Source organism: Pituophis catenifer, unplaced genomic scaffold (assembly GCF_029215685.1).
Source record: "Pituophis catenifer annectens isolate HBS135680 unplaced genomic scaffold, rPitCat1.0.hap2 SCAF_1, whole genome shotgun sequence".
Lineage (NCBI taxonomy): Eukaryota > Metazoa > Chordata > Lepidosauria > Squamata > Colubridae > Pituophis > Pituophis catenifer.
Genome location: NW_027256881.1, coordinates 207,682,148 through 207,754,236, shown reverse-complemented (window position 1 = coordinate 207,754,236; position 72,089 = coordinate 207,682,148). Strand labels below are relative to the sequence as shown.

The 72,089-nt window shown below is 40.9% G+C and overlaps 1 protein-coding gene across 3 annotated transcripts; it reads right to left on the bottom strand.

Moving 5' to 3' along the window:
* Window positions 1-32,621: 32,621 nt before the first annotated feature.
* On the bottom strand, window positions 32,622-62,387 carry STAM2 (signal transducing adaptor molecule 2). Of its 3 annotated transcripts, none has more exons than XM_070942369.1 (14): window positions 62,233-62,387; window positions 51,344-51,428; window positions 49,724-49,799; window positions 49,336-49,431; window positions 47,543-47,689; window positions 46,545-46,614; window positions 44,270-44,462; window positions 42,088-42,182; window positions 40,909-40,985; window positions 40,662-40,749; window positions 40,391-40,445; window positions 39,736-39,889; window positions 37,143-37,294; window positions 32,622-37,046 (listed from the first exon to the last, which is right to left on the bottom strand). In XM_070942369.1, exons 1-14 carry the CDS (start codon window positions 62,270-62,272, stop codon window positions 36,824-36,826), a joined length of 1,551 nt encoding a protein of 516 aa, XP_070798470.1. In that variant the 5' UTR covers window positions 62,273-62,387; the 3' UTR covers window positions 32,622-36,823. The 3 variants fall into 3 exon arrangements, with proteins under 3 accessions (XP_070798470.1, XP_070798552.1, XP_070798634.1); XM_070942451.1 differs by having other exon boundaries at window positions 44,270-44,390; XM_070942533.1 differs by lacking the exon at window positions 62,233-62,387 and adding an exon at window positions 56,670-56,705.
* Window positions 62,388-72,089: the final 9,702 nt, after the last annotated feature.

The following is a 72,089-nucleotide window of genomic DNA, read 5'->3' as shown; positions in this document are numbered from 1 at the left end:
AAATCCCCATTTCCTCCCAATCAGCTGGGACTCGGGAGGCAGAGAATAGATGTGGGCGGGGCCAGTCAGAGGTGGTATTTACCGGTTCTCCGAACTACTCAAAATTTCTGCTACCGGTTGTCCAGAACTGCTCAGAAACTGCCGAATACCACTTCTGAATAGGTGCCCGTGTCAGCTGCTTGTGAGGTTTGCAGAATAAAAGTAAGGAATTCAGTAAAGGCCTGAAATAAGGGGTAAGAAGATACCATGTAGAAAGAAAAATTTGAAATGAACAGTTTGTGAAATGTAAGAGAATGCAAATGAAATCAGCGCACGGAGGTAGCTTAATTGAGCAAATTACTAACTTACAGAACCCTAGAGTGACAAGATGATTTGGAGCTAACCAACTGGCAGGATTCCTTAGACCCAGATTAGGAGGAACCAAGAGAGGGTTACTAGCTCCATGGGTCAACTGCATCTGATGTCATTACCTGAAGTCCCAGGGTTAGGTACAACCAAGTTAAAATCCTCCTCTGCAAAATCCTGGCTAAAACAGGATTTTAGAAACCCGGTCTCTGCCATGATTCTGTTCGTCTTTCCAACTGTTCTGGCTTCAAAGATAGAAGAAAGTAAGGGCAAGCTCTTCATCAATTATTTTGACAGGGAGGATTTAGCTAAGGACGAATGCCATTTAAAGAATGCTAGAGGAGACAGAGGCCTTGATCACAAATAAAAGTATTTTGTGCATTTATATTTGTAGCCTGAACGTGGGGCATGTGATTGTAATTTTGCGTGTGTGTGTGTGTGTGTGTGTGTGTGTGTTTATGCAGCATGGTAGATTATAGATCCTAATCCTCAATGAAAAGACCTTCATTCCCAATCCCTGGTCCAGGGCCCATTAGGAACTGGGCAAAGCTTCATCTGTTCATGGATCTAGGTAGTGCATGAAACCACTACCCACTGATTTGTGGAAAAATTGTTTTCCACGGAACTGGTCCCTGGTGCCCAAAAGGTTGGGAACTACTGCTGTACTGGCTGATCATTACTATCATCCATCATCACCACCATCACCATCATCAATAATCAAGGAGAAACCTTCATAATAGTGCATTTCAATAACTAAAGATTTGGAGATTTCTGAGTCAGTTCCGTTAGTCTGCAAGAGCAGGAAACCATTGCTTCTGTGCACCATATCAGAGGCTTTTCTTGAAGTTGGAACTCTCCTCACCTCCTACATGCCAAACCTAAGAGTTATTTTTAATACAATTGTCTCAAAATAAAACAGCCAAAAATTTCACAGGAAGGAAGGGTTTCTCAATCCATTTCCTCTGCTTCCAGCATGATCAAATTAGATATTGGTTTAATTGGAACCAGCAACTGATTAAGCAAGCTGGCAAAACAGCCCTTCCCATTCAAGAAAAGAGATAACTTGCTGTATTCTACCCAGGTTAACTTGCATTATTTAGTTATCCAATAATCTTTGCAGTTTTAAAGTCCTTTTAATCCTGTGCAGTGCAAACTCTCCTTTGCACTTCATCATATGGGACAGCATTTGTTACAAAGCACAGTTAAATAGGGTAATAGAAAAGAATTGTATACATTCCCCACATACACACATACACACAAACAAAGACCTTATTATTATTCTTTTCTTTTAATCTCAGGAGAAATTCAATGACAGCCCGAGGCTGCAATTCAATATGCACACTTCCCAAATGGATACCTACTGGATAGGTTGGACAGCAACTCCAATCTTTCTTAGCCATCATGGGCACTGAAAATGCTGGCTGGGAATTATGAGAGTTGAAGTCCCACACAGCAGAAGCATATGAGTTCGGAGGGAAAAAAAAATCCATTTTCCCTCTGGATTCTACATTACAGAAACAGGTCAGAGTTTACAGCAAAGAATTAATAGGTGCAAATTTGACATGACGACACAAAGAGAAGCCCGAACAATGTCAGATCCTTTGAGTCTCTCAGGATATCAGTTAAATAGTTCAAAGTTGCCTTTTTAGAATAAAGAAATAGCACCAGCATCACACAGTAGCAGATTGCTGAACTCACCTATATAAAAGGATTTCAACGTACTTCAGAAAAGCTCAGCAACACAATGTAATTTTAATATATTGCAATTGCTAATCGATGAAGAGAAAGCCAACATGTTGTAGTGGTGAACCCCAGACTAGAAACCAGGAGACCATGAGTTCTAGTCCTGCATTAGGCACAAGGCCAGCTGGGTGACCTTGGGTCAGTCACTCTCTCCCAAATCTATCAAGGAGACAAGAACAAATCTGTTGTGGCCTACTGGCGGCCACCGGAGCTGGCAGCAGAGTCAGACAGTGAGGAGGTTGGGAAGGAACATGGGCCAGTCCTGGGGGCTGGGGAAAGCTCGGAAGAGGGCTCTTCATCGGAGGCAGAGAGGGAGATAGACAGCAGTGAGGCAGAGGAACAGATGGAGCCCGTTCCCATTGTGCGCATGCGCAGAGCTGCCAGAAGACAAGAATAACTCAGAAAGCAGGGTCAACTTGGGAGTAAAGCCACACCTTGGAGATGATTGGCCCTCCCATAGGAAACAAAAGAGGAGCAAACAGGGAAGGGGCTTTTGCAGGAAACAATTAGTTCGTTCAGTAGTTTCAAGAGTGTAAAGTTCTGTTCGTGACTCTAAGAGACTCTGTGCCAAGTTTTGCCTTACTGTGCGTTTGGAAACAAGTTACATGGCAGCTTGCCAAGCGAGATAAGGTGTGTTGATAAACATTCCTTTGAAAAAATGTTTGGACAAACCTTGCTGACTGTGAATGAAAATAATTCACAGTCGTGTAAATAAAAGAGGTTTTGCTGGACCAATTCCTGCTTCCTGCTTTTTAAGGGAGCCTAGGTCAGAATAAAATCACTTCTCAAAACTTCAGACACTAAGTCGGATATTTGACATGTAGGCACATATACAGGTAGTCCTCAACTTATAACCGCAACGGAGTCCAAAATTTATGTTGCTAAGTGAGAAATTTGTTAAGTGAGTTTTGCCCCGTTTTACAACTTTTCTTGCCACAGTTTTAAGTGAATCACTGCAGTTGTTAAATTTATAACATGGTTGTTAAGTGAATCTGGCTTCCCCAATGACTTTGCTTGTCAGAAGCTTGCAAAAGGGGATCACGTGACCCCAGGACACTACATCCGTCATAAATGTGAGTCAGTTGTCAAGCATCCAAATGTAAATCACATGACCATGGGAATGCTGCAATGGTCATAAGTGTGAAAAATGCTCATAAGTCATTTTTTTTCAGTGCTGTTGTAACTTCAAACTGTCACTGAGTGAACTGTTGTAAGTCGAGGACTACCTGTACCTCCCTCCCAAATCTAGGAATTCATTAGCCAGCATCTGATGAATTGAGTTACAGCGTGTGAACACTTACATCTTTTTAATAAAGATTAGCTTGAAAAGAAAATGTAACACTCCTTTTTTTTTTTGGCTACCACAGCCTAACATGACTCTCCTTCTGAAATAATTCTATAAATTTCACATGGTTGTTGCTTTTACTCCTTCTTTCCTTTGACGATATTTGCATTTACGCATTCACCTCAAAGAGCATCTAAAAAAAACCTTGAGTATTGCTCTCCTTGGCATTCCAGTCATTATGTTTTGTAAAACAGTAGAAAAAGTGCCACCATAAAAGGTTAAGCTGAACAGCTTATGTGTCCCTTTCAATCTAATCTATGCATGCATGTTCAGCTCAGCAAGGGAAGTCTTTTCACTAATACAAAGTTTAAATATTCCTCAATGGTTCAATTTTTTTGCACACCTCTAATAAATATCAGACAAAGAATATGAATTTTTGTCTGAAATAAAAGAGGACAATGAAATAAAAGTAAAATTAAGATTATAAAAAAAGTCAAAACCCTCATATTTTCCTCTTTCAACAATTAAATTGCATTTTACCATTCGGAAGTTAAGTATCAAGTACAATAAACATACTGAACAATATATGATAATATAAATACTCAGCGAATACGAAAAGCACCCAAGACAATGTTTTCCCTCTGATCGACTTTTATAAAAATTAAAAGCAGCTTGATTGGTGAATAAAAATTATAGACCTTATAGTTTCATAAACTAAACATAATCTTTCTCATGAACTAGCATATCCAAATTCGGGATTCAATCATAGATATCAACAGCTACATTAAATTCTGCAGACCACACGCCTAGCATGCTATTGCTGCTTTTTTTCTCTAGCTGAACTTGAATTTTAAAAACATTACACGCATAATCTTGGTTGGCGTTTATATAAAACAGCCAATAATCCTCCGAAATCCAATTTTGCAGAGCAATACTATCACCCAATTAATGATAGCACATCGGCAGAGAAAAATGCTGAACAGCCAACTCAGCAGAATAGTTGTGAGACCATATATATGCTTAGACAAAACTTACCGCTGGAAAAAAGGAGTCCCAAACAGTATGCAAATCATTAACTTTTCCTCAGCTTTTCTTGAAACATGTCATAAATCAGAAAGTCTTCCCTATCAATGATACCATCTGTACTCAAGAGCCATTTCATATCATGATTATGACAATGTGTCTACAGCTCAGCCTCTTAGAAAATTACTCCACCGTGTCACAGTCTCAGAGATATGAGAAATGATGATGATCCTACTGGGCAGCATTCCATACAAAAAGTCTTCCAACCTTTGGGGGTGTTGGATATTTATCCTACGGTTGGGTAGGTAATATATAGAAAAACTATGTTTGTGACTTTAAATCAAGAGCCTTGATAGTACAGTGGTTTAGTGCACCCTGTTATTAACACAGCTGCCTGCAATTTCTGCTGGTTCGAATCTCTCCAAGGCTCAAGGTTGACTCAGCCTTCCATCCTTTCTAAGGTAGGTGAAATGAGGACCCAGTTTGTGGGGGCAATAAGCTGACTTTGTATAAAATATACAAAAGTATGAAGGCTATTGCTTAATGCATTGTAAGCCGCCCTGAGTCTCCGGAGAAGGGCGGCATATAAATCAAATAAAAAAAAAATGATATAAGAAGAATGATTGGCTGTGCTATTATCAGGCAGCCATAAAAGTAGACAGGAAGCCCGGGAGCTCCTCTCCTGCTATTTGATGATTGATCTCCTGAAGAGGGACTGTGTGTGACTGAAGAGAACTGTAAGCAAACTATGTTTTGTGTGGAGAGTGATTATTCGAAGACGTGTTATCATTGTTTTGAGAAACCAAGTTTGCTTTTTCACTTTACTAAGAGTAAAGAATGTTTTTTTTTTCACCGTTCAGAGTCTGTGAGTATCTGTGTGTTTAACCAGCAACATATCTCTTTGCTGTCCGGTCCGTTGCCTACTATGCAGAGGGAAGTTTTACCCTCAACAGGGGGCTAGAAGTAATATCAGTAATTTTGAGAGTACAGGTAGTCCTCGACTTACGACCACAATTGAGCCAAAAACTTATGTTGTTAAGTGACAAATTTGTTAAGTGAGTTTTGCCCCCATTTTACGACCTTTCTTGCCACAGTTGTTAAGTGAATCACTGGAGTTGTTGAGTTAGTAACAGGGTTGTTAAGTGATTCTGGTTTCCCCATTGACTTTGCTTGTCAGAAGCTTGCAAAAGGGGATCATGTGACTCCAGGACACTGCAACCGTCATAAATGTGAACCAGCTGTCAAACACTAAATATAAATCATGGGGATGCTGTAATTGTCATAGGTGTGAAAAATACTCATAAGTCATTTTTTTTCAATGGCGTTGTAACTTCGAACGGTCGCTAAACGAACTGTTGTAAGTCGAGGACTACCTATACTTTCACAAAATGGCTGCAAGATGGGCATGGCTGCAGGAGTGGGTTCTACTTACCTTTACTACCAGTTCGCAACGGGATCGCATGCGCAGATCGCCAATGACAACATCCAGGGCGGTGGGCAGGGCCTCCCACCGGTTTTACTACCAGTTCTTGTGAACCGGTCCAAACCGGGGGCAACCCAACTGCATGGCTGTCAGGCACACCTTAACTGGTAAGGCAAAATGTTACAAGAATATATTTCTCAGAACATGAAAACTCAGATATGTAGATTTATTGTAACAAAACTATGAAGTTATATAAAATGAGCAACTGATATTTATGAAATATCTATTTCTATTTATATGACCAGTTTTTTCACTCTCTCTCTCTCTCTCTCTCTCTCACACACACACACACATATATATATATGAAAGGAAATATATTTTCCTTGTTTGAGTAAGAGCCTCATCAAATATCTGGTTGCTTGCTTGTGACCCTGTGAGAACTAACTTTCATGATAGTGGTCGATTACAAAATATCCATTTCACCATAAGACCAGTGGTGAAATCCTCCGCAGATTGCCATCAGTTTGCTGCCCGCGCATGCGTGATGCATGCCAAATGTGTGTGGTGCACACGCATGTGCAGTGCACACCAAAGCATATTGTGCGCGCATGCATAGTACACCCCAAAAGCACGCTGTGCCACGTGATTTAGATTCGCTAGAAAGCAGGATTTCCTTCTTTCTAGCGGATCTAAATCGCGCGGCCCAGCTGATTGTCAGAAATACCGGTTCAGACAAATCAGTAGCTTTTATCACTACCGGTTCGCCCGAATCAATGCGAACCGATAGCATTTCACCCCTGCATAATACATTACTACGGGCTCAGGCTCCATTTTCCTAAATGCAGTCTATCACCTCAGCTTTTCTTTACCATCCCCCCAACACCCCCATAGACAGACTTTAAATGAAAAACTTGACTGTTGCAACATACCCTTTTTTTATAAATTCAGTTAAGATGTACTAAAAGGAAATCAGTGAAAGTTTTAGCATATTGATTAAAGTAGCAACATGCTTAGAATTTTATTCTAACATTTCAAGATGGTAAAAATATACTGCATCTATAACTCTTCAGGAGACATTTTTCAGATGTTAAGAACTGTACTCAAAGATTTGAAAAAAATATATACATATTACATGGAAAATTAGACCTTTATTCCACCACTGAATTTTGCTAGGAATAGGGTTACATTCTAAGCCCATCTAAGCAGAATAAATTAGATCTATTCCTGGCAGCATAACAAATGGTAAAACACAAAAGCCAGGTAATTTGGAATGATGTTCTGTCTGTCACAAATACTTTATCCTTTAAAATACTAACGTCAGAACGTGTTTCACTTTAGTACTTTATTAAGTTCTTGCAATTAAGTTTATATCACCATAATTCCTAAACTAGCTAAAATCATATATATTGGTCAAATTATAGTTCTGTTTTATTGATAAAATGATCTTAAATATTATTTTTTGTAGTTGAGAATGGGTTGACAGTTGAGTTTTAGATTGTAGTACATTTTGCAATTTTGAACATCAAATTTAAATGATTCCTGCTGTTATTATTTTATTGGATGCAGAGAAGTTGTTTGATAAAATATATTATAATTATTGATGCTTTCAAAATGTTCTTTCCCTTGAGAATTTTTAAACTGGATTATAATTGTTTTTTCTTTTGCTAAACTAGAAAGCTGATCTAATGTCTTTTTAAGGAGAGAGAGGGAGGGAGGGAGGGAGGGAGGGAGGGAGAGAGAGAGAGAGAGAGAGAGGTATAAAGCAGTATTATCCTCATACTCCTTTATTTGTTTCAAAACTTTATCTTGCACAGAGTGACAAGATGCATGATTTAAGAGATGTATCATGAAAGATGAGGAGTAGGAAGTATATACTTGCTAATAGCAAGGCAACTGTCAATTAAAACCGCCTTCTGGCATCTGGCTTTAAGATCTTAGAATCCATCAGAAGATGTAGCTGTTTGTTATTATTTTTTAACAAAACAGCATGCATAAATTATTTATAAATTTTTGGATTACAATAAATTAGATGCTCAATAGCATAGGGAGAGATGGAAGGCGAAACTGAAATATCTGGTGAACATGAACATTAATAAATAATTTTTTTGGACATAAAATGGACGTTGTCTTACCTGAACGTCCCTTTTCTGGGCGCTGCGTACACTATCCATTAATGGGTTAACTTCTTCAGCCTTTGGCAATAACTGAGTGAGAGCTCAATTTCCCTTTCCTGTTGCCCTGCCACGCCCCTTAATCCCATGATCCCCAGTCTGAACGAAGTTATGGTAGACCACACCGTGATAGGTAATCAACATAACTTTAATGAAAAAAACCAACTGTAAACAACAACAACACTACTGGCCAAGGCCAATGAGAAAAAAAGGGGGAGGGTATGGATAGTGTACGCAGCGCCCAGAAAAGGGACGTTCAGGTAAGACAACGTCCATTTTCCTGTGCGCTGCTCCCACTATCCATTAATGGGATATACCCAAGTTTAAACCCCATGGGCGGGAAGTCGCGTGTCTCCAGAGTCCTCCTCTGACACCACCGTCTGCAATACTCTACGGCCGAAGGACGCCTCAGCGGAGCTGTAGGCGTCTATCTTGTAGTGACGGATGAAAGGCGTCACCGATGACCAGGTCGCTGCTCTGCAGATATCTGCCACCGACGCCTGCGTTGCCCAGGCCGCCGATGTGGCCGCGCTGCGTGTGGAGTGTGGGAGAATCTTTCCGGGAGGAGTTTTAGAGTTAAGTTCGTACGCCAACGCAATACAGGCCTTAATCCATCTGCTCACCGTGGATGCTGAGATCTTCAGTCCCATGGAGGCCGGGTTGAAAGACACTAAGAGCGCCTCCGTGTGACGGAAGGCCGCTGTCCTGTTAATGTAGATGCGCAGGGCGCGGCGAACATCGAGGGAATGCCATTGCTTCTCTCTGCTGTTGCGCGGGCAGGGGCAGAAGTCCGGTAGGATGAGCTCCTGGGCGCGGTGGAACCAGGAGTTCACCTTGGGGATGAAGGCCGGATCCATCCGCAGGACCACCGTCGTGTCTCTGAAGATACAAAGATCCTTTCTGATTGAAAGTGCTGCTAACTCCGAGACCCTTCTGGCTGAGGTGATGGCCAGCAGGAATGTCACCTTGAATGATAAGTGTTTGATGGCAGCTGAGCCCAAGGGCTCGAATGGGGGGCCCGTTAGGGCCCGAAGCACCAGCGAGAGGTCCCAGGTCGGGTACCTGTGCACTGTAGGGGGGCGCAAGCTCTTGGCGCCGTGAAGGAACCCTTTGATGCGCGGGTGATGGGACAGCGCTTGGTATGGAGGGCAAACAATGACTGTGGACAGAGCCGCTGTTTGGCGTCTTAGTGTCGCTGGCGCCAGCCCTTTTTCCAGGCCTGACTGCAGGAATTCGAGGATGTTCTGGACCGTTGCTGATGTTGGGTCCTCATGGTGCTGAGAGCACCAGTGGCAGAACGCCCGCCACGAGGCCTCATAAATGCGAGTCGTGGAGGGCCGCCTGGCAGCTTGGATAGTATTTACTACCCCATCTGATAGTTTGTCTCTTTTCAGGATGACCCTCTCAAATGCCAGACGGTCAATTGTAGCCACTGAGGCTCTGGATGACTGACCGCCCCTTGGCAGAGTTCCACCTGGTGGGGGGGGATGTGCCAGGGATGCCCCACGGATAGTGCCACGAGGTCGGCGTACCACGGTCGTCGAGGCCAATTGGGGGCCACTAAGAGAAGGTCTGCCCTCTCGGCCAGCAGTTTCCGGATGAGGCGAGGAAGAAGAGGAATAGGTGGAAAGGCGTAGAGTAGGCCCCCGGGCCACCTGCATCGTAGGGCATCGTGGTCCTCCGCCTGTGCTGATGGGTAGCGGGATATGAAGCGGGTCAGGTGAGCGTTTTCCGGGGTCGCGAAGAGGTCCACCTCCGGCATCCCGAAGCGGGCGCTGAGCTCCCGAAATAGGCGCGGGTGTAGTTGCCACTCCGCTGGGTCTATCAGTTCGCGGCTGAGCCAGTCCGCCCTGACGTTGGTTGCTCCCGAAATGTGCTCCGCCCTGATCGACAGTAGGTGAGACTCCGCCCAGGCGAATAGGGCCTCGGACTCGAACATCAGCGCACGGGACCTCGTGCCCCCCTCTCTGTTGACATGTGCTTTTGCCGCAATGTTGTCTGTGCGGATCAGAACGTGCTGGCCCTGGAGTGCTGTCTGGAACTGACGTAGCGCCAGCCTGATTGCTCGGAGTTCCAGGAGGTTGATGCTGCTGAGTCTTTCGCTCCTGGACCATTGGCCTTGGGCTACCAAGTGGTGCAGGTGGGCACCCCAGCCCCGCAGACTTGCATCTGTGGTTAGTGTGAGTCTGTCCGGGTCCAGGAAGTCGCTGCCCTTGAGGAGTGCGGGGGACTTCCACCATCCGAGGGAGAGACGGACCTGAGATGGTATGGTTACCCTGCGCTTCAGGTTGGTCTTGCCTGCTCTCTGAAATGGCAACAGGAACCATTGGAGGGCCCGCGAGTGTCTGCGTGCCCACGGAACAATGCCGAAGCAGGATACCATCTTCCCGAGGAGTGATGCTAGTTGAACCAGGGGGACTCTCCCCCCTTCTGAGACCTGCTGGATTAGGTCTCGAATGCTCCGGATCCTCTCCTGAGAGAGGAACACCTGGCCCCTGACCGTGTCTATCTCCGCCCCTAGGTGCTGGAGCCGAGCTGACGGTTGTAGCTGGCTTTTCTCGAAGTTGATGGAGAAGCCATGGTCTTGGAAAGCCCGCAGGACTCTTGCCATATCCGAGGTCGCCTGGCCGAGCGACGACGAGAGGATCAGAATGTCGTCGAGGTAGCAAAGGAGGCGCACTGGAATGGAGTGGAGTGTGGCCGCCACCACCGCTACTAACTTGGTGAATGTGCGGGGCGCCGACGAGAGTCCGAATGGCATAGCGCGGTACTGGAAGTGCTGGCCTGCAAACTCGAATCTCAGGAAGCGCCGGTGACTGGGCTGGATCGGCACATGAAGGTAGGCCTCCCGCAGGTCGACAGACTGGAGCAGATCTCCTCTCCTTACGCCCGCTAGTATCGACTTGAGGGAGTGCATTTTGAATCTGCGATACTTTACCGACCGGTTTAGTCGTTTGAGATTCAGAATGGCTCTCCAGCCTCCCGAGCTTTTGGGTACCAGGAAGAGGGTCGAGTAGAAACCGGAGCCCTGCTGATTTTGGGGCACCGGTTCTATAGCTCTTATCTCCAGCAGGTGGGCGATCTCCTGCGCCAGAAGGTCTCTGAGTTCCCTGGACTGTGGGACCGGGCAACGTACAAAGCGGCTGGGTGTAGGGCCGGAGAATTCGATGGAGAGCCCTGAGGAGATCGTGCGCTGAATCCACGAGTCCTCCGTTGATCGGGCCCATTGCTGGTGGAAGAGCTGAAGTCTCCCGCCGATGGGCCCCACAGCCCGGGCGTCACTTCCCCCTCCTGGCAGTCTTGAAGCCGGCCCCGCGAAAAGGTCGTTTAGCTTGCTGGGGACGGCCCCGGTCTCGGTACTGAGATCTGTCTTGGTGTCTGCCAGCGCTCTGGAAGTGGGAGCGCTGTGGTGGGGGGCCTCTTGGCCCTGCGCTGGGCCGAAAGGGCTGCTGGTAAGAGTACGGTGTGTATCTGCGGTCCTGCCGTCGATACGCAGATGGGAGCACCTTCCTCTTATCTTTGTCTTCGACCAAAACTGGTTCCAAGGCCGCCCCAAATAAGTCTGGGGCCTTGTACGGGGCTGCGGCCAGCCTCCATTTGGCCTTAAGGTCTGCCTTCCAGGGGCGAAGCCAGAACAGCCTTCTTGCTGTAACGTTCGCTGCCAGAGATCTAGAGGCAAATTTGGCGGAGTTCAGGGATGCATCCGCGGCATATTCGGTGGCGGCTAGGATCTTGTTTAAGTCCTGGTGCAGCCTAGCATCCTCCGGGGGCAGCTTTTCCTGTAATTGGCGTAGCCAGATGAGGGTGGCTCTGTTGAAAAAGGAAGTTGCCGTCGCCGTCCTGATTGCCCACGCCGCGGCCTGATGAGATTTACGGAGGGCCCACTCCGTCCTTTTGTCTTCAGCTTTCAGCCCGTCAACGGCATCCGTGGACCCCATCGATGAGGATGACAGGGAGGCGACCGGCTGGTCCACTGATGGAAGAGTTAAAAGGTCCTCCAGCTCCTGGGCCGAACAGTAGAGCTTCTTGTCCAGGCTGCTCGGGGTTGTTAGCGAGCCTGGCTGCCCCCAGGGGTTCTGGATCACGTCCGAGAAGAGCTGGGGGCAGGGAATACAGTCCTTTTCCTGCTTGGCGGACTTGAAGAGTGCGTCGTGGGGTCCCTCAGCTGCGGTACTGGGTGCGGCTGTGTCCCCAGGCACGCCCAAATTGGTTGTGAGGCGCGCCTTGTGCAGTAGAGATTTGAATAAAGCTGGGCGAAACAGGCCTGTGAAAGCCGGAGCATCTGGCGTCAGGCCCTCATCCTCTGACAACTCAAAGGTCTCTGGGCCCTCCTCCGCTTGGTCTGAATCCTCAGACGAGGATGACTGGGTATGCGCCTGTTGGTGCTGGGCCAGTCGGTGCTGGGGCGCCCCCTGTGCTTGTGGTTGGCGAGGGGGGCCCCCTGCAGCCTGCTGCCAGCCTGCAGCCAAGAAAGAGGACATAGCTGAGAACATGGTTTGAAAGTCTAGCTGGCTGGGTGGTAAGGGCCCTTCTGGAGCACGCAGGCCAGCTGCCGTTGGCGTGAATGTTGCCTCAGCCCCACGGTGGCGCCAGTGAGGTGGGTCCGATAGTGGTATGTCTGGCAAAGAGCGGGATGCTCCTCTGGGTCGAGGAAATCCCTGGTTGAGGTCGGTTGCGTTCGGGGTTGCCGGTGTTAGGGCCAATTCCGCCAGACTCGTGATGCCAGGGCCCGCCTCCGCGCGTGCCTGGGGTGAGGAGCTAGGAAACCCTGGCCCTTGGGTAGGTGTTGCTGCTCTCTCCTTCTGTGCTTTGGCACAGAGGCGCTCTAAGGTTTTATGGCGTCTTGCAGCATCCCTATCTTTGATCTGGGGCGTCTCCTCCCCCCGGTCTTTATGATGAGAGGACCTCTTTTTGGAATGCTTCTTGGATTTGGTCTCCTTGGGAGGAGGGCTTGTCTCCAGCTCTGGGTCAGATGAGAAGGGCGAGTCTGACAAGGCCATGGTTGCCATCTGTCCCTCTTAGCCTGCTTCCTGTTTGGTGCTTTAAGAGGGGCCCCTGTGCCACCCGCAGAAATGGGGCTTGCAGCAGCTAACCCCTGGGGAAGGGCCTGCAGATGATGAGGGCCTCTGAGAACCAATGAGGGCGGGGCTAGCCCTATTTGAATGAGGCCAAGATGGCGGCCCGGGGATCCTCCTTTAGGCTGGAGCACGTGGCTATGGAGTATGAGGGCTGGGGAAGCTGCGGTCTCACAGCGGCGGCCCGAGGGTCCTACCGCCTGCCGCGCTCAGCCGATGCAGCCCTGAGGGCTCTGGCAGCAAGTAGGAGGAGGGGGGGGGGCTTCTTGCCTCACCGCGCTGCTCTCCTCTGCTCCACGTGCGTTGCGCCGGGATTGGGAGGCTGCGGACTCACAGCGGCGGCCCGAAGGTCCTACCGCCTGCCGCGCTATCCCCGCTGGGCTCCTGATAGCGAGGGGAAGGAGGGGGGGTGGCTAGCCTCACCGCTCTCCGCTCTCTCTCTCCCTCGCCTCCGACGGGCGGCTGCTCCTATCGCTGCTGCGTTGCCGCCGAGGCTCGCTCTCCCCCTCCTCTGTTAAGGGGGAGGCCGGCTCTCTCTCTCTCTCTCCTCTGCAAGTTGAAGCCGGCGTGGTCGGGAGCCTCCGGCGATGCGAAGCGTGGGCGGCCGAAGCAATCACCGCCGCCCAGCTGATGAGCTGATTCTTCGCTTCGGCTTGAAGCAGGGAGCCGAAGTACAAAAAATAAGCTACTCAAAAATAAAGAAATAAAATCCTAGGAAAGGGAAGGAAAATGGCTTGGAAGCCTGAGCTCAAAAACACACTTCAGTCTTTGCCAATAACTGAGTGAAGACTGGGGATCATGGGATTAAGGGGCGTGGCAGGGCAACAGGAAAGGGAAATTGAGCTCTCACTCAGTTATTGCCAAAGGCTGAAGAAGTTAACCCATTAATGGATAGTGGGAGCAGCGCACAGGAAAATGTGTCATTCTGCTATCGATTTAAAATTAATTCAACCAAAGTATTATCTTATCTTTATTGGATACGTCTTTGTCTTAAAACACTTGTGAGACATCTTCTTATGCATGAATGGATTCAGTTAATTGTTGGAAATTGGTACTTGAAAAATCACACTGGTTTGTGTGATATGGTCAAATGTTATTTAATGGCTCCCTTTTGGATAGACATTTATTTCACGTATTAGTTTTGTCATGGAAAGCTCATCAGATTTCGGGTGCGGGAGAAATGAACATGTACTTTTGAACAACTGTCAGGCTCAAAAACCAAGAATGACAGGTGGTGATTCTTCCAAGCTGAGTTCTTCATTGTTTCACACCTACAGATTTTCCCACATCTTGCCAGACGTATAGTAAGTACTAGCTGAACTTACAATATACTCTGGGGATATTAAGGAGGGGCTGTCTTCACCCTCTTTCTCTCACACATAATATCTGTTGCTGCACTCCTCTGGACTGCACCCTGTCTCCTTGTAATCCGCCTCCTAACTACATTCCATCACAACAATACACCAACAGCTTGGAAAATAAACTGAAAAATGTAAATTGCTATTATATACTTTTATTACATGGATAGAAAAACAGGCCTTAAAAGGGCAGAGGAATATTGATTTTTTAATCAGAGGATAGAAGAATTTACCTCTCCTTCTACATTTGAACAAGCATTCTATTCCCTGGAATCTCATTGGGAGAATTGTTCAGAAGCTTTGACGGCATACACCGCATATATGCTTAATTTCCTATTTTTATTGTACAAAAACCGCCAGGCATTAATTATTAAATTCTACAACATGATGTCAAAGTAGATTTATGACGGGTTCTATCTGGTGCATTTTTAAAAGGAAGGAAAATGCTCTCACTCCCTCTTTATGCATTTGGGAAGAAAAAGAACAGAGAAAATTCAAATCCGTATTGCAAATAATGCTAAAGGAACTTCTTTGTCCATCTGCAGTTGCTTCTGCAGAGGTCTTGCAGAAGGCACCCTTGACAGTTGAAAAAGCTCATATTTACTGGGGATGTGTGAATTGTGAAGCCTCCTTTGATCTGATAACACGTCAGCTGAAGTGCCTATTGAAGCAAAACACCAAACCGAAGGCCTGCTTCTCTTTAGGGTTCTGGGTCTCTCCCTCCCTTCAAAACTAGTCTGAATTCATTCCACTGAATCAAACCAGATAGCCAGATCAAGTCAATGCTTCAAGTGGATGTGAAGTAGTGTTATTTTCCAAATGAAAGCTCTTGAATTGCTGTGACAGTCTGAATTATTATTCTATTTAGAGCAAGACAGCGTCTCAAGTAGAGCCAACCTAATATTCACACATGAATATTCCAGACTGGAATTCAACTGGATAAAGTGGGGAGAGACAGTCAAGACACGGACCAAAAGGTAGTCCTTTAGGCCCATCATTCTCTAGCTACTTTTCCTTCTCCTTCTCATCCCTCCCATTAGTTCACACACCCCAGGAAGGACTGGCTCACTTTTACTCCTTAGATTGTTTTAAAAAGTCACTAGAGGAGAAACAAGCCCACTGCCCAATTGCTTCCATCAAATTCCCCTCCCTTGCCCTCACAGGTCATGATTGAAACAGAGCACAGAGAAAGATCTTATTCTCCCACCATCCTGAGTAGGAATTAAATGGCCTGTTCCCATTCTTGATTCCTATTCTGCCTTTGCTCTCATTTGCTAAAAAGTTGGCAGTACATGTTTTGGGTGTGCTGTACATGTTATGCAAAGCCATTGGTTAAACCTTCCAGCCATCAACCAGCAAGGAACACCAAATTAAAGCAGGAATTCACAGTAAGCACTCCTCTGAATAGCACTTCAGAGAAGAACACTCTGGAGACTGTTGTCTCAAAACAAGAAAGTGTCAGCTGATGGATAGGGAGGATGGAAGGCATGCTCAGTAAAGCAGTTTTTACTGGGAACTCTCCTCCTATCCATCAGGTTATTTCAGATGGAGTTTAGCAGGCAAAAGCATCTGGGAAACCCCTCATCCCAATCTTCAACTGCCCAGGACAATGAGGAACCGTACTGTAGGTACCAAGCAACCAGTTATTGTGCTCTGTTCTTTCTATGGAGACATCCATAATTATCTAGAAGTAAGTTCCTTTGAAAATAACAGGATTTCTAGCATATAGTATACATGGCAGCATTGTGTTACACCAGTGAAACCATTTTAGAACCATACTCTCCTATATAAAACAACTGAAATCCCTAAAAGTTTCTTTAAACTTAGACTAGGTACACTATGGAACATTAATTCATGTATCGAAGGCACACACAGAGATACACTGTGGTATTTGTTCCAAAGAATATCCATTTTATGCAAGAGATTAAGCATGCCCAGGAGAGAATTTACTTTTTTCATCTGACCTACATTAATATTCTCAACCTTTTCTGAAACATCTTTCAGTCTCAAAAGGGGATTGCCAAGCGAGATTGGGGAACTGCTGTTTAATAGAAAAGCTCTACAGAGCTCAGAGTATTAATCACTGAGGAAGGCAAGAATGCATATATTCGACACAGAAATGCACCCACTCAGGTTTGCTACCCATGAAGGTGTTCTGAGACATTTGTGGAACACAAAGCAGTAACAAAGAAATCTCCTGGGTGCAGGTCTAAATATAATATTCAGTGTATCACTGAAAGGAGCTAACAGGATGTGACCTAGTTCAATTCAGGACATCTAACATGTTCTATCACTGCCTGAAGAATCCAAGAAGGGAGCTGCTAAAAGTAACTGGAAGCTCTTGGGTGGCAGCATGCAAAATAGACATTGAAAGAGTTAAGAAACCAAAATCTACAATGTCTGTAGTATAAGGGGAAAATGCTACAACTATCCTATATAAGGGCCCAGACTAATTTCTAGTTCTTTCTCTCACTTGGGTAAAGACATGTATCTTATTTCTGTCTTCGGATAATCTCCATAGAACCAAACTTTTATTTCTAGCTACAACTCCTGTCAATAATTCTTGTACATCCTTAGAACTAAATGTATCTTTCTTCTTATCTCTAAAACTAGATTTTAATCAGTGTTTCCAATCTAAGACTTAGTAGATGAAGACAGTGCCTTATGCCTTGAAAACAACTATCCACAGAAGACCAAGGGATCTTTCCCTCATCTTGGAAAAAATATATATATCCATCAACCAAAACCATAGTAAAATTTATTAAACCATAGTAAAATTTATACTCTGTATACAGATTTATACCTACAAATCATTAGACAGAATTGTTACTTTTATTTTCCAAATTAAGCCATTCATCAGCTGCATTTAGAACTAAGTCTAAAGGACATCGTATCCTTTGACTTGTCTATTCACTGTCTGAGTTAGAAGTTATTCACTAGTCAAGGAACATGGTCCCTCAATTTGTTCAGAGATGCTCTTTCCCTTTAGCTTATCAGAGGTGCTAGAGTTAATTATGAAATCAAGAATTTCCAAACTGAATGCCGATCACAATTAAATGCCAAAATGACCAGGATTGTATTTTGATCTCTTTCTTCAATCTGATCAAATTTTCTCTCAACAGACCAAATGTGCCAGTGAAAAGATTACAAGTTGAGTAGAAACATTTATCTGGCCCACGTGAAAAAATATATTAGAGTTTTGAGTTTATAGAACTCAAGCAGGTAAGTGACTATCAGTTTAGTTCTCAAATTTTCTGCTACAAACACATTTAATCACTGCAAGGGAAAAGCAAATGTAGAAGTGAGAGAAAGTCAGCAGCCACAGTGATTACTAGAAGTCATCGTGGGAATGTGGTTTCCCTAACCATTAAAATTCTCTGCCACTCAGGGCCATAAAGAATTTAGAGTACAACCATAGACAATTGCCAGCCTTCCCATAAATACATTGAAACATGAAAATTGATATGGAAGTCAGATTGCCTAGCTGAAAAAGGTCACACTCGCCTACAGGTGAGGAGGCATTTGCACTTGAGCTGTCCACTGCCACATACAACCCCAATCGTGATTCCTTTCAGATCATGCCCATTCAAATGCCAGTCAAAGGAGGGAATTTGTTCTTCAAAAATGATGCCGGAAGGAGCAGCAAGCAAACCCCCTGTTGAGGAAGCACAGCGGATCCAGCTTTTGTGCACCCATTTATTAAGGAAAAGCCGGGAGATCACTTTCCCCATGAAACTCCCATCACTTCTTCTTTTAGCAAAAATCACCATTTGGAAAAGAAGGTTGGGGAAGGCAGGCTTCCTTCTCACATCAATCCTCTCCAGCCAGGGAAGGGGGGGGGGAAGGCACTTCCATGAAAGAAGGGGTGTGTGTGGAATAAAAGCACCAGCCGCGGGAGAAGGAGGAGGAGGCCGGCCTCCGCCATCCACTTTCCTGGGTCGCCGCCACAGTTTGGTGGCTGCGCACCAGACGCCCGCGCCCAGCCCCCTCCCCGTACGGGGTGGCTTCCCGCCGGTGGCCGTTCCTTTCCCCGGCGCGGCTTACCTGCCGGAGGATGAAACTGGTGGAAGTTGTGCTGCCATCGGATCGCTTCAATCGGCTCCTCCGGGTGGCCGTGCCTCGGCTTCCCTGGAGGCGGGCGGGAGCAACAGCAGCGACGGGGCGGAGCGGAGCGGGCGGCAGAGACAATAAAGCGACGATGAGCGTAAATAAAGGCGAGGGAAGGCAACCCACATTTCAGCAAGCAAGTTATGGGCAAAGTCGCGCCCCAAGATCGGGACACCCCACCCCGGATTAACGCTTAGCCCGCCCAGCCATCCCTCTTTTTTTTTTTTTACCGATTCCCCCCCCCCCCCCGCTTCTTTCCCTCTTTGAACACGAAGCCGAGGAAATCGATCCGATCTCAGGCCGGGGGGAAAGGATCGACCGGCGCCTAGAAAGCGACGGGGCCGGATTCCAACCCGGGGGACGGCGAGGGATGCTCGGCTCGCGGCTCCCATCGGATCCGCCCGCTTGCCTGCGCGCCTGGCGATCCAGAGCTCACCCACCCGACCACCATCGCGGAAAAAGCGGAGCGGGAGCTTACCTGGAAGATGGGGTCGGCCAGCCCGTTCTTGCCGTACGAGGGATGCTTGGACATGCTGGGGGCTGCCCCGAGCGCCTCGGGAACCGGCCGCGTTCGCTGCTTCTGCCCGAGCAGCTTCCTGCGCGTGGGGCTGGAGGCGGCTCGGGGCGCTGCTGGCTGCCGAAGCGGCGGAATCCTTAAAGCGGCCGCGTCACGCTGTCCCCGCCAAGCGCTCGAGGGGCGGTGAAGCCGAGCAGCGTTCAGCGGGGAGGGAGGGAGGGAGAGAGGGAGTGGGGAGGGGAAGATAAGGGGATTGGAGCTTCCTCTTTGATCTGCTGCCGACGCCTTTTGGCCTCTCTTGGCCCCGAGGCCTCGCCCGTCCACCCCAGCCTGTGGGCGCGCGGAAGTTTTCCCTAAGACCCCCTCGCAGTTGGGGGATAGGAAGGCACCATACAGCGGTCGCCTTGGCCGTAAAGCCCTGGATGTGCGCGCCTTGTTTTGTATTACAGATCTTTCCTGTAGCGCTTTACCTCAGGAAAGAGTTTCCCAAGGAAGCGCCTTAAATAAAAGCAGAGTCTTCAAAGCAGGGCATTAGCCAATGGAAGCAGGGTCCCATTTTCAAGCTCAAGGCAATCGTAGAAGCTGTTTGAATCAACATTCAGGCCATCCTGGATATAAATGCAACGGAGTTAGGGTTTCCCACAAATTTGCTCCCGTGCCCAAATAGGCAAAGTCCCCCACCCCCGATCATTTCTTTAGGGCAGGCATTTGGAGCAGGAATTTTATTTCCGCTTAGTAACAGAGAGATTGCCAAATAGATGGAGAAATACACTTTACCATCTACACAAGAGCCCTTCTCCTATTCAGAGGCTAATGTTGACTCCCCTGGGGAGAGGAGGCTTTCTTCAGAAGGTCTTCACACATCAGAAATTCCTTGTGTTCCTCCTTGATAGGATGGATAAAATGAAACAGGTGGATGATCACCCAGCTCCTTCATCAGTGTACGTTCATGGATGAATTGAGAATATATGAAGGGTATGGTGGTCCAGAAGTTTAGATATTGGACTGTTGACTGGAAGGTTGGCAGTTTGAGACCCAAGTACCACCCACGTGTCAGTGAGCTCCTGTTACTTGCCCTAACTCCTGCCAACCTAGCAGTTTGAAAGCGTGCAAATGCAAGTAGTAGGGGCCTGGTGGCTCAGCAGACTAAAAGCATTGTGATTAACACCAGCTGTCTGCAATTACTGTAAGTTCGAATCTCACCAGGCTCAAGGTTGACTCAGCCTTCCATCCTTTCTAAGGTAGGTAAATTGAGGACCCAGTTTGTGGGGGCAATAAGCTGACTTTGTATAAATATACAAAAGTACGAAGGCTATTGCTTAACGCATTGTAAGCCACCTTGAGTCTCCAGAGAAGGGTGGCATATAAATCAAATTTTTTTTAAAAAAGTAGACAAATAGGTACCACTTAGGTGGGAAGGTAACAGCGTTCTATGCACCTTGACGTAGTCATGGTCATGTATGATCAAGGAAGCGTTTTCAGGCAACATGGCTCCCTCAGCTAAGAAACGGAGATGAGCACCACTCCCTAGAGTCAGACACGACTGGACAAGGGAAATCTTTTTATATACATACAGTATTTCATATTTCATACACACACACAAACATTATACGTGTATGCGTGTATGTGTGTGTGTGTGTGTGTGTGTGTGTGTGTGTGTGTATGTTTTTCTATCGAGACACCTGGTCTACCCCAGCATGTGGGAGGGAGCAAACTGCATCTCTTTCGCCTTTCAGCTCCAATCCAGGAGCCCTCAAGCAGTCGCATTCATGACAAACCATTTTTATACCAAATTTATATTTAAGTTCTTGTGGCTCAGAGGTTAATACAACTGCCTAACATGCAGACAGCCCAAGTTTGAATCCAAGTAAGGGTATGGCTAGCTGATGAGAGCTAAATAGTTTGAAATAGATCTATACTAGTCTCCCTTTATTTCTTTATCAGCGAAATATATATATTACAAACTATTCTAAAAATACGAGTTCCAGGTATATTTGTAAACAAAGAAGCAAACATTCTGCAAGCTCTGGAACTCGTACACACACACACACACATACATATACATACATACATACACATTTGTAGGGGATTGAGGGGGCAGTACTGTATAAAAATGTGTAAATCGAGGACTATCTGTATAAAAAATCTTCAAGATAATAGCTGCTTCAATTGCATGGTTGCAGATGCCATTATGACTTCTTGGACACACGGGGATGGACACACACACACACACTGTAGATGGCCCTATTTTCTCAGCAGTCTTTGTTTAGAAAAATAAAACATTCACCTTCAATGTCTGTGTGATGGCATTTTTTCCCCATTCTTTCTGGGTGAAAGTGAATATCCTAGTTAATTGCAAACATGTACCAATGTTCAGGCTTCCCTTACTTTCTGCTAGAGTTAAGTTCCCTGAATGCACTAAAGCAGAGGGGGGAATAAGATTGCATGGTATGATGTTAGAACCAGTTTGGTGTAGTGGTGAAGGCATCTGGCTAAACTAGTAGACAGTGAATTCTAGTTCTGCCTTAGACACAAGGCCAGCTAGATGTTCCTGAGCCAGTTGTTCTGTCTCAGCTCTAGGAAGGAGGTAAGAGCAAACTTGCCAAGAAAACTGGCAAGGAGTCAAGATTGACTCAAAGACACACACATACAAACTTGGTAGCCTGAATGCATTGGCAAATATGCTCATAAATGTTGAGAGCATTATTCTTAAGCATGATGATATTCAAATATATTTTCTTCTTTGAGTCATATTTCATGTAAGTAAAACCATTTTCTTCATTTTTTTCCCACTGCTGGATTTTTAACACAGATGGTTAATGATAGAAGACAAACAGGCAGACTGCAGCATGGCACTATGAATTTTGTTAGCACTCTTCCTTACATTGCACACAACAAACTCCTGGGTTAAAAGCTCATCCTAGAGCTGAGGAACCTTCACCAGCCTCAGTACAATATAATATATACAATTGTTTTCTAGTTTTAGAAACGGGGTTTTTTTTTTCCTTTTGGGTAAAGGATTTGGACAAGAAGTCGATGCTGTTTTGATCCCATGGTAATATATATATGGAAGTAAATGGGAGACAAGATGCACAACTAAAGCAACTACACAATATGATGTGTGAATGAGGGCAGAAAAATGGTCAAGTGGTTCGGCAGGAAAAAATTTTGGTGTGTTTCCAAACCACTGGTATAAATTGGCACAAATTGCATAGGAGCCGTTTTCTTCATCAAATGAATTCTTGGATGAAAATGCTCAACCACATAATATCAAATTTCAGGGGACTTTGGTGCTCTAAGTGCTAGCGCTGATGATGTTACCTAGTCTGAGTAATAAAACATCTGCAAGAAAACAAGCAAGCCCAGAGAGCACCAAAGAACCCTCATGGCAACCCTGAGCTACAAATATTCTCCTTTATATTAATAAAGCTGTACTTGGAACTATTCCCACAGACTGTTCATAAATAATGACAGGACTGGCTGAAATGGTTTGCCATTGCCTTTTTTCCAAGATTTTTTTCTTCAAAAATCCCTGTCAAATCTTCCCCTGTGGAATTTCTTGACGGTCTTTAATCCACCACAATCCTATTTAGCTCACAATCCTAGACAATGTTTGATCTGAGGTCTCCCCAAAAGACCAGTGCTACTTACTAATTATAATTAGGCTGTTAGGCAGAAGATATTAATATGTTATAATTCACTGTGATTAAGTTTTTGATTGGTCAATAGGAAATTAAAACCTTGTTAATAAATGAAGATTAGATGATTGCAACCTGAATCTAAGGGCACTTTAAGAACTGTCCAACTGCATAAATAAAGCATAAATAAAGCAATACTTTTAAAGGACTTCCTATCTGGAAAAAAAACCAACCTTCCAATTCTAAAATTATCTCCGGTTGCCTCTATCTCAGACAGGGGCAAAAAACTTTAAAGATGGATTCTTCTTTTCTCTGTGACTGAGTTTAACATGCATTTCTGCTTTATCTTCTAAGCAAAGAGCTATTAAAACGATGCTGTCTGCACATTAGCAAGATGAATGGATTACAGGTAATTCTCGATTTATAACCTCAATTAAGCCCAAAATTTATGTTGCTAAGTGAAACATTTGTTAAGTGAGTTTTGCTCCATTTTACAATCTTTCTTTCCATAGTTGTTACGTGAATCATTGCAGTTGTTAAGTTAGTAATGTTGCTTCTCCATTGACTTTGCCTGTCAAAATGTGGCAAAAGCTGATTACATGATTCTGAGACACCGCCACTGTCATAAATATGAACCAGTTGCCAAGCATCCAAATTTTGATCATGGAGATCCTGCAAATTGTTTTTAGTGCCATTGTAACTTTGAACAATCACTAAATAACTATTCTAAATTAAGGACTACTTGTATACAATAACCTTAATTTTAGTGAGGTAAAATTAACTACCGTACATTCTAAAAATAATGTTTCTGCTCATTTAATTATAGATTCATTAATTTTCTAAAAGCTGTCATTTTTAAATTCACCGAAAACTACATCTTATTCCAATTCCTATTATAGGTCAATGTATGTCTATACTAGAAGTAATGCATTGAAAATCAGAACATTAAAATGTTTTGCTAGTCAGCATTTTTGTTCCCATTGCCCACAGCTGTGGAGAACAAGGAGGCATGAAATATTTCACTAACTTAGATTTAAGTTGTAGTTCAAGGAAGAAGTGCCCAGCAATCCTTAGTCAAGGCTAAAGGAAAAATCCTATAAAGACACACATATCTTGCAATACAGCTGCTGCTGATAAATGGGCAGCTGGTGAATAAAATTCACCACAAAAGGGGCAACTTGAATATTATTCCTGTAATAGGTTGCATAGCAACAGTAGAACACAAAGAGCTGTTGGAGATACCACAAATGTGATAAGAAGGTCAGGCTGGAGTTTGAGGTTTGATTTTTTTTTCTTCAGATGCTATAGCACAGAGGCTAACATATATCTAAATTGTTATTAAATATATATTAATAGTATGGGAATACATATATGTTTATCCTTCCGCAGCATCACATTCAAATCCTCCCTCAGGCACGAGACACAGAATGTCTCCTGCTTACTTACTGTCTGGGATATTCAAATGGAAGTAAACTGCATTGAATCAGCTTGTTTTTCCAAGTTGCCATCTCTATACCAATTGTGTGAATGCATAAGCTTCCGTAGCCATAGCAGCGCTATTGGTGCCTAAAAGGAAAACTTGGAGGTTCCCCAAGTACACAAAAAAATCTTTGGAGGTGGTAGAACTTAAAGATGAAAGAAGGCAGAACAGAATAAAAATAGTCCAATGAAGGCTGATTATATTCAGCGGGCATGGAATATTGACATTTCGATGGTGGAAAGCGATAAAATAGGAAGCAGATGGAAATCAAGAATCTGGAACAAGAGCTAACCACAGTATAACATTCTGTTGAAGGTTGCATTTGATATAAAGGCGAATTCTTCCTCTTTGCAAGAACTGCTTTCAAAATGTTAGTTGCAGAACAGATTTTACAAATGTCCATAATTATAGTAATGCAATCTACACAGGGCTACCTTGAAAATAATTCAAAAAGTATTGTTTCAGCCTATGGTAGCTAAATGGATACAGGAATAAAACATCCAAATCTTATACCAGTTCTGTCTTGGTTCTCCTGGCTGTCGGTTTTGGAATCTGATTTAAGTTGTTTTTGATATTCAGTGTCTGCTGTATTTGAGTCAGATTAACTGCACATCCACCAACACCTACTGTTTTGAGTATGAAGATCTTCTGACATTGCTTATTGTTCCACCAGTATGTTCTGTCCCCATCTCACACATGCACACAAACAGTCAGCCAGGGGTTAAATAAAACTTGCAGACAATAAATTCCTTCGATAACAGGATTGGCAGCAACCCAGTAGCTGCTTGCCAAGAACTTTACTCAGAGAGGGAGGTGTTCCTCTTCCGTCAGATAAACCAAAACAAATACACAAAGTCAAAGAATTGTCAAGTCCAGTCCGTATTAAATCCAAGGTAGGCAGATAACGTAGTTTCAGAAATACAATCCCACTCGCTAGTTGTTTAGTTTTGTCCGTCACAGAGCCTGAATGGCCACCACGCCCCCTTTTATCCCCTGTGAAATGTGGTCGAGTGACTAAACTTAATCTCTGGCACGCCTTCTTTTCTGCTGCGTGCGCTTGTCTCTCCGACACTGGCGTGGATCCAGCCAAGACTTACTTACTTACTTACTTACTTACTTACTTACTTATTTATTTATTTATTTATTTATTTATTTATTTATTTATTTATTTATTTATTTATTTTAATTTGTATACTGCCTTTCTCCAGCAGGACTCAGGGCGGTGAACAGCCAGAATAAAACAGAACATACAAAATTTAAAAACATTTTAAAAATAATTAAATATTTTTGGCCACAATTTAAAACAACCCAATTAAAATCAATTAAATTTAACCAAAACTGTGGGATCAAGCCAGCCCGGCTAGGTGAAATAAATAAGTTTTCAGGGCCCAACGAAAAGTCCGGAGGTCTGGTATTGTACGTATCTCTGGGGGGAGGTTGTTCCAGAGGGCGGGCGCCGCCACAGAGAAGGCTCTCCCCCTGGGGGTCGCCAGCTGACACTGTCTGGCAGACGGCACCCTGAGGAGGCCCTCTCTGTGCGAGCATACTGGCCGGTGGGAGGCTATTGGTGGCAGAAGGCAGTCTCGTAAATACCCCGGCCCTAAGCCATGGAGCGCTTTAAAGGTGGTCACCAACACCTTGAAGCACACCCAGAAGACCACTGGGAGCCAGTGCAGCTCGCGCAGGAGAGGTGTCACATGGGAGCACCCCGTCGCTCCCATAATCCCCCACGCGGTCGCATTCTGGACCAGCTGGAGCCTCCGGGTGCACCCCAGGGGGAGCCCCATGTAGAGAGCATTGCAGTAGTTCAGGTGGGAGGTGACGAGTGCCTGAGTGACCGTGTGTAGGGAGTCCCGATCTAGAAAGGGACGCAACTGGCGTATCAGGCGAACCTGATAAAAAGCCCCCCTGGCCATGGCCGTCACTGTCTTATCTTCATCACTGTCCGACTGCGACTGTTCGGAGATACCTGGCTCCTGGCCAATCTCTTCTCTCTTGGGAGACACCTGAGGCATTGCCAGAGAGGAGGGTCCTGGAGAGGGAGGCCTGGCCAACTCCTCTCCTTCACCTTTGGAGTCTTCTCCCTCCGATAAGACAGGCTCGGGGTTCGGTGTCACAACACAGTAAGAGATATCAGCTGGATACCAGAACAGTGTTTTTTTTCTGCATTGAATCAATTAATCTCCATTTCTAGGGAGATACATCCACAGTGTCATCAGTTAGTTTTTAACATGTGAAATAGTTTTCAGTTGCTGATAGTTCCAAATAATAGTTCTAAAATGATCTTTGATATTTATTTCTTGTTTTGTGTTTACAATGTCAGTATGTTCGACAACCGCGGTGGCGGTTGATACCCCCAGGCTTATGGTCATGGGGGATTTCAACTTGCCATCCATCGGTGAAACGTCTGAGGCGGCTCGGGAGTTCATGGCTTCCATGATGGCTATGGACCTGACCCAGTTAGTTCATGGCCCTACTCACACAGGGGGAAACACGCTGGACTTGGTTTTTGTCTCTGGTCAGTGGTTGAGTGATCTTGAGATAGGGGATATAGCGACTGAGCCCTTGTCATGGTCAAATCACTCCCTCCTTCGTTTTGACCTTCAAACAGCCACACCCCGCCACAGGGAGGCGGAACTGATGAGATGGTACCGCCCCAGGCGCCTGATGGAATCTGATAAGTTCCAGACGGAGCTTGGGCCATTCCCTGAGGCTCTGGTTCACGCCTCGACTGAAGACCTAATGGCCGCCTGGGACAGGGCGGCTGCTGGAGCTTTGGATCGAGTCATGACTTTGCGACCTCTGACCTGGCACCGGTCTCACCTGGCTCCTTGGTTCACCGAGGATCTGAGGGAGATGAAGCGCCAGAAAAGACACCTGGAGAGCAGTTGGAGGGCCAGCCTTCCTGAATCCGACCGAACACTGGTAAGATCTAATATTAAGACTTACCTAGTGGTGATAAAAGCGGCAAAATGTAACTATTTTGCCACTCTTATTGCGTCATCAGATAATCGCCCTGTTTAGTCAGCCACCCTGTTTAGAGTGACCCACTCCCTGCTCCACCAGGGAGCGCGGGAGGACCCCTTGGAGGGCAGGGCCGAGGACTTTGTGCAGTGTCTGTATAAAAAAATCGCTCAGATTCGGGAAGACTTGGACTCTGACTGGGTAGATTCAGGAGGGATGATAAGAAGGTCAGGCTGGAGTTTGAGGTTTGATTTTTTAAAATGCTTTAAAAAGTAAAAAAAAGAAAAGTTATAACGATCGCACGCTCAGCTGATTGTCGGAACTTTTTTAAAAAACTTTTTAAGCATTTTTTATTACCGGTTTGGGCGAATAGGTAGTAAAATAATGCTTTAAAAAAGTAAAAAAAAGGCTTAGACGATCGCACGGCACAGCGGTGATGATACTAGCCTCTTTTTTTTAATTTTTTAAAGCATTTTTTTACTACCTATTCGCCCAAACCGGTAGCAAAAAAATACTTTAAAAAGGTAAAAAAAAAAAAAAAAAAAAGCTGTGCCACGCGATTGTCGGAATCTTTTTTTTATTTTTAAAAAGGTTCCCAAGATCGCATGCCACAGTTGATCCCCCCCCCCCAGTGTTCTACTTACCTTCCCAAGCCTCCTTTTGGTGCATACTGTGCATGCATGCGCACCGCGCATTTGGTACAAAGTGCGCATGCACGCGCTTGGTGCGGAGCGTTCAGCAAGCGAACCGGTAGCAAACCAGTTCAGATTTCATCACTGCCTGGTTGTTGTGAAACATTTGCACATTTTACTGGCAAAATTTGCCATAATCGTGACTTTGAATCTTAGGGTCCAGAAGCAATGCTTTTATAGTTGTCCAGTATTTATTTCTGCTTGCAGACTCTGACAAGTAGGATCCTTTTCAATATGACGTTTCTGGCCTGTAGTTTAGATGGAGGTGCCTTCAGATGGCCTGAGGGATTAGGAAGTGGTCAGTGTCTCTGGTAAATGCAAGTCAGATGTCTTTAACAAGATGGTAGTATGCTGGCTTTCCTTGGATCTAATTTAGACAACTATCACCTTGATTCCCTTTTTAGGAAGGGACGTTCAGAAGTTGATGTAGGCTTCAGATATACAGTGCCTAGAGGTAATGGATCCTTTTCAGTCAGGATCCAGGCCTGGACATGGATCTGACATTGCCTTGGCCACTTGGTACAACCTGGAGTGACAGAAGTGTTCCGAGTTGATTCTCATTGATGTTTCATAGTTGATTATGGTGTCCTTTTTAGATGATGCATAAGGGTTGGCTAACAGAGGCTTGGCTCTGCAGCAATAGTGCTCCTTCCTGAGCAGGCAGTAATGCTCAATTATAGTCCACTGCTCTGGGTCAGAGATGCCATGGAAGTCTCGACCCAGTGCATGGAGGCTGCGAAGGCCTGGATGAGACAAAACAAGCTGAACTGCAAGATGGCATTGCTGCTTGTGAAAAGACTATCTAATTCTCTGTTGGCTCTGGTTATTACTTTGCATAGCATGTCCTCCAAAAGAATAAGTCCGCAACTTGGATCTCTTCTTTGACAGCTACTACTTAATGGCCTAGCTTGAGCTGGTGCAACTCTTGCAGCCCTACCCGGAGCAAGAACTAGTGACAATAACTCATCATGCCCTTATCCAGGGGTGAAATTCAGCAGGTTCTGACAGATTCTGGAGAACCAGTAGAGGAAATTTTGAGTAGTTCGGAGAACCGGCAAATACCACCTCTGGCTGGCCCCCGAGTGGGGTGGGAATAGAGATTTTGCAGTATCCTTCCCCTGCCACACCCAAGCTATACCACACCCAAGCCATGTCCACAGAACCGGTAGTAAAAAAATTTGAATTTCACCACTCTGTGGTTCCCCCCCCCCCCCCCCACCAAATCATGGACACCATTGGCTTAGTCTTTATCAGCATAATAACTTCCCCAGAATAGAACTGGACAAATTTAGTGAGGTGAAAATTGCTGGCAAAAGAAAAACCAATTCAAAACCAGGCTGGGTGAAATTAGTGGATTCTTTCAGAAAAGAATTTCCCCGGTGGGAGAGAGAGGCAGTTGGGTAGCAGTTCACAATATTGCCGACTGTTCCATTCAAAGTCCCCTTTTCTTCAGTTCAGAGTGTATGTACACACAGCCTCCCTTTGCTTCCTGGTAGACACAAGGGGGGAGCAGAAACATGCAAACCGAAAGTGATTCAACAAATGCCTCCTAGGGCCATTGCTGACAAAGATGTAGGAAAAGCAATCTAGAAGCCACACACAGCGTACTTTTCCTCTTTTGTTATTTTTCTTTTTTCAAACCACAGTATATTGAAAAGAAACTGTGTGAAGTGGGCAGGGAAGTCTCTCCATCAGCAGGATAACTCTGAAAACTTAACAGATGAGACTACATTGGCTGTCAGGGGAGAAGCTGATAAAGAATGAACAAAAAATAAAGAATGTTCAAATTTGATCAATCACCACTGGGGCTATGAAGAATATGAAAATTAGAAAAATTCTCTCGGCACAGAAAGACGAATTAGTAGTCTGAAATGCTGTGGGAACTGCTTTATTGTAAGCCATTCTCCCTCTTGACCATCCCTCCCTCCCTCCCTCAGAGCACCTCAGTAAGTGGAGAGGAAAACCACACAGAGATTAACCTGTTACTCAGAATTCCTCTGACCACTGCTGGTAAATGGGTTGAAGTCATAATATGCCTTATTTCTTGCTTTGTTAGGATACATCAGAACAAAATATCTGAAGCTTAGTTTGTCTCATCCAGACATAGGTCTAATGCCAATAAAATTAACAGACATACAATGATAAAGCAACAGTAATGACAATAAGTTAAAAGAGTAAAGAAATTCTGTCATGAGAAATGTGCCATTAAAACATAATACTGTACCTCTTCTCTGAATTATTTTGGTTATGAAAGCAGCCATGAACAACCATATAAAAAGAAGAATTGCTAATAATTTTGAATACTGTAATTTGTCAAGAGGAATTTTCCTTCTTCTGGAAATAAAACAATAGATTGCTATCAGTTCTGGAGTATTAAACAAAGTTGTGTGTAAAACAGAACCGTTAACAGACAATGAACATAGCAAGGATCAAAAATGTCCCAAAGATGCTTTTTCAAGAGGCAAATGGACTTTCTGGGTTTTCTTTGAAGACGTTTCGCTTCTCATCCAAGAAACTTCTTCAGCTCTTCAACGTCTTCAAAGAAAAACCAGAAAGTCCAGTTGCCTCTTGAAAAAGCATCTTTGGGACAACCATGACCTAGATGATTGAAAACCTCCATAGACAAGCATCAAAAAGTATCTTAGCTTTTTTTTAAAAAAAAATAGGTATAGGAAGTTCTTTGAAATTGAAGTTACATATGTAAAGATGAACAGTTTTTATTATCTGACTTTGTTTCATTCCATTTAGAAATCAGGTACATTAATGAATGAGAAATAACTGTCCAAAACCTTTATTGACTTCAAACCAACTTTACACATCATAAATTTTTATTGTCCTCTCTGATCTACTTGTATTTTATCTCTCTTAAGAGGATGCCAGATTGTCAGCAGCTGAGCATTCCAAAATGGTACAAGATAATTTGGAAGATTCAGCAATCCCAATAGGATTATAGGGGCTCTTTTCTTCTGTTAAAGATGCCAAAACACTCAAAGATTCAAGTGATGCCGTCAATGCAAATAAGTAATTGACAGTATAGGATCGTGTGAATTACAGGGGAAGAATGACTCACAGGAACAGTTTGCTTCCAAGCCTTATAAGGAGGGCAAATTATATAATCCTTTATTCCCACTTAACTGGGTCATAAGGTATCCTTAGCTTGTGTTATGTTCTGAGTAATATTTTGTTTTAATAACTGCTAATATTCTGAACTTTTTGCTTTCTTGATTCCTCATCATTCTCCCACTTTCCTATTTTTTTTTAGAAAAGACGTATCAGCAATTGGTGTCTCAACACCACAATGTCAGTGTGAAGTTAACAAGAGAAATATGCTGCGACTGCATTTATCCACAGAGGCAGTAATATAATCAGCAATATAAATACAGCATTATTGTCCCAAATATCCTTCTGTATGTAATCCAGCTTTGCCAAGCAGACAGGCTTCAGATGCAGACATAAACTAGAATTCCCAACCAATGTAGTCATTGTTGAGAATACTGGGAGTTGATATCCACATATATACAGCTTGCCCAAGGTTGTACAATCTGATATAGCTAACCAATACTATAATTATCTACAAAGCTGGAGGACCATGTTACATTGCAAGAACAATAGTTCCTTTCTGGATCAGTGGGCTCATACACATGAGCAGTCTAGATAAAGATGGCCTACTACCACACATATGGACTGAGACTATGTATGTATGCTGTAAATCTGGAATTTGAGAATGGTATCTAGGTGATTGTTTGAAAAAACTGAAGGAACTTTGTGAGGGTGGAATTATCTAGAGGTTGTAAAATATTTGAAATGTGAACAGCCCCGACTCCAGAATGAGCTGTTCTGGCCTCAGCAGAAATTTCTTAAACCCCACTGAGTGTTTTAACTGCAAAGTGAGATATTTTAGGCTTGGAGGAGCATTGGAACACTTCCAATGAGGTCAAAACAGCTCTTTTCAAATTCACAACTGTTCCATTTTAAAAATATTTTGCACATCTCTTGGGCCTTTCCACTATCAATCATCACCTCTAGCATCGCGTATCACAAGATCCTATATTTTCCAGAGTTTTGGAGCTATTCAAAGAAACAATTTTCCAGGAGAAGCAATTAGCTACAAAAGGCAACGACTGCTTATGCAAACATAACTGCTCTTTGTTCCGAATCATGCTGTGTCAAGCTTTATAGGCTTGTGGCGATATTTGGTTTCAGCACATAATTTTCTTTACAATCCCTGCAGTTGAAAAGACACCCAAGTATATAGAAAAGAACTAAACTGAATGAAAAGGTCATCTGGCATCAGTATTAGCTACCTTTGGAGTGCTAAGGGTCCATTGCTGATATCAATTGTGAATGCAATTGGCCTGAGGCTTGGAATTATGTATAGTCGCCATTTTGATTTCCACAAAAAACACTCCCACCTGTCCAATGTAATGCAATAATGATAGGAGAAGGCAATTTACTTCTGGAGCTAGCCTGAAGAAAAGCCAGCTTCCATTCCAAGAAACAAACAAATTTAAAATACTGGGAATCAACCATGAAGCAATAGCAATAGCACTTAGACTTATATACCACTTCACAATGCTTTACAGCCCCTCTCTAAGCATTTTACAGAGTCAGCATATTGCCCCCAACAATCTGGGCCCTCATTTTACCAATCTTGGAAGGATGGAAGGCTGAGTCAATCTTGACCCAGTCAGGATCGAACTGCCAAACTGCTGGCAGCCAGCAGTCAGCAGAAGTAGCCTGCAGTACTGCATTCTACCCACTGCGCCACCACAATATAAAACACAACTAAAGACAACTAAAGAATTTGTTAAACAAGTTTTATTTGCACAAGTCTGTGCAAATAAGTTGGAGACAAGATATTCTAAAGTAATAGATTGCACAGTTAATACCAGAGGTTGCTTGAAAAATATTGTACATAAATATTCATAATGTAATTTGTTGCAGGAAAGAAATGATTAAATCTGATCTTGAACAATTAACCAGAATAACAGCATTTTTCTACAGATTAAATCTTCAGAATGCATTTCACTGATCCCATCTTTCTGTAGTAGAATCCCTGTTTCGTCCACCACTTAAAATGCAATTTCAAAGTAAATTTAATTCAGTGTCACGAGGAGTTAAATTTTCTACATAAGTTTATTACAAAAGCAAACAAACCACTTCCTGATTATGTGCAGCATCCTGGCACATTTTTGAGAAATTATGGGTTATATTCAGGCATTACACGATTAACAATACCTTTTACAAAAACACAACCTAAGAGTGGTGCTAGAGAGGTCACGCTTGGAATACTGTGTCCAGTTTTGGTCATCACAATGCCCAAAAGATGCTGAGACCCTGAAAAAAAGTGCAAAGAACAGCAACAAAGATAAGAAGTTCGGTGGTTAAATCATATGAGGAATGGTTAAGGGAACTAAGGCTGTCTAGTTCAATGAATAGGGGTGGCATGACAGTTGCCTTCTGGTACTTAAGGGTCAGTCACAGAGGGGGTCAACTTATTCTTCAAAGCAACTGAGGGCAGGACAAGAAGCAATGGGTGGACGCTCGATAAAGCGAGTTGCAACCTGGAACTAAGGAGAAACTTCCTGACATTAAGATCAATTAATCAATGGAACAGTTTGCCTCCCGGAGTTGGAGGCGCTCCATTGCTTCAAGAAATGATTGATATCTATTTGTCCTAGATCGGGGTGGGCAAATGTGGCCCTTTTACCTGTGGACTTCAACTCCCAAAATTCCTGAGACAGCCAAGCTGGCTCAGGAATTCTGGGAGTTGAAGTCCACAGATCATAAAGGGGCCATATTTGCCCACCCCTGTCCTAGATGATATATGGTCTCCTGGCTTTGGGGGGGGGGGGTTGGATTAGGAGACCTCCAAGGTCCCTTCCAGCCCTATGATTCTATGTAATTCTATGTATCCTTTCGCTTTCCTCTTTGTACCCATTCTGCATGTCTCCCCAATCTAATCAGCAATAGCTATGAAGGGCTTGTATGAAGTTTGGGGGATGGGGTGTAATAGAATAGAATATAATTCTTTATTGGCCAAGTGTGATTGGACACACAAGGAATTTGTCTTGGTGCATATGCTCTCGGTGTACATAAAGGAAAAGATACATTCGTCAAGAATCATAAGGTACAACACTTAATGATAGTTCTAGGAAAACAATCAATATAAATCTTAAGGATACCAGCAACAAGGTTACACTCATACAGTCATAAGTGGGAGGAGATAGGTGATAGGAACGATGAGAAGATTAATATAATTCCACCACTGGTGCCATTAAATTGGATAAGGGGCAGCACTGATATATAGTAAAGGAAGTATTACATTTCTAGGCTCTTTTATTTTCTGAAAAACCATGTCAGCACAAAAGTAATAAGGCAGGGATCCCCAACACCCGGTCCTCGGTATACCAGAAACTGGTCTGCAAAACCCCATCCGCGGGATACAGGCAGCATGCGAAACCATGCCCCCTCTGATCCACAGAAAAACCTCTTTCCACCAAACCGGTCCCTGGTGCCCAAAAGGCTGGGGGTCGCTATAATAAGGGATATTTAAAACTCTTGCAACTTTAATAGGGGATGTGGCATGGCAAATGGAAATATGAAAATATTTGGACTCCATAGCCTTTGAAATCACAAGGCTATTTAAGAATGAATCTCTGTAAGGAAAAAAAACCCTGAAACATATGGTGATATAGTTTGGACAATTATCTTGGGCAATTTTTCAAATACAAATTTAAGATAGCAAATTATTTCTAAACATAAATCAAACCTTAATTGAACACCCACAAAATAAATTACAAAACAACACTCATTATGAACTGTAAAGAATTTCTATTTATTTAGTTAATGTATGTCAAGCAAAGCAAGTATTGTTTACTCTTAATATAAAAATAGTTATACGTCTGCAGTATAGTTGAAATTCCATTCAAATCAATGGCTAAATACTCACTGATGCAAATGAAAGTCTGGGCCCTAACTATGGAAATTTGTTAATTCCTTTGGTAAGCATCATTATAATCATGCCTTAACAATAAATATTTTAGTTTAGAAAAGGGAAGAAACATGATCCCTACTGACACCGAAACACTAAATACACCAATTCAACATCAGAATTTATACATATTTACAGCCTGCATAAATGCATTTTAAGATTACACCAATTAACAATAGAGCCAAATGCAGCTATCTATAAAACTTCAGTGATTTGAGAGAATTAGTATATATATTGTGTATAAAATCTCAGACCAGTGGATATATATACACACATTTATTATTTATACATTATATATAAAGGAGAAAATGCAGTGAAAAAAGACTGTTTCAACTCAACATCACAGTCAGATATTGGGTACCGCTTAAAGTAGTATCAAAGATTGTGATCAATATAAATGGACCATCTATAATGTATCAATGTGGAAGAGCAATGCACTATTCAAAATCCTCATTTTGTTTATAAAACGTTGGAGCTGAATGAGAAAACCCAGACTTGGTTCTAAATAAGGATTTTAAAAAGCAGCCTTTAAAATTAAACATTTTTGAGAAGATTAAAATAAAACCAACACCAAAAAGGAAAACTCAAATGTTCTTGTTGGTAGAAAGAGATGAACAGCAGCTATGTTTTTCTGAAACCGCCTTCTCAAAGACATCGTAGTCTAGATCACTATATTACTAGAAATCTAAATAGCTTACTTAGCACCAATATTGGAAGTGAAAAATGGGGCTCATTTGATGCTAGATACAACGGGTGTCAGATACTGCAGAACAATTCTTCAGAGCATAGTATAAAATGCCAATGGTTTCTTTGCACTGACTTATACATTTCTGCTTATTTTAATAAGGTATCCATTCCCATTTCCAACTATAGTGTATGCAAGATCTATTTTCCCTCCCTCAGAATAATCCTGTTATTAATAGGATAAAATCCATGAGTAGCAAGAAATGAAGTATCCAGAACAGAAAATTTTTCTTTTTAAAAACCTGGTCAGGAACTCTTTTTGACCTCCCAACAATAGAAAAATACATATCCCTTTTCGGACTCCCTTACACAATGTGTATTTTACCAGTTAAGGTTAAAAAAAAATAAATCTGCACATAAATCCTTGCTGTGACTACAGCATAATTATCAGCTTCTCCTTCATATTCAATAATGCCAGGGAATGAGAACAGAGAGAAAAGACTGATCCAGATTTGATCAGGTCCATTTGGGTTAGGGAATTTATGAAGTTAAAAATGTACTCTTTAAACTCTCCGTCTTCACATAGAGAATATTACTCCACAGCAATAAAACTAATTTTTGAGAAAAGCAAGTAAGAAATCCATTCTGGCAGAAACCATAAAATCCATTAACTTCTCTGACATTCAAAGTGTGTGTGTGTGTGTGTGTGTGTGTGTGTGTGTGTGTGAGAGAGAGAGAGAGAGAGAGAGAGAGAGAGAGAGAGAGAGAGAGAGAGAGAGAGAGAGAGAGAGAGAGAGAGAGAGAATGTTTTCCTCTCAGGTTCGTAAAGATTTTATTGTATAATCTCAAAAGGCAATCTTGTTAAGATTATGATCTCAAAAGGGTGTAAACCAAAATCCAAACTAACTAATTAAACTGAGTTTCAAAGAAAGCACTTCAAATGTAAGGCTTCCATTAAAAAACAATGACTATGTTCCCAAAGTCTGGAAAGAACAAACAGGAGTTGCATATATCAGCTTTGTTTTCAAGCTTCTTTTACAAGGGAAAAATTGAAGTGGCATTTTTATAAATAGTGAGGAGACACAGAATATTTCAGAAGTCAGGATTGGAAAGTTTTTTTTTAAAAAAAAACACACAACCGCAGCTCACCTAGTTTAAACGGCTATGCAGAAAAACAGTTAAGCCTGAATTAACATTTACTTTGAAATTGCTTAGTTGTCTGTTCCCTTCAGCAGAAGTAGCCTTTTAAATCAATGGAAGGACAATTTAAAAGATTACGGGTCAGCAACATCTGAAACGCTTCCCAGGCTCCGACTCTGCATTTTCACAGGAGAGGCTGCTGGTGATAATTTGTTTGCTGCTGTGGAAGTGAATGAGTGGGAACTGCTGGATAGCACGGACCTTGAGGCAAACTGGATGCAGTGTTCTGGTAGGCTAGCATATCCACCGGCATGGTCATCTGCTGGGCATAAGAAACGGGACCAGCAGGCGGGAGGCAAGAATTCTGGTTCATGTAAGTAGAACTGGGCACAGAATCTAGACCAGGGCTGAAATACAATAAAGACATTAGCTTAAGCAAACCCCACAAGCATAATGAAGAGATGGGAATAAAGCTGATTAGCTAAAACTTGCTAATGGGTTACCTCATGTAGGTCGGAGGGGGCTGAGATGGTACTGAAGAATTCACGGTTGGAGGCAAAGACCTCAGTGGACCAATCTGGTCGCTTCCTGGATTGTAGTTTGGAGGCATACCATGGACCACATAATTCCCACTGTGCTGATGGATGGGATATGACTGCAAAAGAAGCAGAACAGAACTGACCTTCTGAAGCCCAAGGGATATTTCTAAAAAGGAAGGAGCAGTAAGTCTTCCAGTAGTCATTAATACAAGAACCCAAGTAGCACACCAATACCATGCGGACGGAACCAATTTTTTTATTGCCAAAATAATCTTTCAAATCTGCTAGGTACAGACAGATGAGGACTCTCTGAAACTGATCTGAACATGGAAGAGATGGGAAGAGGGGGGAAAGAACTTTCACTACATGAGAAGTGAAATAGTGTTATCACTGGACGAATCCATGAACCTTCAAAGCTTGCAAGAATCATCTGCAGGAGTTTAAGAAAGCGGTTTCTCAGAACAGATGCTGGGGGGAGGGGGCAGGGGTCATACTTGTGGCACAGTTGGTGCACTGTAAAGGACCCATGGCTTTTCTTAATTTCCACTGAGCTATGTGGTCTGAAGCAATTTGCAAACAGATCACTGCATCCTGCTTTCATTATTTTAATGTCACTATAGCTTCTATATCCTTATTTAATAGAACTGAAGCTTTGTTGCGGTTCTTCTGTGGCTATCTTTATCAAGGGCTTATCGGATTTATTTAGCTATAGCATGTATATACCCACACCCACTTTGGAAATTAAGTAATGAAGAAGGTAGCTCAGTTGAGAAAATTAAGAGATGCTAGTTTCTTCTTGCTCAAACTCTGCTCATTTCTAATGCAACCTTCAATATTCCAGATAAGATTGAATATGATTTTAGCCCAAGAAGAAATGCCATTGTCCATTACGACAGATTTCATGCAGCTTGCTTTGTATTTCTGCTACGCTGAAGTAATAAATTTACATCAGGACATTATTAAAGGTACAAAGCTTATAAAATAAGCATAGGGCAATTTTAGTCTCTCAGACCAATGTCATAGGATGATCAGAATAACATGGATGGCAAGAAAACTATGTGTGTTTTCAACAATGTGTTAGAATGACATAAATATGTTATATACATTAGAGTGCTTCATTTAAAAAATGTACTAAATCTCATGGTCCTAAAAAGGACTTTTGGCCTATCATTTTATGAAGAAAATATGAGCCTATTTTTACCCTAAATGAAGATAATCTCATATGGTGCAGATTATATGGTTGCTTTCACAAAAAATATATTTTTATCAATCCAGAATTTATAACAGAGTTAAATAAATACTTGATTAGCAATGAATGTATTTTATTATGTTTATAAGGTTTTAATAGAATGTTATTTATATCACAACTGTGACTTTAAATGCTATATTTTGCTTTAAGAGATTTTTTTCTCTAAACATAGTCTTAAAACCGTTTAAATGAACGAATAAATAAAGAAGAAAATACTGAAGAAATATAGCAAGCATTTTTACAGAAAATGATTGCTTCGTGATTCAACAGTGTGTAAGTAGAGATTAAATAATATTATAAAAATATTTGCTCCTTTAAATGTAGATATTCCCTTATTGTTCTGTAGCCTTCAACTGAATACAATATTACCTTGAAGTGAGAGGAATATTAATTCATCTAATGCTCATTATTTCTCCTCACATCCCCAAATACTGTCAATCATTTCAAAGAGCTCATGGAAAATATAACAGATGAATGTACTATCTTTGATGTGGCAGTTACCATAGTAACTATTCTTTTCATACTGTATTATGTAAAATCCATCTAAAATTCGCAACATCTTTTTCATTTAATTGCGCTTCTAACTTTTCTTCCCTCAAACTCCATCCTCCAGCAATTCCTTTATGAAAAACACAAACTAAATAAACCAAAGGCGATGCAGATTCAGTGGTGCATGTCAAATTGTGAGGTATGTTAACAACTCTCAATTACAGTCTCACTCAAAGTCCATAAAGCAACACAAAATGCACGGATATATGAATGTGGAAAGGTCATCTATGAAGCAGCTCGAGTGTTTGGGAGGGGAGTCATGCATAGTGTCCAAGATTTTGCCCGCTATCCCAGCAAGTCTTACATGTGCCATCTGAGTCATACTGGAGAAAGCAACTCTGTTCACTCACTTATTAAGTTTTGATGGAGACATGTTTAATTCAATCCTAACTGAGACTCAGAACATTCCCACCACTGCATACAAGGTTTTCAATACCTTATGAGAGCTGTTTTGAAGGGTTCTGAAGACAGAACTGACAAATATCATGAAAAACTACTTCCAACTAACAGAATTCTTTGGATTGAAGGTTCATGGAAAAGCTGCAATTACAACACTGTTTGACACTCATTAATTCTAAGAAAGAGTTAAGATCTACATTTGTTTAAGCATATGCTGATACATTCTGCACCAGAACTTTAAAGTCTTTGTGGAAATTCAAGTCCTTCATATTGCAGTGGTCTGTTCTTGTGTGCACTGCAGCAGCCATTATATGTGAAGGGAATCCTTCTAGAAAGTAGAAGTAAAAATAAGGCACTGACCTGCACTGGAACACTGGCTGACGTGGGTGCATACTGTGCCGTTGAGTGCATCTTTGAGTATGCAGAATACATAGGAGCTTCATTCATTAGTTTATTGTAGAGTTCCAAAGCTTCCATCACTTTCACATTTAGTTCGGACAATTCTGAATGTTTCCTAATTAGAGCGAATGAAGTAGTTTCAGTTATCACTGATCAATTGGTTTTGTTTAATTTGAGTATAGTAAAACTGCATAAGGAAGAATATTTGTAGCACAGGGTTCAAATGAGGAATTCTTGGTACTCTCTGAGCTTGGCTGTTTTCTTGCTGACATTTCATTACCCAAGTGCTAGCATGATGATGAAATGAATGAAACAATAGCAAGAAAACAACCAAACTCAAAGAGCATCAAGCACCCTCAGTAAACCTCAGCCTAGAAATTAAAGATTCTTGGAAATAAATTATTAATTTCTAAATATGTGTCATATGCCAGTTTGCATAATATGTCACGTACCACGCTCAGTCTTTTGGGCTTAGTTTTCACAATTATTACACTACGTAGGATATCTCAATTTTTGAAGCTGTTTGATGACCCATCTTATTTTTTACTCATCTACTGTACTACTTAAATATAAATTGCATATTTTTTTACTTATAAGCATTACACAATTGCCTTACCTATCAATTTCTTCTAGCTTTTCATCTATCATGGGACCCATCTGTTGACAGACATCTATGAACAGTAAAATATGAACATCTGATCAGTTAATTGCTCATAAATAAAAGCACTGAGGTGAATGCAATGCATGGATACTTTGCCTAGCATGCAAAAAGAAAGGACAATTTCACCTGCCTTTCAGATTTGGTTTAACAAATGAAAAACATGAAAAGGACAAGAAGTCTGTGATTAGGATTTTTTAAAAAAAATCATATGTAGCAGTAGTGATACCTTCTAAATCCAGGAGATCAGGAGAATCAGATTTAGGATCTGTTGGATCTATGCTCTGAAGTAACTGCAGTGTCTTATCCATCTTATTCTGGAAGACGGAGAAAACATATTTAGAAAGATATTTAAATTGGGAATTCAAGTTCTCAAAATCAATCACAAAATTTATCTTGTGACAAGGGGACATGGTAGCTTCTTCAAAGAAAAAGCTGCCTAAAATGTATTATGCTGATGGAAAACCAAGACATACCTCATCTATGTACACTGGCTCTGGCTCAGGTTTTGTAACTTCAGTAGTGTCTTCAGAAGCATCCTTGTCTACAGGCACTGCGTAAATACCATGACAACATTAGTCTTCCTCTAAATCTACTTTTTCAGCATACAATAATTTTTTGTCAATATACCCCATGTCCAGATTCGAAGACAGACCTAACGACTCAGATTATTAATAATTTAGATTACTGTGTACAAATAAACAGCAAGAAGAGCAAACTTTGGAAATTGAGCTTTTTAGATAAGACAGCTAATATGGTGATAATGTTTAGTATTTGCTTAAATATTTTTAATCTACCAATAGTTTGGGTATGTTTGTAAAGTAGTGTGTGGCAAGAAATCCTAATGGATGCAGAGGCAAAAAACCACTTTTGCATGGCAAACATTATACAATACAAGGTAAAGTTACAGACTGAAATAAATTTCAGGATAAAGATAATATAAAGACTGGGAGGCATTTCACAGTTTAATAACATAGGTAGCATTGGTCTAGAAATAAATTTCTTGTTGCTTTGTGAACCCTGATGCTTGAGATGTTTGGCTTAATAACCTAATCAATCCATGGATATTCAATATATGTTTTGCTAGTTTGGGATATTTTTCATTAACCCAAATGGCTGGAAAGCCCTGGTGAAGAATATATAAACACAGATAAAATAAATTTTAAATTCTGTTTGTGCGATTTCAAACTATCTCTTCTAAAATATAAAAGCACTTTGTATCTAAATGCATAATTCAGAGCAAATTATTCTTCCAATCATGATTATAGCAGTGTCTGACTCATGATATTAGAATACTTTTGTCTGGCAACAGTAAAAACACTAGATCATGAACATGACATTTAACAATAAACTTTCTTCATGAATACAATTCGTATCATCTCCATATGCAGCTCCAGAACAATACTCCATTAACAGACATGAGACAAATTACTTCTCAGCAAGTGCAAGACCTTCTGATTATTGAACATTAAGTAACAGTGAGTTAACAATTAGAACAGGAGTGGGCATTACAAGGCAGAAGACTAACAGTCTTCCAGCATACCTAGCAGCTTTGGACAAATCATTCAGTTTCTTAGTAGTTTCCTGAAAAATGGGATGATATTACATATATGATTCCTGAAGTGTTCTGAAAATCAAATTTCTATTCCGTTTACCTGTTTCAGGCTCATCATTTAAGTTAGGAGTCACAAAGTTAGAAGGGAACAATCCAATTCCTCTGTGATTTTCTCCTTTCCACCAATTGGCATCACTGCACAATTAAAAAAAAGGGTATTTTAACACACACATGAAAATAGAACTATGATGTTAAGATTCTTGCTTGTCTTCCACCCTCAGCATGGAATCATCTCAATATATCGGTTAATACTATTTAAACTTGTGTTATGTTGCCTTCCTCTGTACTTAGTTCATTTAAGGAAATGTCAGGCACATAATCCTAAACTGTGGTCCAAGATCACCCAGCTGCCTTTGTGCTTAAGGTGGAACTAGAACTCACAGTCTTCCGGTTTCTAGCCTGGTGCCTTCATTACTTCACCAAAATGGCTGTCATTTTATTTTTACAAGATTAAATAAATGATGCATGTCATCTTCCCAATCTAATATATTCAATATATGCTGGGGCGGTAACTCCAAGGATTCAGAGAGCTATAATTCCAATTCATCAAGAGGACACAAGGGTGGGGAAAGCTATATCTACCGTGTTTCTCCAAAAAGAAGGCCGGGTCTTATTTTCTTTTGACCACCACCCCCCCCCCCCCGAAAAAATGGCTAGGCCTTCTTTTGGGAGGATTTTAATTATTGACTAACCTCATGGCAGTGGCACCAACAGCACCGCCCAGCAGGAGCCTGCTGCTGGTCCACTTCTTCTGCGGCCGCTTGCCACCATTCGCATGCATCACCCCAGCCTCTGTTTCGCCCTCGGATGCCTTCCAGAAATCCCTCTGCAGCCAATAATAGAGCTCCGGACCAATCCGGAGCTCTGTTATCAGCTGCAGATAACAGATGCCATCAGGCATCTGAAAACGAAACGGAGGCCAGGGCAATGCGTGCGAGTGGCGGCAACCAGCTGCAGAAGAAGGCGAGGCAAGTGTCGGGGTATGCGAGGCCTGGTAAGTAGGGCAGCTCCACCCCACCTCCCCACCCTAGCTTATTTTTTACCAGTGTGCCTCACTCCACCCCCTGCGCCCCGGGGTGGGCGGGATCTTAATTAGGGCTAATTTTGTAGATGGGGCTTAATTTGATTGCATGCGCTCAAAAAATGTGATAGGGCTTCTTTTCATGGTGGGTCGTCTTTTTGGAGAAACACGGTATAAAAATGTTGACGAGAACCTATCCATTAGGAAATACAAACTAATGAGCTCTTAGCAACACCTATGATTTTCTCTTTGAACCTTCATCTAGCTCAGAAAGACCCAATTTATCCAAAACAATTAAGGACAATAATTTTCTAAATAGACTTTGAAAGTGGGGTAGAGTTATAGCAATTAGAATAGTTTTTAACACTGAGCCTTTTTATCTTTATTACAAGGCATAGGTTGTGAGTTAAATGCACAAACAGAACCAGCTATACGTGAACAAGAGTGGTTCCTATTCCCTTTTTAAAAAATTGACAACTTCTTACAACGGCAGATAAAAAAATAATTATTTTTAAAGACTAAAATTTAACCTGGATTTTCAGACTTTAAAAATGTTTCATAAAAGTAATGCTCAAGCATATACCAATCAGCATACTTTCTATTCTATTTGCTAATAGTTAAAATAAGTTACTAACCTCTCTCTAAAAGTTCAAAGGCAAAAAGTTCAATTAATAGGGAATGTGAGCTGAGGGAGTAATATAATTGCAAAAACTGGTGAAGATTGTTCTTTCAGAACCCCCTGGCAAAAATATCCTCCAAGCAGCCATAAGCAATAATTCAATTGGAATTTCTTCAGTCTCTAATAACTATACAAATATGTATCATCTTGGCTGTCATCAGATTGGCTCTAAGATCATTATTTTATTTTTCAGTAAAAGTTATTCTGAAAAAAAGGCCTAGCAAAATAGTTTTATATGGTATATCCTAACTAACAATGAAACCATCTCTCTCTGAGATGCTGAAGAATCTGCACTGAATTTATGCTCAAATAAGGAGAGTGCATTTTTACTGAAAATGATAGCTATAGAAATTTTCTGAATAGTAAATAAATTGTAATTTATTGAACTGAATCAACCTTGTTCATAGAAGAGTTTGGAAATAAACATTGAAGCGGTTGTTCAAAGTGCAAGTAGCATATTAAAAGATACATTCAAGTTCAATAATTTCCTATCTGAATACAAATAATAAAATACCGACATACCTGTCATCCAAAACAACAATAATATCACCACTCTTAAAGGTAAGTTCATTATCCTCGACTGCCTCAAAGTCATACAAGGCTCGCACTTTTCTTGAGAGCTTTTGATGGCTATGCTGAATGTCTACAGATGGGTATAAAGATTTTGTCTCGGTTTGCTGCTGCTGCTTCTGTTCTTGCAAAGATAATTCAATAGCTACAATTTGAAGAACAGAAGCACATTTTATGCCAGTTAAAATTATGTGAATTACTTGCATGTCATGGTGTGTAGCACAAAGCTCTCTAAAATGTTCCAAACAAGTGTCTTTTCATTTGATTTTAGCTTTGGGCATCAAAATTATACAAAGATGCTCATTCAGATCTCTTTATAGGTAGTCCTCGATTTACAACAGTTCCTTTAGTGACCGTTCAAAGTTACAACCCTGAAAAAAGTGACTTATGACCGTTTTTCACACTTACGACCATTGCACCATCCCCATGGTCACGTGATTAAAATTCAGATACTTGGCAGCTGACTCATATTTATGATGGTTGCAGTGTCCCAGGGTCATGTGATCGACCTTCTGACAAGGAAAGTCAACGGGGAAGCCAGATTCACTTAACCGGAGTACTAACTTAACAACTGTAATGATTCACTTAACAACTGTGGCAAGGAAGGTTGTAAAATAGGGGGAAACTCACTTAACAAATGTTTCACTCAGCAACATAAATTTTGGACCCAATTGTGGTCGTAACTTGAGGACTACCTGTACATATAGTTAATTCTGGATGAGATGATCTGTGAATGGAGGTACATCCCAATGCTGAGATTAGAAAAAAGTCCAAAAAAAATTGGACATTCCAAAAACTCTACTTGTAAACATGCTCCAGAAAATCTAAGAAAGCTGTCATGCAGTTTGCTTAGTTTTAGCTTAGTGAGCTGTATGAATTCAGCCGTGTCTTACTCAATAAACCATAGTTAAACTTAGCATGATGACTGAATCTAGCCACTCAATACATTCAAGCTCTGCTGATTGTGGGAAACAAGGTGCTAACTGCTCTAAATGCTTCACAGTTATCACCCCTCCTATAGATTGAAAATTGAAGTTGTCGAGGGAGGAAGTTAGTTGTTGTTACAGTATAATTAGGGGGAGGAAGACAAAACAGGTTGCAGCCTTCCATACAAGTAGTTATGATTATGTACAAATTTGCCACCTTAAAGAACTGTAGTAAAATCAATATAGATGTTCATATACTAAATATTAAATAAGGCATAGATTAACCATAGCCTGTAAACTGCTTAGAGATTGACTGAACCTGTTTTTATTATATGGTCCCATCCAAATATCTATCTACCTACCTACCTACCTACCTACCTACCTACCTACCTATCTATCTATCTATCTATCTATCTATCTATCTATCTATCATCTATCTATCTATCTATCTATCTATCGTTATCTCTCTCTCTCTCCCTCTCTCCCTCTCTCTCCCTCACTCTCTCTTTTCTTTGGAAGGTAGGATTTGAACAGAATTACCACAGCAGTCTGACTGATTAAGTGCCATCATGTTGGTGTGAATTCTCAGTGACCAGAAAGTCATACACAGCTATTAAAAGCATGTTTAAGTCAGACATTGTTCTTAGAGCATTAATGTCTCTAATAAGGTCAATATGAATAAAATTTTCTCTGACAAGTGTTTCTAGCTTATGAATTGAACAAACCAAAAAGGTGAAAAGATTCAAAACCAGGCAGCAACAAGAAACTCAATACACAAAGTGTAAGCTAAGAATTCTTAAAAAACTGTTTTGAGGAAATCCATACACAATTTATATTATGTAAATGAAATTAAATCCAACTCAAAGAATTATACTTATTATTTTATTTGTTAGCTAGGGTTATGAGCATCTAATAACTTAAAACCAAACGTGTAAAATATTTAAAAATAGCAGTCAGAAACTGGACAGTTGTAATATAAAATGGTAATACATTTGGAAATTTGTTTTAAGAAATGGCAAACATCCTTAGAATTCCAAGGAGATCAAAAGCATTTTTTAAAATGCATTTGCTGAGATATACATCTGTTTCCTTTATAGTTTCCTTGCTTCCTTCACAAAGTTTTAAAAAATACAATTGTTCAAACTTTCCTTTGTTACTACTGGCTATATAGCAAGGGTTCGATTTGAATTTGTGTTCAACAGAGAATGTCACACATTTTAACTGTCAAGCTTGTTCCCACGTACAAACTTAGAAACATGTAAAGTATTGTATCACTCATGAATTGATGACTAAAGTTTTACCTTTAGCTATATCTTCTTCTTCTTTGTTTTTGCCTGATGATGCACCATTCTTGGCAGCAGCTGAGGGACTCTGTAAATATACTTGCAATATAAACATGCTACTTCAAGTGGGAAAAGTTCTATATTTGCCTACACTTTGAAAACAATACTGGTGTTATTTTAGCTTACCTTGTGGTAAGTATTTTTTAATTGTTTAAAGTCAGAAAACATAGGACTCATACCCAACAGGTGCTTGGAGCAGTTATCGTTTTTTGGGAATGAACCAAAGTCACATATCGACTGTTAATAATAATAGCAATAGCATTTAAGACTTATATACCACTCCATAGTACTTTACAGCACTCTCTGATCAGTTTACAACCTCAGCATATTGCCCGCATATGCTGCCTATTAGATTTAAGTCATTTTTCCACAACAAATGGCTGTTGATACTTGCCAGGTCTATTCAAATAGCCCAATATGGATAAACCATATGTCCTTGTTTTTAAAGCTGCGGTATATCTGCTCTTATACATTTGGATTTGGTACAGAACGGTTCCTAGTCTAAGCAACAAAAATATATATAAAAATGATACCATTTTAGTGCTTCATTTAATACAACTGCATTTTAGATCGCAAAACTGTTTCTGCACATTTTCAAAAGCAGGATTAATATACTATAGTAATCATTCTCACTTCAACACAGAGTATAATCCAACTCTGCAAAGTCTCCAATCAATGTTAAAAGTGTTTATGAAGCAAATAATCTTACATATATATTGTGTATATTAGATAATAGGTATAATAATACATTATGAGCTTCTACTCATCCCAAGGCCTATTTGCCCTGTGCACCACAGAGCATCTCCCAGCTCTGTAGTGCCAGTGTGGGGAGTTCTTGTGGAAAAAAGTTTATTGGTGGATAGCTGAATGTGCTCACATTCAAAATTTAAATTCAGTCACCTGTTAGCACCAAAACCCCAAACTTCTGTAGGCATAAATGAATTCTAACCTCTTACCTGTGTCCCAGCTGTAGGAAACACAACTCCTTCTTCCTTAAGAGATTTAATGGTGGCTGATATTAAGCTGAACTGGGGGTCCTTCTGAAATTCTTCTGACCATTCTACCATCAAAGCTTTTAATTTGTCACATACTTTAGGATGTGCCTAAAAAAAGAAAGCACAATAGACTGAAGCAAAATTAGCTTTAAACAGTTGACAAAACAAACTGCCAAAGAAGTTGGTTGTCCAAAGAAAACCTACAATCTGACATGTTTAGCAGAAAAATTTAAAAAGAGATATTAGAGATGGCTGACCATTGTATGACGACATGTATTTTAATATACATTAGAAGACTTAGCTTCACAATTTAAAAACCGATGAGAGCTGATGTGAAGTAGTGATTAGAGTTGAACTGGCATTAGAGAGGTCCCATGTTCAAGTCCATCCTTAGCCATGGAAAAATGGATTTGGCCCTGTTGCTCTCATTTCCCCCAGCTTGCCCCATAAAGTTAATGTTGTGGAGAAAAAATGGATGCTGCCCGGAGCTCTTGAAGAAAAGGCAGGATGTAAATACAAATGCGGAAATAAATAAACCTCTTGGTAGGCCTATATAAAGGAACTGCCCAACCAACTTGGCAGCCAGTTCCTAGGCTCCAGAAATAGCCAGTCTATCTCAGGTTGGCTCCAGGAAGAGACCGTTATTACCTTTTTCTCAGTTCAGGTGCATGAACTGGGTAACCTAAAGCTTCAGCACAAATACATTTTTTTAAAAAAAAATTCTCCTTCCTCTTTTCAAAGATCTGAACCCAAACAATGACTTGGCATTTCTCTAGCAGAGTCTTTTTTACAGATAGATACAATTTAGCTGTTAATATAAGCTACATCTCCTACATGGCCACACTGACTTATCAGCAGTAAGTCTCTAGAAAGAACTGGGAAGGAAGGATGACAGTTTCTGGGAAGCCCCTTCAGGTGACAGAAACTCCACAATCTCCCAAGGTGGCCCATGAAGCACCTCATGATATATTTGGGAAGAAGGAGTGATGTGAGTAGCTCTGGATCTAACCAATTGTTTAGTTCCAACACCTGTGTAACATTCCCAAAGCTGCCAACAAACCTTAGTGGGTGCAAATTGAGACCCTACGTTACCCTGCTTATCCCTATCTTTTTGGCTGGCCTTGTAAAAGTTGTCAAAACAATACTGTCTCTATACAGTCAACAATCTCCCTCCTCACTAAGTGACTCTGGGTTCTGTTTTTATCTATAGGTAGTCCTTGACTTACAACAAAATTTCCATTGCTAAGCAAGGCAGTTAAGTGAGTCATGTCCGATTTTATGACCTTTGTCACCATGGTGTTAAGCAAATCACTATAATTAAAAGAACTTTGGGGCTGTTAAGCGAATCTGGCTTCCCCCACTGTCAGTACTATTCTAAATAATGATGATATACCAGCTTCATAATTCATTGTTCAAATGATTATGAAATGTTCCTATTGTTTTAACTCTAACGCAGCATAGGAGAATATTCAACCTTTCTTTGCAATCTGTTGTTCCTCTGCGGAAGCTGTCAGTTCAGATATTGCAAAAATTAAATGTTCTTTTTAGTATTCATGATTAAAGCAAATCTCCCAAGTATAACACCATAATTTTGTATAGTTTTACCTTCTTTATTTATATCACAGATTGTATTTTTTTAAATTTCATTTCTACATTCTAAGTTAATACTAGAAATGCAAAACGTATATGCAGTGACACAATCAATATACTTTTCTGTTAATTTTCTCCAAATATGATACATCTAAAAACCTCACCTTGTTTATTATGACACGCACTTCACTGGCAAAATCACGTGAGCAGATTTCTAAGTGGAAAATTTTTCCACAGTTTGATACACAGGCTCCCAACAGCTAACAAAATGAAGACAGAATTGAATAAATGAGACCGTTCACAATGAATTGCAAAAAGCTGCCCATATGTAATAAAGATATTGATCCTAATCAATCCCTGCCCCCCTCCCCCATCTAGAGCTGGATAGGAAGGAAACAGGCCAGTAACACTGAGAAATAAATAAGATTATTGTTTTAGCAAAATTATTTTAGCCATCAATATCAATAGTTTAATTTTTTTTTAAGTTCACAAGAATTGTTTTATGAAGAACCTGATAATTTTCTCCCCTGAATAAATTATATGCATACTCACAGTTAGTGCCTGCAGTGCAACATGGGGTACTTTATGATTTACTCTCTTTAAAATGGCTTTGAGGCAGTCTTTTGCTCTAGATAAAATAATATCTGTGTCAGTCTCTTATTTTAATAACTTAAAAGGGAACAAAAAGTCCCAGAAAGAAGAAGACATTGAAGAAAGAGCTTTGGGGCATCATTTTATTATTAGTGACACAAAAGGAAGATCCACTTCTAATACTTCAACCTCAAAACCCAATCATATTCTGCAAAGCAAGCCACAGTCAGTTCAATAGACCTATCTCTAAGAGAAAATATCCAGGATAAAATAGGTAGCTTTCAATCATTTAAGTATTTCAACACTTCAGTTTGAGTCATGGTTTGTTATATTAATCTAATGCTATTTTTCAGTTTTCTGATTCGGTCAGGGTTGCCACATCAGTTTGTTCAATAAACAAACTGAATTATAACTGAATTCGCATATAACCAAGGCATAAACAATAATTTACAAAACACAACAGCTGCTATAGCATGACAACTGGTGTGACTCCAATATCTATCTAGGGAGCCATGGAAATGGTTGTGGCGAAGGAATGTAGCAGTTAGCAAAACATGAGCTCAGTCTGGGGAAACAAGACAGTGTGAAAAAGAAAATTAAAGTTGCCACTCTAGAAGGGGCGGAGAGAGAGGGAGGAGTAACACTGCTACCAGTAGCTGTCAAGAAGGATAATAAAGGTGTGTCGTCCCTTTCCTTAACTAGCCTATTTTAAAAGGCTAACAGTAATGCAGGGAATGGCAGCAGAATCATACGTGCTGTCTCAGCACTGATTGAATGCAAGTGTACAGAGTATATTAACTGAGGTTCTATGTGCCTGGGGATTCACGAATGGCTGAGTTCCAATTTTTTACTGGGTCCATATGAGCACAGACATTATAGCAGCAATCAACAAGAGGCAAACCTGTCACCTTTCTACAAGTTGATACAAAAGATAATGTGAAAGGGCCTAATCACCTGGAAATGTTTAATGTGTCTAGTTTAGACAACAGTAACCTACAGAACACCACACAAATACAATTACAAGCAAAATGCTAATTACTGGAATGCTAATTACTACTTGAAATACTTATTTTATTATTCAAATGGAAGCAGATGCTGATGTCTTTCAACTATCCACATTTTACTTTTTTAGTCCAGTCTAACCTCAAGCATTTATTTCATGAGACTTAAAAAAAAAAAAAAAACTACTTAACAATGGAAATTAATAACAACCAGTTTCTGAGAATAGAAATTATTAGCAGAAACATTTGCTGTTTTTATTTATGATGCCCTTAGGACTGACTGGCTGGATGAAAGCTACTTTCTGTTCTGGACATATTCTAAAGGGACCTAGTTTTAAGGTACATATTTTGATTTGGTATAAAGTGGATCTACTTCTCCCCACAACCTTTTAAACAAGATAATATAGCATAATCACTCTGTGTCTGGTAGTATGTGAGTTGGTGTGTATGCATATGTATGTTTATGAGTAAGTATATATATAAATATGCATGTCAGCTTAAAATGACAGATCTGGGCAGAAGGCACAAATTAATCAGAGTATTTACAAAATAACATTCAAGATATGTTGATGGGTCTTACCCATTAGGAGTGCTTCCAACCTTGTCACAAATATCCATAATAACTGCCCAATCTTCAACAGTGTTGTACTCATTTGTAGCCTTTTCTGTGGACAAAAATAACATACAAAAATCAACAGCCTTTCAGGCAGGACACAAGCATCTTCTGTCTGAAATGGTTGCTAGCTCAAAAAGTACTTTCACTATCCCGCTAGAACCCTAAATTCACAAACAAGGTCGTTTTGCATTCAGACTATATGTCTAAAATTGGACAGATTTACTTCAGTGCAATGGGAAAATAATCCCAACGTTACAATTTCAAATGAATAGTAAACTATAAGAGATTGGAGTCTGAAAGAAAATATGAATGTTTTCTTCATTTTCTTAGAAGTCTACCAATGTTTAATAACTTCCTTATTTTCTTCTCAATCCAGACAGTTGATTTATGTGGCGCTGATAGATGAAAGTATAAATTTATACCAGCATTCATTCTCACATAGGAAATTAAAGATAAGCACAACTATTTCCACTTTGTGAACAAAGTGCACTATCAAGTGAAAAAGCAAGTTATTCATATTATCAACACGAGTTGTATTTGGGGGTGTATTAGCATCAAATCTTCATGTTTGATAAAATAAACATTTGAATTCAACTTTTTAGAAGCAATACTATCTACAGAATGGAATTTTTTACACTCATTTAATAATTTTATCTCTATCTCCCAGCAAGTATAAATGGTATCCCCACTGTTAAAATAATATTAAAAGCACATTTACACATACACAGATACATCTTCTCAGTGACACAACTAAAAATCCCTAGGAATATAGGACATTATTGCTGAAAGACACTGAATAATTGCGAAACCTTAGAGAGAAAGGATGAAATATAAATGTACTTCTAATAGCTGATAAGAAAATTGGAAGCTGCTTATTTATAACTTTGTTTTCTTTCTCTTATTTCTTTCTTTGCACTTTTTCCTTACTATTTTTCTTTATTCTTTCAAAAGTGTACTGTTTTTATTCTTTCTAAAATGTTTTAAATAAAATTTATATATTAAAAAATTCTCCCTTCTCATCCCTATGGATGGTATGTCTTCCTTAATCTTGGGTCCTCTACCAGAGATGTGGAAGATTGAAGCTTCTGTGCAGTATCTTAGCTGTTTTCTCACACTGTGTTCTTCCTGGGATCTGTTGGAGCCACTCTCTGGGCTAGGAGTCACAGACCCGAGTGTTCCTACCACCACTGGGACCACTTTGGCCTTTACTTTCGATATCACCTCTAGTTTCCTCCATCTTTCTTTCTAATATTGCTATCTCTTGGCAGCACTACATCTATCACTACTGCGGTCTTCTGGTCCTTAAGTCTACCACCATAGTGTCCCAGTTGATTGACCAGTGCCTGCCTGACCATCTGGATCTAGAAATCCCACAGAATCTTAGCCCTGTTATTCTCCACAACTTTCTGTGAAATTTCCCATCTGGATTTAAGCCCCTATATTGTGGGGATATTCCTGTATACCAGGGGTCTGCAACCTTAAATATTCAAAGCACCATTTGGACCCGTTTCCCACAGAAAAGAAAACACCGGGAACCACAAAACCTGGGGTGGGCGTGGCCAACCCGATTTCACTCACTTCTACCAGTCACATGACACCCCCCAGCCACGCCTACCCAGCTGGTCATTAGGGCAGAGAACCAGTTGTTAAAAAACACCAGGAACCACAAAATCCTTTTGACATCTCTCTCTCTCTCTCTCCCCCCCTCTCTGTATCTCTCTCTGTCTCTTTCTCTCCCCCTTTCTCTGTATCTCTCTGTCTCTGCCCTGGCCGCTTCTCCATCCCCCACCGTCGCCCTTACCTTCTCAGGCCAGGTGAGGAGTGATTGGGAGGGGAGGGCGAGGGGTGGGGCCAGCCAGTGGTGGGATTACCTGACAGGGAGCATAGCAGAGGGCCCATAGAGCCGCATGTGGCTCTGGAGCCGCAGGTTGCTGACCCCTGCTGTATACAATGCCAGCTACTTGGTAGTGCGTTTCGATATATGGTGTTCCTGCCTGTATCTTAACCTCTGCAGCTATTTGTTGGAATTCTTTGAGGCCTCTTAGCATAGTCTGGGTCTTATCTAGTGTGGTAAACCCTTGCTTCTATACATCTGTTGTCTAGTGCCTGTTCTTGTGCCCTTTCCAACCACTGATGGGATGTCCCATTGTTTGCCAATCATCAAGCACAACCAAAGCTATTTTAGCAATAAATCCCAGCTTGAAACCTGGTTGAAAACACGTCTAGGCTGACAACCTTCTCAAAAACCTTCCCTCAAAAGGGAAATTGGTCAACAGTTACTGAAGATTGTTGGGTCTATGGATACAGTAATATTATATGGATTTTTTTATATATTTACATTTTATTGCTTTTAAAATAACAGAAAAGTAACAAAATGTTAAATTAATTTTATGCAAAAACATAATTCTCAAAAAAGAGATAGTATTTTGTTTGAGAAATAATGAGGATAATGGTTCTTTAAAACACATGTTTTTACAATGTCCAATGCTTACTATATTTTGAGAGAAAATGATGGACTATATAAATAAGATTGGGCAACAAAAACTAAAATTTCAAAGGATAATACTCTGTTGAATTACATACCTACTGCATGGAATTTGACAACTGGCCAACACAAATAGATTTTCAATGCCCTTACTATTGCCAAAAAACTGATATTGCAGCATTGGAAAGAAAAATTGTTATATTATACTTTGTTCCATATTTTCCTTTTTCTATTGTATTTTTTCACTTTTTCTAAAAAACATGCATTTTTTGGAGAATATTATAGGTAAAAATTTAAATTTGGTTTGAGAGAGGGTAATTAATGGGGTGAAATGCTCCCGGTTTGGACCGGCTCGGGTGAGTAGGTAGCGATGGTGGCGGGCAGTTCGGAGAACCGGTAGCAAAAATCCCTGCCCCAGACCCCCATGCCCAGCTGAGCCGCGCGATCATCAGAGCCTTTTTTTCCTTTTAAATGGCCTGCTAATCAGGCAATGCAGCTTGGATTGTCAGACCCATTTAAAAGAAAAAAGTTTCTTTCCCCCCCTCCCCCAGCCTGTTCACCTTAGTTGCTGGTCGCAACGCGCTTGCTGTAATACCTGCAATCCATTGCATCAGCAAGCAACTGAATCTCCCTACCAGCAATCAAGCTCATCGGTGAGCAGCTCTATCTGCAACTTTAAAACTTGTGGACTTCAATTCCCAGCAAAGCTGGCTGAGGAATTCTGGGAGTTGAAGTCCATAAGTCTTAAAGTTGCCAAGGTTGGAGACCCCTCTTCTATTGGGTAAGTTTTTTTCCCCTTTGGAAGGTTTAAAAAAAATAGTTAATTGGGTTTTTTTTAAGTTGTTCTTTTTTTAGACCTAGCCATTTAAAGTTTAGGAAGTTTTAAATTAAGCTGCCTTTATATAAAAATAAAAATAAATAAAAATAAAATAATATTTGTGCAGCTTTCTGAGATTTAGTGTGTGTCTGTAGTGTTTCACTCTAATTACACAAACACACAACATCTCACAAAGCTGTATGTGGAATTTTGTGTGTGTAAAGTGTGAAAGTTGTTTTTTTGGGCTTTTTGTGGCTGTGTGAGGTTCCTGTTTGTTGCGGGGCCATTTTGGGTTTAGCACAGCTGCTTTTACATTGTGGGTGAGCCAGTTGTGTTGTGTTGTGTTTTGTAGGTTAAAAAAGGGCAAAGAAGTGACATTGACTTGGTCACGCCCACCCAGTCACCTTACCACCAAGCCCCGCCCACTAATTAAGCAACGCCCACAGAACCGGTAGCAAAAAATTTTAGATTTCACCCCTGGTAATTAACCAGCACAGTAATAGTACAAGTATGTCAGACTAATAACAACCAGCATAATGTCAAAATTCAGTGTGAACACAAAGGGAATACCTGAATCTATGCTAATCAGGATTCCCAGAAATAGGACCAAATGTGGGATTGCACTCAAGTGGTAAATTGCTTACTACCATATGAGTTATACAAGTTCATCCCAAAATGGCTGAACACCCCTATGTACAATAGCTAAGTTTTCTATTTCCTGTATATTTTCCATATGTTAACTCTCATTTCCCCCCACCCCAAACAGGCTTTTAGTTCAGACTTCAGAAATTCCTCAGTATATTATTAACAAATGTGTCATCTAAGTCTTCAAATGATTGTTTTCTATATTTTCACAGAAAAACTGAAAAACCATGAGAAGATTAAATTTGTAGCACCTCAAAATCCATGGAGTAGAAGCTCCCAACATCATTATGTCAGTTTAACCAACCTAAAGGTCTGAAGCCATTGCAATTTTAATCATTCAAAAGGACATCATGATCAATAGAATCAAAGTCTACTAAGAGAGCTAAGAGAACAATAGCCCTGCATTCCTTGGCAGAAAATACAACTTGGGCAATCATTTGAAGCCAAACGGGTGTAGATTCAAAATAGCAGATGTACTGTATTATGCAAGATTACTTGCCCCTCTACCTCGCTATAATACGTTTTTCAAGAAAAAAGCAACTATTTCGATATTAAATTATTTGTTACAATAAAATTCAGCTTAAGGATTTTTACAACAGAATATTCTGTATGAGATTTCTGAGAACAACAGAAAATACCCTTTCATTGAAAGATGAGTTAGCTTTTACTAAGAGCTAAATAAGCTTCTTCTTATGTCTTCTAAATCTAGAGGATTGGTATCATGCAATCCTTCAAACTGCTTGTTTACAACCTTGGGTTCCACACACCGAAAGAAACTCAAAATATATTTATCAGTCTCAGTATAACAGCAAAGAAAGATTTACATCATTTTAAATAGCATTGAGAGCAAGCGAGTCACTGAAACAAATAAGTTAACGGATGAGCTTTTTATAATGTTGACTAAAAAGGGTAGCTCATGTAAAAAAATCGAAGTCCATTTACACTGAACTTCATATATATCAGCTTCATCTTAGCAAGCTGAATTTCTAGCAGGACAATCCATTCTCACATTTTCTAAAACAACTTTCCCCAACTCAATGCCCTTCAAATGTGCTGAACCTCATTTGCTTCTTAGTAAAGATCAAGTGAAGATATCCATTACAGAAACAACAAAATTACTGAGTGAGCAAATAGGGAAAGCAAACAAAAATTTGGTGACAAAGTCCACTGGACGGTTCCTCTCAAAAGCCATTGGCAGGAACAATTCATCAAGTGTTTTGAATGGCTGTTTTGTGGAATATAACTGAGGATCTTAACATTTTTTTCTTTCCCTCCCTCCCTCCCTTCTGTTTATCTGAGTAATCCAAAGACAAAGAGAACTACTCTCATGACTTATTGGGGACATGTGTGCTTTCCTCCCTGGAGAAGACAAGAACTACACATGTAGCAGGTATAGGTTGATTGCTTTCCTGGAAGAAAAGTGAAGAAGTGAACCTGTCCATTCTCCAATTTATCAGGGAAGATGAAGAATTCTTGGATCCATTTCAGAAGTGCTTATGGAGGGACAATAGTACCAAGAAGCCTATAGAAAACAAAACAAAGCCAGGCTGAGAAAATGGAAGAATTTGGTTTGAAAAACAAAAGCTTGCCAAGAGAAGTCTTTTTCTTTGGAGCTTCAGAATATATTCCAGAGCTTTTCAATTTATATTGGAGGAGTTACCACAAGCTTCAGGGCATTGTATACACAATGTGAGCTTCTTTCTGGGATTCACATTCAGGTTGTAATGAAAGAGAGCTGGAATCCAACAGGATAGTACCAGTAGAAGTGACTGGGGCTTTTGTCTTGTGATCTGGGATCATTTTGAGCCTGTGAATCATGAGGGCTTTCTTTAGAGTCACTTCCATCATTTCCTGCTTGGATGATTGGTAGAGGCTTCTTATGAGATGGCAGGAAGTTGCAGTCAAGTAATAATCAATGCTTCTTTCTGTAAGGGGACTGTTCTGTCACTCCTGTTTATTTGTTCTGGAACATTTCAGATCTGTCTACAATTCAGATCTTTCTGGGAGCAAATGTAGAGAAAATGGTGGGCCCACAGTTCCACTGAGACCTAAAGGAAGGGAATTATTTGGATTTACAGAGTCAAGTTTAAGGCCAAGGTACAGCAGTCATGCATGCATTAGTCATGCTTATGGACAACCTATTGAGAAATTGGGATTTGGGGAGTACAACATGATCCTTCTTGATCTGTCATTGGATTACAGTACTATTGCGGCAGCCATAAGATAATAAGTAGTTGCCTTCCTTTCTGAAGGCCAATTTCAAATGTGATGGAAGGACAACCTTACTCTAGGAAGTGGCTAAGGGCTCTGCTTGCTTCTACTTCTCTTTAACATATGTTGAAACTGCTGGGGGAAGGGGGAAGGTAATCTGTCTGCAAGGAGTTCACTAAGAACAAGTGTGTTATTTATCTCAGATGTTTTGCAACCTTGGTATCTTCCTGTGAGAACTTCTGAACTTTTATTGAGTTTGGTGTAGTGTAGCGGCCTAGAAACCAAGAGGCTGTGAGTTTTAGGCATCCTTAGGCATCAAAGCCAGCTGAGTGACTTTGGGCCAATTACTCTCAGTCTAACCCACCTCACAAAGTTGTTGTTGTGAGGAAGGAGGCATGAGTATTAGATATGTTCACTGCCTTGAGTTGACCTATATATAGTTGACCTATATAAAGGGCAAGTGTAATGGAATGGGTAAATAATCTTGAGGAATGTGGACAGGGGAAGAAATGTTGTCCAGGAAATAATCAGATAAAAGAGGCAGGAGCTCTCAGTGGTTTAATAATCAGTGAAAGAAACTTAGAAAGAACCCGGCCTAATGGATCAAACCATTAAAACTGGGGTGAGACTTTTGTACTTTCAGACTTGCAAAATTGTGCTAATGTAGCCTTACAATAATGTAGATTTAGCTCATCTAGTCATGTTTCCTGTCTGGTTTATCCAGGAGGGCTGACAACCGATTAAAAATATAATAACTTTACCACAGTTACTTCTTTGTGCCAATTGTGGACATTCCTGGATCAGGAAGTCTTGCTCATAGTCATTTGTGTTCTAGTAACCTTCTGGGCCTCTCTCAAAGAATATTCAAAGCCTACACCTGGTATAGAATGTACTGTATCAATTTGGAGAGTTATGAGTTGATTTTGTATAGACGAATCCTCTGGTTTAAGAAAAGCACTGGGTCTTATTTACATACTTAATAGTTTTATATAGCTGCCCATCTTGCCACCAATCCCTGCATAATTCTGGATCTGGTTATATAGTCAACTCCCTAAGGTCTCATTTTTACAAGATTGCCAGCTGACAGGTCCTCAGAAGTGGGCTTTTTCGACAACTACTTATTACCTAGAGATATTCAGTAAGCTCTGTGAGCATCTGACTTTTGTATCTTCTACTTTTATGTATTCTACTTTTTAACTTTATGTATATTTGGGATTTTATCTCTTTTTCTTTCTTTCTCATAATTTTATGAGATTCTTAGCCATGTAGAGTCCTTAGGATTGGATGGCGTATAAAAAAACATACATATATAAGGCTCCCAAAATATTCAATGTCTACTAACCATTATCCCTCATCACTAATCCATATGGGAATAAATGATACAATCCTGAAGTTACTGTATGGTACTGTAAAGCACCAAGAAGATGATGCTGAGAACACAGGTGATATATTTCCTTCACTCCTTCTTGGTCCAAGAAGAGAGAGAATACTGGAAGCAAACAGGTGGCGTGCAGTTTGATCGTGGAACGTATTTCCAAGATGAGAGACTCTTGGAAAATAATAGATTACAACACAGAAGAACTAAGAAAAATATATTTAGGAAGCAACTTGCAAAACTGTTCAGGAAGAAAAGCAATAATAGGTTTAAATTACAAGGAAGATTTGAGATGGACATCAGGAAGATGTTCTGGAAGATAAATGCTATTCGGTAATGAAATAGACTATTAGGTGGTCATTTGCGGAAACTGCTATAATAGTAGATTTCTGCACTGGGCTAAATGATCTCTAGGACCCTTTGTAAATTTTATCTTTGATTTTCTGATTAAAATGTCTACTTTTAAAACACTTATTTCAACGAAAACATGCAAGAGCATTGTTTCTATGATTCTTCTAAAGATATATAATGTGCATTGTGCTAGAATTAAATATTTTATGAACATTTATAGATATAAAAAAGCTTAAGATTTAATTCTGTTTATCTTCTCTCTTGGTGTAATATTTAAAAATGTGATTTGTACATCTTGGAATTAAAAACATCTTGTCACCAGAAATTAAAACAGCAGTTAAACAATTTACATCAATAAAATCTGAGGAAGCATGCACATGATTGCAACTTTCATTAGCAAAACACTACCATTTTCAGAATTTAAGTTCTCAAGAGAAAAAGAAATCGGTTCTGATAGTAAATGTTTTGTCATTAATAAAAGATTAGTCATATTATATATATCTGAGTAGGGACTTTTGTTAAGTTTCTGGAAGCTTCAGCTAACATAAAATGTAATTGGTTCTGACAGGAATTTAATATAAAGCCCGTAAATTTTTATTAAATTGCAGCTAATTTCCCATCTACTCCATTTAAAATCTCTTTTGAATCCTTATACAATCTAACATCTGCACACACTGAAGAATAATCTTCCAATATTCTAGGCTCTAAGCCAGTTTTTCTCAACTATGGTTCCGCAAGAGGTCGCTAGAGGTTCCATGATAGACTGTGATTGAAAAATATAATCATTTTTTAATGTTATACACTGTGTAGTGCTAGCATCCACACTGGTGGAAATTTTTTATATGTCAGGATTCAGTGGCACCGTGCTATTTATTGAAAAACATGGATTAGATAGGCCAGGAAAAAATTTCATTGTATTTTTATTTTTGTGATTTTGAATGCATTATTTTATGCAGGAACCTGAACATTATCTTAAGGGCTCTTCACAATGTAGTTTGTAACAATAACTCCGTCTTGGGTGCTTTTACAGTGAGTCTAAACCAAAAGCAACATTAAACCACATTATAACTTAATATTATATGTCCGTTGTGTCTCTCTGTTCTTTACCCATGAGGAACATTCAACCTTAGAAACAAACACTGGCAAGTCAACTTTCTCTAAAACATCAAACTATCTTATGAAGAAAAATGTTTTCTTGGTTATGTCTTTTTTGGAAAACTCAAAGAGGAGTTTTTAAAAAAATTTGAAAGTACTTTGTATTGATTTTTTTCACTGTTGTGCAATTTTTTAAAGGCTTTGTTTTAGTGATATTTTTAAAATAACTTTGATCAAGTACTTTTAGACAGTATGAAAAAATGTATTTCTTTAAAAATAATTCATGACAATAACGTACAGTACAAATGTGACTCAAATCTGCAAGCACATAATTTACTAAGCATTATACTTATCTCATACACATATGCATATAAAATATTGTAAAACCCAACTGAATTTTAACGGGCTATTTCCCTCAGGTATTTACAGCTTGTAAAGATACCTATTCTCTAATTTTAACATATTCAACCATCAAAAATGTCATCCTGCAACTTGCAGATGATTTATAGCTGTACTATTACAAATGAGAAAGAAAAGTGTCTTGTCATCTCTACTGATGTATGAGTTCTTGCCTAATCCCTTAATACCCAGCTTTAAATAATTTGTAAAGTTGTGAATTATTTCACTTTTAGATCTAATTCTCATGAATTCAACTAAGCAAGAGAAGCTAAAATAAAGGTATAAAGCAGTAAAGAGGGAAAACAAATCTAGTAAATTCAACTTCAGTACCTGGAAATTTTATATCATTAGGTTTTGGAATAAAGATCTTTGTTTTTAAGATTTAACCAAGCAACAGCTCTATGTAGTTAAACCAAGACAGCAACTAATTATTTAAGACCCTTTAAGAACTTAACTTCTATTCCTACCAATCAAAACTGGTCTTTGAATCGTCAACATAACTGGCCACCTCCCCTAATTCCAGTTATATTTTAAAGACCATTTCCTTGCCTTATAAATCTGTGCTGACCAAAAAAAAAAAAAAAAATCACCAAAGGGTGTTTAGTTGTTGGGAATGCAAAATAAATTCCTTTCTATGAAACCATTCATTTAACGAAATGCAGCAATTCCTTCTCTATTAGCAATATATATATATATATATATATATATATATATATATATATATATATACTCACTTTACTTAGCTGTAAACATATTTTTGTTTCCAACCGAAAGTTAAAACTATGACTTCTTTTGATATGAAGTCATTTTTTTGGCTTCAGTTTCTGAAGTTTCAGTTTCCCTCCCCCCTCCTCTCACTTTTAAAAAGTGTCCATAGTTCTGGCAATATGACTGTTAATAATAATACAGATAAAGAGGTGGGCCTGTGGATTTTTTAACCCCCCCCCCAAGCCGATTGTCTTTAAAATTTATTTATAGACCAGATTAGGATCCCGCCCCCTTAAATTTAATCTTGGGCAAATCGTTCGCTCTCAGGTGTGACCTGGCGAAAAGGAGGAGAATCAGGTTTGCCCAGCCAGAGAGTATTTCGCAAAATCACTTGAGCCACTTAATATGGGGAGACGGGGGGGACCCACATTATTCCCTCCAGGTAAATCAGGGGCCTCTTGCAGCAAGTCTTGCTCCACCTTCCTCTCCCGCACAGGTGGCCTCTCAACTCAGATCCTCACAGGACGACCGGCCTCCTTGTCGAGAGGTCAGTCAGTCTTGGGACGGGGACTGAGAAGCGGAGCCTCCCGTCCTCGCCGGAGGCAAATGGGGAAGGGGTGGGCGAGGCTTGGCTATGCCGACGGAGCTGATTCTCCCTCCCCCCCCCACCGGGAGAGGGGAGAACCGACCCGAGGCCGTGCCCAGAGCCTTTAATGCGGCTGCTGCTCTTCTTCTTCTGCCGGGTGGAAAAATCCCGTTCCACTCACCCACATCCAGCTCGAAGGGGTTGGAGGCGAAGAGCGGCATGACGGCGACGGCGGCAGCACGAACGTTAATAACGGCAACACCCCGAGGGGGTGGGGGTGGGGGGGGTCAACCTGGCGCGGTCCGGTTCGGCAGCCACCCCAGCGCAGGACGCGACTCACTTCGCAGCAGTCAGTCCCCACCCTCGACGCGGCCACGCCCCTCCTCTCCTCCACTTCCTGTTCCGCCATCGCGAAGGACCCCGACGCGCCTTCTCTGGCCCGTGTCGTCTTGCAGCCGCCTAATTTTTATCGCCGGATTCGAAGAGTCCGACATGGGAAAATCCGCGATAACAAGAGACCGCGGACAGTTCCCTTTTATAGTTTCTTATTTCAAGCAAGCCAGCACCGACTGTGGGAGTGTTTGTGGGCCTCACTGGATAGAGAGAGAGAGAGAGAGAGACCCTTCGGCGTAAGGAACAGGCAACGGTGTAGGCAAAACTTTGGGGTCCTCGGGGAAAAAAAAATCTGCATAGAGTTAGAAATCGAAGAAAACAAAACGGCGTCAAAACTGTTTTCTTATACCGAAACAAAGAGACGAGCCGCTGGATAGATAGTAATGAAGTATTGCGCCGATAAAAAAAACGGGGGAACGGTACCTGGAAGTGTTTGTGAATAATTGTCACAAATTCTGTTCTAACTTTTCTAGATCTACTAATGACTCGTCTGAAGAGCAGGTTCTGCCTGCATCATTTTCCTGTCTCTTTCTCGCGAGTCAAATGGGATTTCAAGTAGGCGCGGGAAGGTGGGGCTGAGAGAGAAGAGGGGTGGGGGGGAGGAGGAGGGATTGGATGAGGGGGAGGGGGAGATACGCATGCGCGCTTGTTTCAGGCACAGTCTCAATGCGTTCCTGCAGGAATTGTGATTAACATTTGGACAGAGCGTTCATATTTTGTTTAATGCTAAAGCAGCAATCATTTATTTATTTATTCCTAAATGAATGATTGATTATATGCCATCAAGTTCTTTCCACTCCTTGTGACCAGGTAGACAGATTTCCTCCCTGACGATCTGTCCCTAACTTGGTCTTTCACGTCTTCTAATGGTGCAGTCATCGCCAATAATCTATAGAGATTCTCAGTCATCCAGGTCATCATGGTTTGTCCCAAAGGTGCTTTTTCAGAAGGCAACTGGACATTCTAGTTTTTTCTTTTGAAGACGTTTCACTTCTCATCCAAGAAGCTCCTTCAGCTGTGACAGGATAGTGAGCTGTCTGCAAGGAGTATAAATCCTTCCATTCCTCACCATCCACTCAGAGCTGAAGAAGCTTCTTGGATGAGAAGCAAAACGTCTTCAAAGAAAAAAAAAAAACCAGAAAGTCCAGTTGCCTCTTGAAAAAAAGCACCTTTGGGACAGTCATCGCCAATGTTACTGAGTCCGTCCACCTTGATGTTGGCTGCCCACTTCTCTTTCCTTCCACCTTTCCCACACTGGAGCCTTTTTTTTCTGATTGTTGGGTCTTTGCATGTGTCTTTGCTTGTGGACACGCTATCATTGGAGCTTTTTAAAGAAGACATTGGATGACCGCTTGTCTAAATTGGTAAAAGTAGTCCTTGATTTACAATGGTTCATTTAGTGACTGTTCAAAATTACAACGGTACTGGAAAAAATGAGTTATGACCGTTTTTCACACTTTTACAACTCTTGAAGCATCCTCATGGGTCAACATGCTCAAAATTCAGACACTTGGCAGCTGACTCATGACGGTTGCAGTGTCACGGGGTCATGTGATCACCTTTTGTGACCCGACAAGCAAAGTCAATGGGGAAGCAGGAAATGTCTGCAGCAGGGGTAAATTTCACATAACAAATGTCTCGCTTAGCAACAAAAATTTTGGACTCTATTGTGGTTGTAAATTGAGGACTACCTGTATAGTGGGGTTGGATTAAAAGACCTCCAAGGTCCCTTCCAACTCTATTATTCCGTGTCTAAAGTAGAATAATTTGAGCCTGGTGATTTGAGCTGTAAATATGGATGATCATATTAAACATACAAATAGCCCAGTGGTGGGTTTCAATTTTTTTTACTACCGGTTCTGTGGACGTGGCTTGGTGGGTGTGCCTTGGTGGGCGTGGCAGGGGAAGGATACTGTAAAATCTCCATTCCCGCCCCACTCCAGGGGAAGGTTACTGCAAAATCCCCATTTCCTCCTGATCAGCTGGGAATTGGGAGGCAGAGAATAGGTGGGGGTGGGGCCAGTCAGAATTATTACTACCGGTTCTCCGAACTACTCAAAATTTCCGCTACCGGTTCTCCGGAACTGGTCAGAACCTGCTGAAAACCCACCTCTGAAATAGCCCTCACTTAATAACTCTACAATTGGGACTGGCAACTTCATTGCTGCACAAAGCTGTAATTAAGATTTGACTCCAAGAGTTACGACCTCCTGCTGCTGCTGTTGTTTAGTGAATCACTGTGGTGATTAAGCAACACATCACATCACTGACTTGCAATTTCACTGCTGGCTTCTCCGTTGATTCTGCTTGTTGGAAGCCAGCTGGGAAGCACATGAATGGCAATCATGAGTGTGGGACACAGTGATGGTCATAAATGCCTGTTGGTTGCAAAGGTCCAAAACAGAGGTGGGTTTCAGCAGGTTCTGACCAGTTCTGGAGAACCGGTAGCGGAAATTTTGAGTAGTTCGCAGAACCGGTAGTAAAAGTTCTGATTGGCTCTGCCCCCATCTATTCTCTGCCTCCCAAGTCCCAGCTGATCTGGAGGAAATGGGGATTTTGCAGTAACCTTCCCCTGGATTGGGGAGGAATGGAGATTTTACAGTATCCTTCCCCTCCCATGCCCACCATGCCACACCCACCAAACCATGCCATGCCCACCAAGCCATGCCCACAGAACCGGTAGTAAAAAAAATTGAAACCCACCACTGGTCCAAATGTCCCTCACGTGACCACTGAGATGTTCTGACAACCCTAAGTTCAAGCTTTCCATTATTAAGAGTAACTTGTTTGTGCAATACACATCTTGCTGGACGAAAAAGATTGTCAGCGATTTACTTTTACATCCAGATACCACTTCTAACTTTATCCTTTATAAAAGACACTTGTCCTTTGTAAGAAGGAAGAACTAATGAAAAATGACATTCTGCTCCTGATATGAAATTGTTAAAGAATGCAACAACAATAAAATGATTTTTTTAGATGTCATAATAAAAGGAAAATAGCATATCACCTGATCAGTCAAGGTGGTTAAATGCTAACAACCAAGTGAAGGCAAAGCTATAGTGCTGAACAGTGGTTTAGAATAGAAGGATAAACTAGGATTTAGAGCTCATAAGGATGTGCACTTAGTTTATATCATCTTAAGGCAAACGGATCTTTTCCTGGGATTGTGTATAAGGTGCCAAGAGCAACCATTGTTTAAAGGTGGTTCTGACAATATGCTACATGCACATTGGGAAAATAAATACATTTTTGCCTGAAATTCAAATGAAGAATGCATTGCTTTATAATTGCTGTGATGTATCCTTGCAAAATCTCTTATAATTGTTTTAGTTACGAAACTAGCAGTTTGCCAGGTTTTAGACCCTGTTCCTTTAATTAAATTGCTTTAATTAAATTAAAATTAATTTTAATTAATACTTTAATTAATGTACTTGGTGCATATAATTGGTCAAGTTCCCATTTTTACAGATCTAAAATAATAGTAGGATTCCAATGTATGATTTAACATAAATATTCAAAGTTTCCTTTACATCCTTTTACAAATTTCTACAATGTATTTCTTTCATTTCCTCCCAAGAGACAGAAGATATTGTCTTATCATTTTATCACTTTAAGTGCATCTCAGATAATCCTCACATTTGTTGACTGCTTATTTTTTTGTAAATATCAATATTTTTCTTCTGTTAACAAACAGAAGGTTATCTAGCAAGATCTTAAGTATTATTTCCCACTGATTTGAGTGTTCTGTAAACTACTAACATTTATTTAAATTGATTACAGCCTCTCAACTCCAATGGACTCTTATTTTTAAAAAATCATAAAAATTCATAAAAACAGACTACTTAGTGTATGGTAACAAATTATAGGTAAATTTACTTTGAATAAGTTTAAATTTCCAGCAGTAGCCAAATTGCATTCTAGGGGTGTGAAGAAATTGCTGCTGATTGGTCCAAACCTTTATTATCTTTTTAACAATATTGGAGAATGAACAGAAGACTGAAGGAAGGCAATTGTTCCTGTCTTCAGAAAAACAAAAATGAATACAGACAATCTGTAATCAATATCTTAAAAGATTCAAGAGAATATTGTAACAATCTAAGAATTTTGAAACGATGTTGTAATTAACAGGAGACATCATGGATTTGTCAAAAACAAGGTTTGCCAAATCCTTATGTCATTTTTTTGATTGAGCAACTGAACTGTGGGAAAGCTATATGCTATAAATTCATAATGTTGGAAGATGACATTTGGGCCATAAATTCCCGAAATGGAAGGCTGAATCAACCCTGAGCCAGTGAGAATCGAACTGCTGGCAGCAATCAGTCAGCAGAAGTAGCCTGCAGTACTGCATTCTAACCAAGTACCACGGCAGTACTGCAGGCTACTTCTGCTGAGTTCAATATATATATATATATATATATATATATATATATATATATATATATATATATATATATATATAAATTTTCTTACTTCTTCGTAGGGTTTATGTGTGTTTTTCTTCTAGCCAGGTTTTCCCTACGTAGCCAAGGTTTTTTTGTAGCTCCAGCTCAGTAGAATCTCATCTACTCGGTTCTGGGCTTTTTTCTTTTCTAACACCTAGCAAGCTCTCACTGCTAGGTGGGAGACCTAAATAGATCCATTTCTAGCTCGTTAGCTGTCATCAGTAGGCCACACCCATATCCTCCCTGTAAAGGCATAGTATCAATTTTCTTACTTCTTCGTAGGGTTTATGTGTGTTTTTCTTCTAGCCAGGTTTTCGCTACGTAGCCAAGGTTTTTTTGTAGCTCCAGCTCAGTAGAATCTCATCTACTCGGTTCTGGGCTTTTTTCTTTTCTAACACCTAGCAAGCTCTCACTGCTAGGTGGGAGACCTAAATAGATCCATTTCTAGCTCGTTAGCTGTCATCAGTAAGCCACACCCATATCCTCCCTGTAAAGGCATAGTATCAATTTTCTTACTTCTTCATAGGGTTTATATATATATATATATATGCCATCTTTCTCTTGAAGTATTATATTTGAGTAGTATAGCATATCTAGTTTTCAAGAAAGAATACAGCATATCTAGTAAATAATAGTAACAGTATGACAAAGTAGTTCATGATATTTTGATTATCAAGCTAATTAAGTGTAAATAGCGTGGTATAACAGTTAAATGGATACAAAGGTGACAAAATTCTTATTGAGCACTCCTCAGTGGTTGCACATCACACTGCCTCATTGGAGAGAGGAATCAAGTGGAATGCCACAGGGTTCATCCCTTGTTTTTGTATTATTCAATATTTTATCAATGACTTAGATGGGTACCAAAGAGCATATTTATCAGATCTGCTGCTGATACAGCATTGAGTGGAATAGCTAAAACTAAAAATAAAGATAAAATTAAAAATTGTAGAGTAGAGAAATGGGCTGAAATTATTTGAATAAAATATAGATGAGATAAATGCAACACTTTCACTTAAGAAACAAATTTGGGTATAGAATAGGGCAGTGATGGCGAAGCTTTCAGACACCAAGTGCCCAAACTCTGTGCGCGCGCATGCCCAAACTGAAAGGTGCGTATGTGAGGACATGCGCATGGGTGGACATGTGCAAGCATGCACGTGCGTGGACATGCGCTAGCATGCAGGTGTGCATACATGGACATGCATGCATGCGCAGCAGAGACCTGAAAACCAGCTGGCTGGCAGAAGGCGGTACATCCCAACACCAGCAGCGCGGCAAGAGGTAAGATCTTTTTCTTTTGTGAGCTTCTTTTTCATCATTTGCAGGGAAACAGAAGCTCACGAAAGAAATGTCACAGAGATCTGACCTGGGGTGATGGCACATGTGCCAGGATAGAGGGCTCTGTGTGCCACCTCTGGCACGCCTGCCATAGGTTCGCCATCACGAGGATAGGGGATACCTGGCTTGAGACTTAACACTTGTGGAAAAAAATATGGTATAGCAGTCAAGTGCAACCTGAAAATGAACCAATATTGTTGTGAAAACACCAAAAATGAAAATGCAATTTTAAGCTATGTCAAAAAATAATAATAGAAAGTTTGCTTTACTCTAAATTGGTCAGATCCCATCTTAAATATTGTGGCCTTTTCTGGATTTTGCACTTTTAGCATGTTCCAAGAAAAATTGGAGCAACTTCAGAGAAGGAAATCACTAGAAACTAAGACTTATGAGAGAAAATTGAAAAGAAAATATCAAGGGAGGAAGGTGATAACATTCTCCAAATCCCTGAAAAGCTGGCAGGCAATAGAAAACCATGTCCAAGCACTTCAACTACTATATATCACACTAGCTCTCATATACAGTAGGTTACCGTGACACCATTCTGGACTGGGTGGGGTTCAATAATTAATACAAATAAAATTTAGATACATTTGTATTAAGAATGATAAACCAGAAAAATGGACAGCATCATGCAATGAGAAATGACTACTCGTTTTTTCTGATTACTTCTTTAATGCCTTGAGTTAAGTTATTATTAACTTGTTGGAGCTGTAATCCCTCCCCTGCCAGATTCCCTTAGATTCTCCAGGAGTCATACTTTGACCCACTATATGCCCTTGATAAAGTGAGCTACAAAAACAAATGTCCCAATAAAGTTGCTTAGTCATGAAAGTGCTACTAAATTTACGCTACAGTATACAGTACTTTGACCTGTTACCATATTTTGAATAGTCATGCCCTATAGGTGGCAGTATTGTTCCAAAAAGGTCCCAAGAAAGGTCGACAGTGCCCAGTTCCTATTTCATCTAAAAGCAGAGTGGTGAATTACTTTATCAAAAACCTGAAGGAATGATCATCAAATTTTCAGGTAATCTGATCCATAAAGGACATCACAGAAGCACCATGGGAGATCATGATGTTTCTGCTCTACCAGCAACCCAGCTAGCTGCCCAGAGACACTTTGGATGGTGAGATGGGTGGCATATAAATTAAATAAACAAATAAATAAATACCAGCATAGCCAAGGCACCTGAGGCATATAGGTTCAAGTCCATTAAGAGCCTTGGTGGCGCAGTGGACTAAGTGCTGTTAAAGTAGCACTTAGTTGCCAGCTGCCTGCAATTACTGCAAGTTCAAATCTCACCAGGCTCAAGGCTGACTCAGCCTTCCATCCTTTTGAGGTAGGTAAAATGAGGACCAGGATTGTGGGGGCAATAAGCTGACTTTGTATTAAAAAAAAAAAGAAAAACACCGCTTGGGGGGCCAAAAAGCCCTACTAAGCAGGTATATACTAAAGTATGAAGGCTATTGCTTAATGCATTGTAAGCCGCCCTGAGTCTCCGGAGAAGGGTGGCATATAAATTGAACTAATAAATAATAAATAAATGAGTGTGCTTGAGAGTGGGAGTCAGCAGCACCCAAGGCCAAAATTCAGTCTCTCCTGAATGGCATTTTATCTGAAGTTGCATAATTACACAATGCCATTCCAGCATCTCAGCAATCAGTGAACCTGATCAGTTAATCAATTAGGCACATAACGTATTCCTGATTGTCAGACTAGATAAAGACAAGGGTCACCTTTCTTGTAGATAATTAGAAGAGAGGAACAATATTATTTCCTGGCTGTGTACAGATGAACTCTTACTAATGACCACCCTTGAGGAAGTTGAAAGAATGTTACCAAATACAAATTTAAGGCATATGTTGTGCTATAAGAAGCTTTATTCATTAAGCCCATTAAGTAGCAGGGCATCAGCCTACAGACCCTTTCCTAGATCTCCAGCTTTAGCTATGTTCTTGGGTATCTGGTTACAGCTGTTACACCAAGTGGTGACATTCCTGATGCAAGTTGTTATGCTCCTTCTCCCTCATTTTACCTAGAATTTGGATGGGGAAAACAGGAGATCCCTTCTCTCATATCACAAGCTTTCATGCAAATGGTTCCAGCTTCTCTTTAGTCAGAGTGACAAGACAATTGGAGAATGCATGGTGTTAGTACAGCAGTGGTGGGTTTCAAATTTTTTTACTACCAGTTCTGTGGGTGTGGCTTGGTGGGCGTGGCATGGTGGGCATGGCAGGGGAAGGATACTGTAAAATCTCCATTCCCTCCCCAGTCCAGGGGAAGGTTACTGCAAAATCCCCATTTCTTCCTGATCAGCTGGGACTTTGGAGGCAGAGAATAGATGGGGGTGGGGCCAGTCAGAATTCTTACTTCCGGTTCTCTGAACTACTCAAAATTTCCACTACCGGTTCTCCAGAACTGGTCAGAACCTGCTGAAACCTACCTCTGTAGTACAGTACTCCATTACTTCAATCACAGTGAATGAAAAACTTGCAGCAAACACAACAAAGGGAGGTTCTTGAGGAATAAGTAAGTTAGATGAAAAATAGGTAGTCCTTGACTTAGCAACTATTCGAAGTTACAGTGGACCCCCAAAACGGGACTTATGGCTCAGATTCAAAGTTACAACAACTCCCCATGATCACATGACTGCATTTTGAGTGTTCAACAAATGGCTCAAACTTACCGCAATTTCCAGAATCCCACGGTCACATGACTATAATTTACAATATTTTTTCCTCAGAAACTAGCATTTACTTCCACTTTGGTGTCTCTTAGGATCTACCCAACACTGGAGAAGAAGTAATTTGCAACTGTCTTTTATAACTGGAATCCCCACCCCACCCTTCTTAATATATTTCTCCTTGGAAAAGAACAGAAACTTTCTAGAACTATAGATTATGTAGAGTTCTCATGCAGCCTCTAAATCTGTGTGTAAGTTGGGGTACATAGTTGAAACTGAGGCATATTTTGCCTTTGAGAGGGCCAAAGTTCAACAAATCGATGGGGCATGGCAAACATTAAATTACATCAAATTAAACTTTCCTTTTAAATCAGTTCAATACAACTGATATATTCTCTGCAGATTTGATTCCCTCGCCTGCCACATTACAAATTACAATTCAGCAACAACATTTGAAGAGATTCTAAGGGCCACACCGAAGACTCCCACGTTGTTCTTTGCTGCTTTATGAGAAGCAACGAGCACAATGTGAAGATGTTTGACGACCAGGTACACCTGGTTTTTCCAAGGAAGGTACAATCCATCATGGTTCCTTGCCTTAGTGTGCTTCTTCTGTACTGAACATCCACAGCACTAACTTCTCATGGAATAGGTTTACAGAAAACCAATAAAAAGAAATCCACAGAAGGATCATGTGCATTTTAAGCCTTTAGCACAAGCTCTAACAAGGAGGTTCTGCATCACTACATGCATTTCTCCTTGGGGAACAGCTGCCTGAATTCAGCCAAGGCTGAGTTGTGAGAAGCACCTGCAGACTCACAGCACCGTTTTTGCAGAGAAAGGATGGCAGGGAGCAATGCTGTCAGAACCTGCCTGAGACCTGTCAACCCTATTGCATTCCAACTAGAAAATTAAGTTTTGGCTCCATTCCCCCGAGCGCATGACAGCTCTTACTCTAGGAGTCTTCTCCTCCACCCCAAGGCATCTACTTAGGCTGGAATGTTTTCAATATGCACAGATAGCCGAGGATTTTAACATGACAGCATTTCTTGATCCTATAAGATACACGAATCAATAAAACCATCCACGTTGGACATCCTTGGGCAGATCAAAGCAGGCCACACCCCTCCTTTCTAAGATGAGACCTTTGGAGAAGAGCCAGGGCTGGT

Coding starts and splice junctions, on each gene's coding strand:
- STAM2 (XM_070942369.1), bottom strand. CDS start 62,272: ATGCCGCTCTTCGCCTCCAACCCCTTCGAGCTGGATGTGG. Junction 51,429..62,232: donor CCCCTTCGAGCTGGATGTGG/GTGAGTGGAACG, acceptor TTTTGTCCACAG/AAAAGGCTACAAATGAGTAC. Junction 49,800..51,343: donor GTTGGAAGCACTCCTAATGG/GTAAGACCCATC, acceptor TATTTTATCTAG/AGCAAAAGACTGCCTCAAAG.